The sequence below is a fragment of the Budorcas taxicolor genome, chromosome 5, assembly GCF_023091745.1.
Source record: "Budorcas taxicolor isolate Tak-1 chromosome 5, Takin1.1, whole genome shotgun sequence".
Lineage (NCBI taxonomy): Eukaryota > Metazoa > Chordata > Mammalia > Artiodactyla > Bovidae > Budorcas > Budorcas taxicolor.
The window spans coordinates 108074016-108140130 of NC_068914.1; the positions used below are offsets into that span (position 1 = coordinate 108074016).

The window sequence follows — 66115 nt, forward strand, 5'->3', positions numbered from 1 at the left end:
TTTTTTCCCCAGTTTCTTATGTGGTGTCAGGTACATAGTGGGTGCTCAATAAATATTAAATAGTTCACCAGATGAATTTTCATGTCTGTTTCTACCTTGGGTACACCATTGTTGCATCTGTTTGGCTAATGGATAGGCAACTCAAATTTGAACATTAACTCTGAAAATATCCTTTGTTTTGATACTCAACTATTTATAGTTTTCAAGTCACATCATATATAGTCTTCCTCCCCTTTGTGTCTTGGCACAGTCCTTTCTGGAAACTCCTTCACTTTTCTACTACTTGAAAAACACTTCTCTTCTTTTAAATTTTTTTACTGATTTACAAACACTTCATTTTTGAGCCCATCTTCATGTTCCCAAAGCATGTTACATTCATACTCTAGTTGACTGGTATAAGTCTTTGCAGGTCAGAGTTTGGTACTCAACTGAGTCCCTAAATAGCAGAAATGTTTCCATTTACATCTGTATTCCCAACGTATGACAAGTGCATGGCATGTAATACATAGCTTAGGCAGATTTAGAGGAAAGGATATGTAGGTTTTAAATAGGATTTTAATGTCTCTTCCACCTTCCCATCAAAATCAGTAGCAGATGTTCATAGATAACAACTTGGCGTGGCAATAAATGTTTTCATAATTCCAGCAGCAACATTTTCCAACTGCTTTCAGAAATGCAGTATTAAATAGAAAAAGGAAAGTGAATTTTTATTTCTGTTTACAGACAGTTCAAATCTTTAACAGAAGAAAGTAAGTTATATCTAAATAAATATAATTTAACTGAGAAAATAGGACACAAAACTAATGCTACCTTTGTCCAGTGGCATCAGAATTTTTTTTTGTTAAGGGTTTAGATAGTTACAGAGTTTCTAATTTCTAGATTATGTTTATTTTTATCAGAACCTTGGAGTTTTGCTTATTAATTGAAATAAGCTTGTTCTGTACACTCCTGTAATAACTATCTTGTTTCTTAATTATAGTTCTGTGACAGATAAGGCATAGGATTTTGCCATTAACCAAAGCACAAGCCCCTTCAGAATTTCTTACCAAACTTTATTTTGCTTTACTCTTAAGAGACTTTCAGGATTAATGTATTCTTGAACTGCATTTTCCCTTTTGGCATGCCTGCTTAGGTTTTGTATACCCAGAGAAATGCCCTATAATAAGACTGGGATGGCTGAGAAAACATTTTACTTTGGTCAAGTGGGAGAAAATTGTGAAAAAGAGTTGGTTAGGAAAATTTGCAAGACACACACTTGTTCTCAGGCAAATCAATTTTAGGAAAGAATACACATGGCTTCCCTGGTGGCTCACTGGTAGAGTATACCTGCCAGTGCAGGAGATGGGGTTTCAATCACTGAAATGAAAAGATCCCCTGGAGAAGGAAATGGCAACCCACTCCAGTATTCTTGTCTGGGAAATCCCATGGACAGAGAAGCCTGACGGGGTCCATGGAGTTGCAGAAGAGTGGAACAGGACTTAGCATCTAAACAACAACACACGGCATGAGTGATAGGCCTTTAGACCTCTTTCTGTGCGGTAGACCCTTAAACAATCTAGTGAAGCCTATAGACCTGTTCTCAGAGTAACATTTTCACAGCTTGTCAGTTTCTTTCTACAAAAGCCTCTGGGATTCTGATTGGATTGCATCGAGTCTATAGATTGATGGGGAAAATTGACAATATCTTGACAATATTGTACAAACAACAATATTGTCTGTACAACTTTTTCCATTTAAGTCATCTTCAGTTTTTCACAGAAAATTTTATTTTCATTATGCAAGTCTTTGTGTCTTTTTAAAGTCCTTGTATCTTGTTGAATTTATTCATAAGTATTTTGTGTCCTTGAAATGCTATTTTTTCCATTTGCTGTATTTATTTGCATCAGTGTTTGCCTTTAAAATTTTTTACTTTGCATGTCAACTTTTCTTTTAGTTCCTTATTTTTTTTAATTGAAGTATGTTTGATTTACAGTGTTTAGTTTCAAGCATATACCAAAGTGATTTAGTTATGCATACATAGATACATATATGTATTTTCTTTTCAAGGTCATTTCCCATTATAAGTTACTACAAGATACTTTCTCATAGGCCTAGGCTCCCATGAAATCACTGTTTTTACCCTTGGTTCTAGTGCTTGTGAGATTTTTGTGTGCATCCTTTAAGAGTGAAGTCTGTGGAACTCCCATGGCTAAGCCCAGCTGGCCTTCAAAGCCAAATGCTCTGGGGGTTCCTCCTCCCAGTGTGCTATATAGCTCTGGACTGGGGAGGCTGATATGGGGCTCAGAACTCATTCCTGTGAGAGAACCTCTGTAATAAAATTTTTCTCTAGTTTGTGGGGAAATATCTCGTATCCTGGGGGAGTATCCTGGAATGTGAAGTCAAGTGGGCCTTAGAAAGCATCACTACAAACAAAGCTAGTGGAGGTAATGGAATTCCAGTAGAACTATTTCAAATCCTGAAAGATGATGCTGTGAAAGTGCTGCACTCAATATGCCAGCAAATTTGGAAAACTCAGCAGTGGCCACAGGACTGGAAAAGGTCAGTTTTCATTCCAATCCCAAAGAAAGGCAATGCCAAAGAATGCTCAAACTACCGCACGATTGCACTCATCTCACACGCTAGTAAAGTAATGCTCAAAATTCTCCAAGCCAGGCTTCAGCAATACATGAACCGTGAACTTCCTGATGTTCAGGCTGGTTTTAGAAAAGGCAGAGGAACCAGAGATCAAATTGCCAACATCATGGACAAAGCAAGAGAGTTCCAGAAAAACATCTACTTCTGCTTTATTGACTATGCCAAAGCCTTTGACTGTGTGGATCACAATAAACTGTGGAAAATTCTGAAAGAGATGGGAATACCAGACCACCTAACCTGCCTCTTGAGAAATCTGTATGCAGGTCAGGAAGCAACAGTTAGAACTGGACATGGAACAACAGACTGGTTCCAAATAGGACAAGGAATATGTTGAGGCTGTATATTGTCACCCTACTTATTTAACTTATATGCAGAGTACATCATGAGAAACGCTGGGCTGGAGGAAGCACAAGCTGGAATCAAGATTGCTGGGAGAAATATCAATAATCTCAGATATGCAGAGGACACCACCCTTATGGCAGAAAGTGAAGAGGAACTCAAAAGCCTCTTGATGAAAGTAAAAGAGGAGAGTGAGAAAGTTGGCTTAAAGCTCAACATTCAGAAAACTAAGATCATAGCATCTGGTCCCATCACTTCATGGGAAATAGAGGGGGAAACAGTAGAAACAGTGTCAGACTTTATTTTTTTGGGCTCCAAAATCACTGCAGATGGTGACTGCAGCCATGAAATTAAAAGACGCTTACTCCTTGGAAGAAAAGTTATGACCAATCTAGATAGCATATTCAAAAGCAGAGACATTACTTTGCCAACTAAGGTCCGTCTAGTCAAGGCTATGGTTTTTCCAGTAGTCATGTATGGATGTGAGAGTTGGACTGTGAAGAAGGCTGAGCACCGAAGAATTGATGCTTTTGAAGTGTGGTGTTGGAGAAGACTCTCGAGAGTCCCTTGGACTGCAAGGAGATCCAACCAGTCCGTTCTGAAGGAGATCAGCCCTGGGATTTCTTTGGAAGGAATGATGCTAAAGCTGAAACTCCAGTACTTTGGCCACCTCATGCAAAGAGTTGACTCATTGGAAAAGACTCTGATGCTGGGAGGGGTTGGGGGCAGGAGAAGAAGGGGACGACTGAGGATGAGATGGCTGGATGGCATCCCTGACTCGATGGACATGAGTCTGAGTGAACTCCAGGAGTTGTTGATGGACAGGGAGGCCTGGCGTGATGCGATTCACAGGGTCGCAAAGAGTCGGATACGACTGAGTGACTGAACTGAACTGAACTGGGGGAGTATGAGATTTGATTATATCGTGAGTCCACTCCTCTTACCCGTCTTGTGGTTCTGTCTTTATGTCCTTAGTTGTAGAGGATCTTTTCTGGTAGATTTCAGTCCTTTTCAGTGGATTGTTTTGGTTTTGATGTGCTCAAGAGAGGAGATGAGCTTAGGTTCCTTCTATTCCACCATTGTGGCCATTCCTCCCTTCAAGATGGTAATTTTGAAATTTCCATGTTCAGTTGTCTGTTTCTAAAATATAAAAGTAGTCTTTTTAAAAAAGTGTTTTCATATTCTGCCTTCATGCTAACTTACATATTAATTCCAGTAGCTGTTTTTGTGGATTACGTCTGACTTTCTGTGTGTATGATCATGTCATTGAGAATGAAGAGTTTTACTTCTTCTCTTCCTTCCTGTAGACATTCAGAGATACCATTTATCAGGTTGAGGAAGCTCTTTTCTGGTCTTAGTTGCTGAGAGCTTTTATACTGAATGAGTATTGACTTTTGTCAAAAAAATTTTTCTGCCTTAACCTAGTTATTGTTGTTCAGTAGCTCAGTTGTGTCCGAATGTTTGCAGCCCTGTGGACTGCAGCTCGCCAGGCTTCTGTGCTTTCACTGTCTTACCGAGTTTGTTCAAACTCACGTCCATTGAGTTGATGATGCCGTCCAACTATCTCATCCTCTGTTGCCCCCTTCTCCTGCCCTTAGTCTTTCTCAGCATCAGGGTCTTTTCCAGAGAGTCTGCTCTTCGCAAATGGTGGCCAAAGTACTGGAGCTTCAGCTTTAGCTTCAGTCCTTTCAATGAATATTGAGGGTTGATTTCCTTTAGGATTGGCTTGTTTGATCTCCTTGCAGTCCAAGGGGCTCTTAAGAGTCTTCTCCAGCACCACAGTTGGAAAGCATCAATTTTTTAGTGCTCAGCCTTCTTTATGGTCCACCTCTCACATCCACAAATGACTACTGCCATAATTTTGACTATATGGAGCTTTGTTGACATAGTGATGTCTCTGCTTTTTAATATGCTGTCTAGGTTTGTCAGAACTTTCCTTCCAAGGATCAAATGTCTTTTAATTTCTTGGCTGCAGTCACCCCATACTCAGCAGTCAACCCATCTAAGCCTGGAGTTCTGTTTGTGGTAAGAGTTGTAGTTATGAAATGCATTTCTTTTACTGGGTTGGCCAGAAAGGTCATTCGGATTTTTTCTGTAACATCTTACAGGAAATATAGGGTTGTTCTGCCTTTCTCTTCAGTTATGGTAGTTGTACCTTCCAAAGAATTGTTTCACTTTATCCAAGTTCTTGAATTAGTTGGCTGGCATAAGATTATCCATAATATAATACCTGATTGATTCAGAATCTATAGAACTGTAAGGGATTAGCCTCTGCAGGATTTCCTCTATGTATAATACTGGTCATTTGTGTTTTTAAAAGTTTTCTTAATGTAATTAGAGATTTATCTTAAAAAAGTATGTGGCTTCATTGCTTTTCTTTTTCATTTCTCTTTTAAATTAAATTCAGTCTGTTCCATTTAAGTCTATCCTTTATTTTCTTCTTTCTACTTTTTAAATTTATTTTGAGTTTAATTCTCATCTTTTTTCTAACTTCCTAAGTTAGAAGCTTATACCATTGATTTTGGAATTTTTTCCCCTAATATAAACATTTAAAGCTGTGAATTTCCTACAAGGCATGCTTTGCCTACATACCACAGATTTCTCAATTTCGTTCATTTCCAGATATTTTAAAGTTTTTTGTGTGATTTCTTTTTTAACCCTTGCGTATTTAGAAGTGTTGTTTAATTTCCAGGTATTTGCATTTTTCTAGGTATTTATCTATCACTGACTTCTAGCTTAATTTCATTGTCCTTGTTGAATAATATAAAATTCCAGTAATTTCACTCATTTTGAGACTTGTTTTATGGTCCAGCATATAGTCTGTCTTAGTGAATATACCATGTACATATGAAAACAAAATGCATTCTGCTTTTGTTGAGTGGAGTGTTTCAGGTTAGGTTACTTGATTTGTTGTTGTTGTTAAGTCTCTAAGTCGTGCCCTGCTCTTTTGTGATCCCATGAACTATAGCCCACCAGGCTCCTCTGTCCACGGGATTCCCCAGGCAAGAATACTGTAATGGGTTGCCATTTTCTTTCTCCAAGGGATCTTCCTGACCCAGGGACTGAACCCACATCTCCAGTGTTCAGGACTTCTACGTCCTTACTGATTTTCTATCTTTTTGGTCTTTCTGTCCATCAGCCACTAAGAACAAATCTGTGAAGTCCCGATACACTTGAAGATTTGTCTGTTTCTTCCTTCAGTTCTATTAGTTTTCGCTGCATTTATTTTGAAGCTCTCTTAGTTCAATATTTACACATTTAGGATTGTTATATCTTCTTGAGAATTGACAACTTTGTCACTGTGAAGTGTCCTTCTTTGTCTTGAAGCCTGTTCTGTCTGTTATTAATATAGCCACTCCAGCTCCTATTTTCACATTTTTAAACTTAGTTGCAGCATGTGGAATCCAGCTCCCTGACCAGTGGAAGCCCAAAGTCTTAACCAGTGAACCACCAGGGAAGTCCCCATTTTTAAACTTTTAACTCATCCTGTAAAGTGGGTTTCTTGTAAACAGTGTATAATTGAGTCTTGCTTTTTTAATATAGTTTGATAGTCTCAGTCATTTAACAGGGCTTTAAATCATTTACATCTAATGTAGTTATTTATATGGTTGGACTTAACTCTGTCTTGTTACTTACTTTCTATTTCACATTTGTTCTTTGTTTTCTTCTTTTCCTATTTTTTAAAAAATTAACTCAGTTTCCTGAAGGGTTCCATTTAATTTCCACTATTGGCTGTTTAGGTTTGTCTCTTTATTATTTTAGGTATTGCTCTAGGGTCTGTAATATGTCTTTAATGTGCCACAGTCTAACTTCAAATGATATTATACTACCTCACATATAAGAATATTTCAAAAATATGCTTTCACTTCCCCTCTCTTATCCTTGGTTTGTCTTGTCATATTTTTACTTTTACATATAAGTGCAATACATTTTTGCTATTTTTGCTTTAAATGATTAGCTATCTTTTAGAGATAATGTAAGATAAGTTTTTTATATACCTGAATAATTTTTACTTTTAGAGTCCTCCATTCCTTTTGTAGATTCAGATTTCCAGCTGATATAGTTTAATATAACAGTAGAGCCTTTCAGGTTTTATATAGTTATTTTTACTGAGAAGAAAGATTCAGACCCTCTGTACCAATTCAAGTCTTAAAGGGTCTTACAGTATGCACCATTATTATATAGTTGAGCAGCGTTCACATTAGTGTCAAGTGTGACTGTGTCTTTTCTCTTATTAGTCTGTGACAGTTAAGGTTGAAGCACAGTTTGGCTCCTAGACTCAAGTATATTGGGTTCTCTGAAGGCAAAACTTTGTCTCTGTAGGATTGTTTTGCTTGTTGTTTGGGGTATATTACACTTTTAAACTAAGTAATGAGTAAGTGCTTAAAGAAGGAAGAACCAATGATCAGTGCTCTCCTATACTTCTATGTTTCTAGGTAACTGTAACTACCCAGAACTGCAGCCATGGAGTCCATGCTAAATAAGTTGAAGAGTACTGTTACAAAAGTAACAGCTGACGTCACTAGCGCTGTGATGGGAAATCCTGTCACTAGAGAATTTGATGTTGGTCGACACATTGCCAGTGGTGGCAGTGGGCTAGCTTGGAAGATTTTTAATGGCACAAAAAAGTCAACAAAGCAGGTAAGTTTTAATTTAGAGTTCAGCTGGAAAAGTAACACACATGCTAATGATGACCATACCGTGCATGTATGTACTTTTATTTTAAGAAATGCTGAAAGTAATCAGTTCTTTAGTCGTCATTTCATTCATCCAAGGAAGTCATAGAAAAACAAATGCTTTTAAACATGCCCTTGAATGTCCTAGTTACAAATACATTATTTGATGTATCAGCTCATCTTGTGATTTAATTTTGTTTACTTAATAACATAAACATATCAGTTGAGCAAATGAGTATATTAGATATTTAGCAAAATGTTTTAGAATAAAAATTCCCCTGTTCCTTTTATCTTTATCAAGAAGAAACTTTTCTACTGTTAAGTGCATTCTTTTTTTAAGCACTCTTACTTCCCTCTTTTCTTCTACAGCCTTCTAGGAAATGGACTTCTGTAATATTTTTTCATGTTTATTAACCTGGTGGTTTTTACCATCAAAGGGTGATACATTTGTGGGATATAATCAGTAGTATGTTTTGGGGCATATTGATTTAAAAGTTATTTGGAGACTGTTCTTTTAGTGAAGAGTAGTTCGAGTTGTATTTTTATTAAGTTAAGAAACCAACAGATAGTTCTGAGAAATGTGGAGGATTGTTAGAATTTACTAACCACTTTCTTTTGGAATTGTTGAAGAATTGGAAAATCTCCAGATTTAAAACCTGTGTGGAAATATATTCTTTAAAAAGAAAAAATTAGTTTCCAAAAGTACTTCACTTCCCTATATGTGAAACATACAGACTTTAAGACATGTGGGGTTTATTACACATATTTTCCAATAAGTATCAAAATTGTATAATTGTGGGTATGCATTATGACTTTTCCAAAATCAGATTATTCCCAAATAAGTATATTAAAGACTGAATTGGCTTTGGTTATCCTTTTATGAAGGAGTCGTCTTGGTCCTGTGTTAGATTGCTGGTATGTGTTTTGTACCTGACCTTAAATCTTGTTTTTATTGCCATTTGGTTGGAAGTCCTTAAGTCCAAAGTTGATCTATACCTTAGATATTGATTGATCATTTTTGAACATTGTTTTCACTTTTACCAGCAGCTCATCCAAAAAATAATGGTTCCTTGAGTATTGACTACTTAGAAAGCTATGAATGAGATCATGAAGTTATGTAAATGACCAACCTCCAATGCCAGTACAAATTGCTTTTGTAATCAGTTATATAAAGGAAAAGTGAAAGAGTACCACATTTACTAAATTTTGCATTATTAAGAATGCGATAACATAATGTGTCTTTGTCCTTAATCAAAAGTGTTCAGGGTGTTTGTGTTTATATCATTAGTTCATATGCTGAAACCCTCTGTTACTATTGGAGCTTCTGTTTTTGCCATAGAACGTGAGAACCAGGCACAAATAGTAGATGATTGCTTAGATATTGCACGTTAATATAGCATTTCTCAGTGGCTAACTTTCAGAACTGAGTTCTCTTATGAAACTATACTCCTTTTTTTTTTTTTTCTGACAAAATTATTGCTTTGAGGAAAAAGGTAGTTTTAGAATATATCATTGGTCTCTGTGGATATGATTTTGAATTTTCTTTCTTTGCCTCTTTCAAACCTCAGAGGTCAGAACTCTGAGTATCCTGTCTGGAATGCTGACTGGTTACTTAAGGAAGAGCTGAGTGTCTTAACTAGCTTGGCACTGAAGCCTCATTTGAATTTCTCCCTTAATTGAAAAATGTTAATTCTTTTTTCAGGAGCCTCATATTTATTAAAAGAGAATCAGAGAAAATAGATAATATAGAGCTGTACTTAATACAATATTGGTAGCCATACAATACGTATGGCTTTTTCAATTAATTAAGATTAAGATTAAATTTAGTTTTTCTGTTGTTGCACTGATCACATTTCAAATGCTGCATAGCCACCTGTGGCTAGTATTACCATATTGGACAATGCAGGTATAGAACTTTCTATCATCACAGAAAGTTCTGTTGAACAGTGCTGATTTTAGAGAAACTGGGAGAAAAATAATGGAAAAGGATACTCTTCTTTGTCCTTTTCTTGCCCCGTAAAGTGACATTGAGGCTGAAGGAATCTTGCCTACCGTCTCAGCTTTTTTTCACTTAGCATATAGTGTACTTGATTGTAGTATTTTATAGCAGAATGAAAGTGAAGTGAAAGTGTTAGTCACTCAGTCGTGTCCAACTCTTTGTGACTCCATGGACTGTAGTCCGCAAGGCTTTTCTGTCCATGGGATTCTCTAGGCAAGAATACTGGAGTGGATAGCCATTCCCTTCTCCAGGGGATCTTCCTGACCCAGGGATTGAACTTGGGTCTCCCACATTGCAGACAGATTCTTTACTGTCTGAGCCCCCAGGGCAGCCCTTATAGCACAATGCTGCTGCTACTGCTGCTAAGTTGCTTCAGTCGTGTCTGACTCTGTGCAACCCCATAGATGGCAGCCCATGAGGCTTCCCCGTCCCTGGGATTCTCCAGGCAAGAACACTGGAGTGGTTTGCCATTTCCTTCTCCAGTGCATGAAAGTGAAAAGTGAAAGTGAAGACGCTTAGTCGTATCCGACTCTTTGCAACCCCATGGACTACAAGCCTACCAGGCTTCTCCATCCATGGGATTTTCCAGGCAAGAGTACTGGAGTGGTTGCCATTGCCTTCTCCGTTATAGCACAAAGTATGATCTTAAATTTGACTTCGAGGTAAACATCAGGTAAGATACTTTGGGCTAGGAGATTCTTATACCTTTTTTTAATAGTTAAAAATAGGGAAGTGTTTTCTCTTGTTACATGGCAGTGAAATAAATACTATGATATTCAAACTATTGCATTTAAAGTTTACATCTTCATCTTTCCTCCATTTCCTCACGTTTTACTGTTTTTACATGATTTTCAAAAAGTATCATAATTTCACATTGTATTAAAAAAAAACCCACAAAAAACACAGCAGTATTTCCAAGTAAAAAGAGTCCTTATATTAGTATTTTCAGGGTTTGTATACATATCCCCTTGAGGGATATCTATGTATTTTTTCCTAGGATTGGTTATTTCAAGTTCACATTAGTAGATGATTAATTAAAATTTTCAGATTACATACAACTTAAAAATTTTTAACTTAAATGTTTGAAACCCTCTGAGAAGAGTTGTTAGAACAGCACTTAGAAACTGATGAAAAAAGAACATATTTATGAAACCTGGAATACAGCAAGATAAGAAGACTTGGTAAATACAAAGTTACTTGTGCCTGGTTACTTGTGCTTTCGTTGTACCTGATTGGACATCTGTATTATTATTCTGTCTTTATGCTTCCAAGAACCAATTTCTGCTGCTCTTTATTATTTTTGAAAGACATTCATTGAAGAAGTAGCTCATAGTGAATAATTTAGGAAAGTGAAATTAAGATTTCCTGAGAATCTTCATGGCATGTGTATATTTTATAGTAAAATAAAGTTCTTAGGCTAGTTTTGTATATAAAATGAGCCATTAAGATTTTAAAAAGTTATTATCTAGATAAACTTAACCAAATACAACATGTAAACATGTAGAAATGGATAGAGCTTCAATTATAGTTTATTAGCACTTGAAGCTACTATTTAGTCATAAGTATTATTTAGTTTCCTTTTTGAGTGTTTGTTTAAAGCAGCTCTTACTTCCTAACCGTTAGTCTTTCTACAATCTCTTTCTAGAGATGCTATAAAATAACTCTTGTAATGTCTAGTAGATAATTGCTGGGCTTAGAGTTTATTCTGCTATATTTCTCTTATAGCTTTGAAACTGACTTAGTCTTTTTACAGGGTAGCATATTTAGAATTAAAATGGTTATATAAACATAGATAGGATAGGAATTTTATACAGGTGATATGTGTTACCAGAGGGGGTAGTATAGTGAAGTAGTAGAAGCAAGACGCAAACTAGGGATTAGGTGATAATCTATTCTGTTGAAAAGTTTTGAGGTACAGTCTAAGTTTTCTTTTAGAAAATCAATATGAGGCCTAAAATTGAGTTAACTAGTCACTACTTTGTTGATATTGGCTAATTTTAATTAACTATTTGGACCAAAGAAAATATTTTAAGATAGTTGATAACCTATTCTGATCTGAAATCTTTCATCTTTGACCTAAGACAATGAATGGATGCCTCAGAGAGTGTGTTGTTTCTTTTCTTTATGAACTGTAGTGTTCTTCCTTCAGAGAGGTAAATCCGTAGGAGCCCAGAAATCACATCTTTTTTTAAAGAATTAAAACATCTTGAAAAAATTAACACATTTAAATTAGATGCATTTTAAAATGTGTTAGAACATTTACTAAAATAAGATTGTACGCATGAATAGTGAGATAGGAGCTTGAACTTTTAGGTCATTTGTTTTTAGTTCAAAATAATATTACATAAGGTTCTTAGCTCCTGTTTGTTCTGTGTCTCAAACTAATCAAAAGAGCTAATATTGTGTGTGTGTGTGTGTGTGTGTGTGTGTGTATGCCAGGCTAACTTATAAAGGCAGTATATATGTAAGTGCTATTTGAAGCTCTCACTCAAATAGTTTCCTGGAGGCATATATCACATTTTGTTGTTTTTTAGTCACTAAGTTGTGTCTGACCCTTTTGAGACCCCGTGGACTGTTGCCCACCAACCTCCTCTATCCATGGGACTTCCCAGGCAAGAATACTGGAGTGGGTTGTTATTTCCTTCTCCAGGGAATCTTCCCAACCCAGGTATTAAACCCATGTCTCTTGTGTCTCTTGCATTGGCAGGTGTACTCTTTACCACTGCACCAACTGGGAAGCCTGACTCTTACACCTTTAAAAATCTTTAAATTTAGTAATCATGAAGAAACCAACTTTTTGATATCAGAAAAGTATTACAATGGTGCTAAAATTTGCATAGCATTACGCGTTTGTAGATAATGCATAGCTCAAATTTTATTACTTTTATATATTCTTGATTAAAATTACACATTTCTTTTATTAGGAAGTGGCTGTTTTTGTCTTTGATAAAAAGCTAATTGACAAATATCAAAAATTTGAAAAGGATCAAATCATCGATTCTCTAAAACGAGGAGTCCAACAGTTAACTCGACTGCGACACCCTCGACTTCTTACTGTCCAGCATCCTTTAGAAGAATCCAGGTAAATTTTTATGAAAACTTATATTGGAGACTTCCTAAAAAAATAATTTTAATAAAACCCTTTATATTTGCATTCTATCTATGCAACATACTTTTAGTGAAAAATTTTTATAAACTTTGAGTGTTGAGTTCTTATGGATTAATTACTTATTTAAAATTTACTTGCATGTGCTATGTGTATATCTCTTTTTGAAGTATTACTAAGAGTTTTCCCTACATTTGCCATGAGTCTGTGTGTGTTTATTCTATGCTCAAGACTACATTACTCCAAATGGAAGCTACAAGAGAAGTCCCTGCCTGAAAGAAGTGGTTCTTGTTAATTTACTAGAATTCATTGTGCCCTTTTCATTGATTCAGTGTTCAGAGGTTGTTTTTATGTGTGTTCCAGGTAGTACTGTTCTGGGTGTTTAACTTTTTACTAGGTCTGTATGTCAGCCCGTAGCCCTCAGTTACTCCACTATCTCTGACCCTGCAGCTCCCCTTATACTGATTTAAATATTGCAGAACCTGGGCTTTATTGGCATTCATGAAGAGAGATAATTTAGAGGTTACTTTAAGGCATTTTCATGTCTAGGTGTAAAAATTACAGTAGCATTGATGGAAATAGGAACACGTAATGGAAGAAAAAAGTAACTTCAGTTTTTAATAACTTAATAATATGGAAATGGCACTGGAATCATCCAAAAGAAATGTGCTGTAGAACAGTAAGCCAGACAAAAGTTCAGAGCTGGTGATGTCTATGGAGGTGAATAACATGGTGGTGGCGAAAGTCGCTCAGTCGTGTCCGACTCTTTGCTACCCCATGGACTATGCAGTCCGTGGGATTCTCCAGTCCAGAATACTGGAGTGGGAAGCTGTTCCCTTCTCCAGGGGATCTTCCCAACCCAGGGATCAGACCCAGGTCTCCCGCATTGTTGATGGATTCTTTACCAGCTGAGCCACAAGGGAAGCCCTAGTAACATAGAGGCAGTAACTAAAACCATAAAAAAAATGAATTTCAGGAGTGTGAGTCAAAAGAGCAGAGTAGTGATGACAGAACTTGGAAAGGGGAAAGAAGGCCAGGGGAAGAAACTGGAGGAGAAATGCCATACGTGTTGTATGGCAGGAGAAAATTGGCAGTGTGTTATGGGAGCCAAATAAGGGAAGAAAGGACTCCCTAACACTGGAGAAAGTGAAAGTGAGAGTGACGTCGCTCAGTCGTGTCCGACTCTTTGCGACCCCATGGACTGTAGCCCACCAGGCTCCTCCATCCATGGGATTCTCCAGGCAAGAATACTGGAGTGGGTTGCCATTTCCTTCTCCAGGGGATCTTCCCAACCCAGGGATCGAACCCAGGTCTCCCACATTGCAGGCAGACACTTTAACCTCTGAGCCACCAGAGAAGCCCACCTAATAAAAAGGAAAGACAGGCTGAGAAGGACCATTGCATTTGGCTAGGGAGAAGTTATTAGTGATACTCAGTAATTTCAGTAGGATGGCAGTTTGGAAGCTAGAAAGGAACCCGGTAGAGAAGACATCATTATGTGAATCAAGTCCCATAGAAGGAACTAAAAGGAAATTTCAGGAGTATATTATGAATCACTAATATACTGAGGTAAAGTGTAGGGAAATGAGATCATTCATGTTAAATGAACTTTACTTTTTTTCAGGTAGAACGTGGATCATAGATAAGTAGTGGATAAAAGAATGAGGAGTTACTATAAGAGGGCTATGAAGGGATATTCTTGAATGTTGAAAAATAAAAAGAGCAAGATTAAGTATATTATGTCTTTAGACGTGAGTTTATGAAGTCTTGGATTTTGTATTGTTGCTTCAGCTTCTGACAGAAGCAAGAGAGTAAAAGAAACCTGTGATGGTAACTGCAGGGTTAGTAAGTGTTTGCTCAGTAAAGAGTAGTAAGGATGATTGTTGAGGCAGTAGGGAGAAAGAAAGGGGTAAAGTGTAGTCAAGACTGAATACTTCAGACTTGTTGAATAAAGTTACTGGGAAGCTAGATCAGGTGGTGGTAGTAGAAGGTAGGAAATGAATGGTTAGTAAATACCTGTGGGTGGGTAAGATGGTCCTTGAGATGGGCTATGGTGCTTCTGGTGTGTAACTGTTTGTAATGACGATGGAAATAAATATTCATGAAAGATAATAGGGGCTTCAAACCTGAAGAATAATCATGAATATTGATATGGCCAAGGATGATTCTGAGGACAAGACAACAAAGGAAAAAAATTAGAGTTGCTACAATAAATGAGTCCTGGGAATCACTGAATATTGTATTCAAACCCTATGAGTATTTGAGCAGTTTTCCTCCAGTACAGTTCAGTGAAAGCCTGGTGTCCGCTGTGTTAATAAGCTTAGTGAGGGAGTGAAGAGCAAGATCAGGATCATTATCTTTCATGATAACTGAGCTGGCAGGACAGTGTAAGCTCCTCCTTCAACCTAAGCAGCTCTGTCTTTATCTCTTATACATATTGAACTTCTGCATATGCTTTCATTTGAAAAATAGTTCAAGGTGAAAAAAAAAAAGTTACTCAGTACTACTGACAGATGGAATAGCAGAAGGCATGTTTGCCGTTTAGCAGTCACTGTCTAGGTGCAGAGGCTTGGGATAGCTTTGTTACTACGCTGCCTTACAGTTCTTCATTGGGGCTTCCCTGGTGGCTCAGAGGTTACAGTGTCTGCCTGGAATGCAGGAGACCCGGGTTCGATCCCTGGGTCGGGAAGATCCCCTGGAGAAGGCAATGGCAACCCACTCCAGTACTCTTGCCTGGAGAATCCCATGGAGGGAGGAGCCTGGTAGGCTACAATCCATGGGGTCGCTTACCATAGCCTAAAAGCCCTAAGGCATGAAATGTTAGCACTTGAAATCTCAGACACTTGGTAATTACAGTAGCAATTGTAAGCAATTATTGAGCTTATATTTTAGTCAGCATGTTATGTATTTCACATGCATTTGATCTTCACGGTAACCCTTCATGGTGGTCTTGCATCACCATTTTACAAATGGACAAAGTGAGACTCAAAGTGTCTAAGTGAGACCAACAAAGAATAAGGATGCTGGGACTTGAAGTTGAGTATTTGTCTTCAGAACTTGAGTACTTGATCATTAGTCTACAAGGCTTATTGAATGTTAGTATCTAACATTTTCTGAATTTCTCACATTCTTATAATCAAAAAACAATAGAGAAATCCCTGGCTGTCCAGTGGTTAGACTCTGAGCTTCTAATGCTGGTGGCCCAAGTTCAGTCCCTGGTCTGGGAACTAAGATGCCATAAGCCGTGCAGTATGCGCAAAGCAATACCAAAAAAAAAAAATTCAGAATGCTAATTTTAAAAATTGGAAACTTGGGACACCTTTACAAATGATAGATAAAAATGAAGCTGCTCTGAGATTGAGGTTGTCATGAGGCCAGTTACTCCGACCAGCATCTGGACGTAACTGCCTGGCCCTGAAATCTTCTACACGGACCTTCTAGTGAGCTCCCTCAGCTCCAGGTGTGTCCATGGGCCGTGCTCTGAACAGAACATCGTATCTCCTGGCCCCTCGGCAACCTGGGGGAGGCTTGTTGATCCTCTGCACGTGGGCTCCATAGTCACTTCCAGTCAGTTCAGCTCAGTTCAGTAGCTCAGTCATGTCCTACTCTTTGCGACCCAGTGGACTGCAGCACGCCAGGCTTCCCTGTCCGTCACCAACTCTCGGAGTCTACTCAGACTTGTGTCCATTGAGTTGTTGATGCCATCCAACCATCTCATGCTCATCGTCCCCTTCTCCTCCTGCCTTCAGTCTTTCCCAGCATCAGGGTCTATTCAATGAGTCAGTTCTTCCAATCAGGTGGCCGAAGTATGGAGTTTCAGCTTCAACATCAGTCTTTCCAATGAATATTCAGGACTGATTTCCTTTAGGATGGACTGTTTGGATCTTCTTGCAGTCTAAGGGACTCTCAAGAGCCTTCTCCAATACCACAAGTCAAAAGCATCAATTCTTCAGTGCTCAGCTTTCTTTATAGTACAACTCTCATGTCCATACATGACTGCTGGAAAAACCGTAGCTTTGACTAGACAGACCTTTGTTGGCAAAGTAATGTCTCTGCTTTTTAATATGCTGTCTAGGTCAGTCATAACTTTTCTTCCAAGGAGCAAGCCTCTTTTAATTTCATGGCTGCAGTCACCATCTGCAGTGATTATGGAGCCCCCAGAAATAAAGTCTGTCACTGTTTCCATTGTTTCCCCATCTATTTGCCATGAAGTGATGGGCCCAGGTGCCATGATCTTAGTTTTCTGAATGTTGACCTTTAAGCCAACTTTTTCATTCTCCTCTTTCACTTTCATTAAGAGGCCCTTGAGTTCTTCTTTGCTTTCTGTCATCTGCATATCTGAGGTTATTGATAGTTCTCCCTGCAATCTTGATTCCAGCTTGGGCTTCATCCAGCCCAGTGTTTCTCAGGATATACTTGGCATATAAGTTAAGTAAGCAGGGTTACAATATACAGCTTTGACGTACTCCTTTTCCTGTTTGGAACCAGTCTATTGTTCCGTGTCCAGTTCTAACTGTTGCTTCCTGAACTGCATATAGATTTCTCTGGGGGCAGGTCAGGTGGTCTGGTATTCCCATCTCTTTCAGAATTTTCCACAGTTTATTGTGATCCACACAGTCAAAGGTTTTGGCCTACTTGATAAAGCACAGGTAGATGTTTTTCTGGAACTCTCTTGCTTTTTTGATAATCCATCGGATGTTGGCAGTTTGATCTCTGGTTCCTCTGCCTTTTCTAAATCTAGCCTGAACATCTGGAAGTTCTCAGTTCACATACTGTTGAAGCCTGGCTTGGAGAATTTTGAGCGTTACTTTACTAGCATGTGAGATGAGTGCAATTGTGCGGTAGTTTGAGCATTCTTTGGCATTGTTTTTCTTCGGGATTGGAATGAACACTGACCTTTTTCAGTCCTGTGTCAACTGCTGAAGTTTCCAAATTTGCTGACATATTGAGTGCAGCACTTTCATAGCATCATCTTTTAGGATTTGAAATAGCTCCACTGGAATTCCATAACCTCCACTAGCTTTGTTCATAGTGATGGTTTCTAAGGCCCATATGACTTCCCATTCCAGGATGTCTGGCTCTAGGTGAGTGATCACACCATCGTGGTTATCTGAGTCATGAAGATCTTTTTTGTATAGTTCTTCTGTGTATTCTTGCCACCTCTTTTTAATATCTTCTGCTTCTGTTAGGTCCATTCCATTTCTGTCCTTTATTGAGCCCATCTTTGCATGAAATGTTCCCTTGGTATCTCTGATTTTCTTGAAGAGATCTCTAGTCTTTCCCATTCTATTGTTTTTCTGTATTTCTTTGCATTGATTACTGAGGAAGACTTTCCTATATCTCTCCTTGCTATTCTTTGGAACTCTGCATTCAAATGGGTATATTTTTCCTTTTCTCCTTTGCCTTTAACTTCTCTTCTTTTCACAGCTGTTTGTAAGGCCTCCTCAGACAACCATTTTGCCTTTTTGCATTTCTTTTTCTTGGGGATGGTCTTGATCCCTGCCTTCTGTACAGTGTCACAAACCTCTGTCCATAGTTCATCAGGCACTCTGTCTATCAGATCTAATCCCTTGACTCTCACTTCCACTGTATAAATGTAAGGGATTTGATTTAGGTCATATCCGAATGGTCTAGTGGTTTTCCCTACTTTCTTCAATTTAAGTCTCAGTTTGGCACTAAGGAGTTCATGATCTGAGCCACAGTCAGCTCCTGGTCTTGTTTTTGCTGACTGTATAGAGCTTCTCCATCTTTGGCTGCAAAGAATATAATCAATCTGATTTCAATATTGACCATCTGGTGATGTCCATGTGTAGAGTCTTCTCTGTGTTGTTGGAAGAAGGTGTTTGCTATGACCAGTGCATTCTCTTGGCAAAAGTCTATTAGCCTTTGCCCTGCTTCATTCTGTACTCCAAGGCCAAATTTGCTTGTTACCCCAGGTATTTTTTGACTTCGTACTTTTGCATTCCAGTCCCCTATTGAAAAGGAAATCTTTTTTGAGTGTTAGCTCTAGAAGGTCTTGTACGTCTTTGTAGAACCGTTCAACTTTTCAGCTTCTTCAGCATTACTGGTCGAGGCATAGACTTGGATTACTGTGATATTGAATTGTTTGCCTTGGAAGTGAACAGAGATCATTCTGTCATTTTGGGGATTGCATCCAAGTATTGCATTTCGGACTCTTTTGTTGACTATTATGGCTACTCCATTTTTTTCTAAGGAATTCTTGCCCACAGTATTAGATATAATGGTTATCTGAGTTAAATTCACCCATTCCAGTCCATTTTGGTTCGCTAATTCTTAAAATGTCGATGTTCACTCTTGCCATCTCCTGTTTGACCACTTCTAATTTGCCTTGATTCATGGACCTAACATTCCAGGTTCCTATGCATTATTGCTCTTTATAGCACTGGACTTTACTTCCATCACCAGTCACATCTACAACTGGGTGTTTTTGGTTTGGCTCCGTCTCTTCATTCTTTCTGGAGTTATTTCTCCACTGACCTCCAGTAGCATATTGGGCACCTACCGACCTGGGGAGTTTATCTTTCAGTGTCCTGTCTTTTTGCCTTTTCGTACTGTTCATGGGGTTCTCAAGGCAAGAATACTGAAGTGGTTTGCCATTCCCTTCTCCAGTGGACCATATTTTGTCAGAACTCTCCACCATGACCCGTCTGTCTTGGGTGGCCCTTCAAGGCATGGCTCATAGTTTCACTGAGTTAGACAAGGCTGTGTTCCATGTCATCAGATTGGTTAGTTTTCTGTGGTTGTGGTTTTCAGTTTGATGGAGAAGGATAAGAGGCTTATGGAAGCTTCCTGATGGGATAGACTGACTGAGGGGGAAAACTGGGCTTTGTTCTGATGGGTGGGGCCATTCTTAGTAAATCTTTAATTTTCTGTTTTGGGTGGGGCTGTGTTCCCTCTCTCTTATTTATCTGGGGCCAAACTATGGTGGAGTTAGAAGATAATAAAGATGAAGGTGACTTTCTTCAAAAGGTCCCATGCAGGCACTGCTCAGTGCTCCCAACCCTGCAGCAGGCCACTGCTGACCCACGCCTACGCCAGAGACTCCTGGACACTCCCACCCACTCACCACCCAGAAATAGGACACCCCCCAGCCCCTGGCCAGCACTCAGCATGCACACCTCTCCTAGCAGTGTGCTATGGAGGATAAGTACCAGAGCTTACAAAGTACCAGAGGAGGCCCCACGGGATACCATGTTTCCCAAGCAAGAACAAAAAGGTATTCACATTGTTTCTAGGTGCAAAAGACAGTACGAAAGATGCAAAAATAATGTGCCCTCCCAGGGCTCCAACAACTCACAAAGGTCTCAAGTGACATAATTCAGGGACCGCCCCCCCTTCCCCATCCAGATATTTGTTCTTAACAGTGAAAAAAAGAAATGTGGTCGGCTTGTGTGAGCTCAAGCTATGTCCTGACGACTCTTGCTCCAGAAGCATCTGGGAAGTCTATAGTTTCCTGTGAGCATATTCTGAAAGTTATAGCCTTAGAAATAAGGGTAATATAACAGTATTCTAAATTAATTTATTGGTTTTCCATAAAGAATATCAATTATTCAAAAAGCACAGTGGTAATTATCCAGTGTAATTCATATACAGAGCTTCCTGACTTTGCTCTGTTAGTCTAAGTGTGTTATGTGAAGTGAAGTGAAGCCACTCAGTCGTGTCCGACTCTTTGCGACCCCATAGACTGCAGCCTGCCAGGCTCCTCTGTCCATGGGATTTTCTAGGCAATAGTACTGGAGTGGATTGCCATTTCCTTCTCCAGGGGATCTTCCCAACCCAGGGTTCGAACCCGAGTCTCCCGCATTGTAGACAGAGGCTTTACCATCTGAGCCACCAGTTTGTTATAGTAATAGTGAAAATAAATCTAAACTTGTCTACCTTCTTGGTAGTTAAACAGGACCACTCATATTTTTCTTCTTTTAAAATAGGGACTGCTTGGCATTTTGCACGGAACCAGTTTTTGCCAGTTTAGCCAATGTTCTGGGTAACTGGGAAAATCTACCTTCCCCTGTGTCTCCAGACATTAAGGATTATAAACTTTATGATGTAGAAACCAAATATGGTTTGCTTCAGGTATGTATTTTTATTCTTCGTGTGGATGGAATATTTTCCTTCAAAAGTATTTTTATACCCATTTCAAATTTAGCCATATAAACTGCTTTATGTAAACCTTTGCATCTTTTTAGTAATTTAAAAATCATTTCTATGTTCTAGAATTTCTCTACGGTTTATTGTTAGGCTTAAATTGTATTTTTAACGTATGAAACATAACATTAGTAACCTTTGGAGAAGAGCACTTGTTGACTGGTGGGTGTGTGGTTCCTTTTTTATGTTTTTGAGTTTTAAACCTTCAGAATGCATCTCATAAGTCCATTCCACTTTTGCTGATTTCCTTCCCCTACTTATCAAAATATCTTCAGCTTTATAGAGTAAATTTATACAGTAGATTCTTTGTTTTGGAGGACAGAGATAATTTTGTTCTTTATTTTTAACAGCTTTATTAAGGTATAATTAATTAGCGTACAGTAAACTTCACATATTTAAAAATACACAGTTATTAAGTTCCTAGGTAGAACCATCACTGCAGTCAAAATAATGTACGTATCCATGACCCTCCAGAGTGTCCTCATACCTGTTGTAATCCTTACCTCTTGCTGCTTACTACCTCTGTCTCTCATCCCAGAAAACCACTGACCTGCTTTCTGTCACTATGAATCAGTTTATATTTTCTAGAATTTTCTAAATGAAATCATACAATATGTACTGTGTTTTTGGCTGGGCTTCTTTCAGTCAATCAAATTATTTTGATATTCATTCATATAGTTGTGCGTATCAGTACTTCTTTTTATTGCTGAGTAGTAGTCCATAGAATGGCTATACCATAGTTTGCTTGTCCATTCACTCATTGACGGTCATTTGGGTTGTTTACAGTTTTGGGCAATTGTGAATAAAGCTGCTATGAATATTCATGTACATGTTCTTGATGGACATTTAATTTCACTTCTCTTGGTTAATTACCAGGGAGTGGGGTGACTAAATCAAACAGTATGTATATAGTTCATCTTCTGAGAAAATGAAAGACTGTTTTAGAAATGGTAATACCATTTTGCATTCCCATTGCAGTATAAAAGTTACATATTTTTTCACCTTTCCAAAACTTGGTATGGTTGGTCCTTTCAAATCCAGTCTTCACTTTTTGTTAACAAATACCATGGTGATCTCAGGCACAATATAAAATTATGAAATATTAATTCAAAGTAAGAATGAGTGAACATCAGTTTGAAAACTGAACACAATACTAAGAAAAACTTAATTTCAATGTGGAGTGTAAGTATAAAAATTAAGAATTAGAATCAAATTTACAAAGGTATTTCTTGATATTTACTGTCTGTTAACTCAGAAACCAGATTCTCTCATTTTTCAAGCTCAGGAACTGAATAAATTTGGGACACAAAGTCTTTTCTTTTGCTTTTGTGTATGTAGAAAGGAACTTAAGTAAGTGGTTGCTCTCTGTTTTGGGAGTTTTTCTTACTAATGCTTAGAATGCTCTGGCAACTTTCTCTATACTTTTGCATTTAATAACCTGATATGTAAAAATTTTTATTGGGAGAAGCAGCAAATTTGATTATTATGAGACATTTATTAATGTACTTGAATGTAAAAATACCTTTTATTCCCATTTACAGGTTTCTGAAGGTTTGTCATTTTTGCACAGCAGTGTGAAAATGGTTCATGGAAATATTACACCTGAAAATATAATTTTGAATAAAAGTGGAGCCTGGAAAATAATGGGCTTTGATTTTTGTGTATCATCAACCAATCCTTCTGAACAAGAGGTAATAAAGGTTTTATTCTTCTAATTTTTTTAAAGCTCTGGAAATTTTTAAATTGCATCTGAAATAGATTAGAGAATTTATATGTCTGATGATGAGATGATTGGATGGCATCACCAACTCAGTGGACGTGAGTTTGAGAGTAGATAGATAGTAGAGGACAGAGAAGCCTGCACATAGTTGCCTAGTTGTGTCTAACTCTTTGTGACCCCATGGACTACAGTATGCCAGGCTCCTCCATCCATGGGATTTTTCAGAAAAGAATACTGGAGTGGGTTGCCATTTCTTCCTCCAGGAGATCTTCCCGACCCAGGGATCTAACCTGCGTCTCTTGTGTCTCCTACATTGGTAGGCAGATTCTTTACCACTGGCGTCACCTGGGAAGTCTGATACATGTGTATAAATAGGCTTTGTGGTACAATGGTATGTTTAAATTTATAGCTTTATAGAAAATTTCTAACGTTCATTGTACCTACAAATATTCAGTACACTAATTCCATGGTAATGTTACTTGAGAAGAAAGTGCTAAAGCACTTTTGGGTTAGGTAGGTTTTTTTCCCCCTCAGAATGTCAGGTACAGGAACAAACTGTGAATTTAGCAGTGTTTCCCCAACTTACTGAACCACAGAATCTTGTTTAGGGAGCATGATAGCAACAATAGCAGTGACAGTCATGGCTAATGTTTACTGAAGCTCTTTCTAAACACTACCTGTGTATTTACTTATTATCCTTGCAACAACTCAGTGAGGTATAGGAATAATACAGATGACCAAGTTAGACTCATAGAATGAACTAGCCTGCTTTAAGTTTAGGCAGGTGGTAAGCTGTAGTGCTAAGATTTGAACCCAGTTTTTCTGGCTAAAAAGCACCTGTTACTTAGTGATTATGAAACCTACCTATTTATACTTAGGAAAACACTGCAATATTTCAAATTTTTACTATGTAGTTGTTAAAGAAACCATGATTTGACCTAAGATATATTTGTAATATAAGTAAACATTGTTAGGGGAAGCAGAAAGAATTAGTATTGGTTGAGATATACTGTGGATCAGGCATTGTGCTGGGCCTGTTTTCCATACATTTGTTTAATTTTACAACAGCCTTTTGAACCTGTTAATTAAATCACATAGCTCATTAGTGAAAGAACAAGGTTTCAAACAACCATAATCTACTTGAGCTCGTAAGTTTGAAGCCTGTATCAGAAAACATAGGCCATACCTTCCCACATTCAAAATGCATCATATAGTATACTGATAATTTGTTTTCTGGAAGAGAGTGCCAATAATCTCAAAGATATAAGAGTTCTTATTCTATCTCTTAGCTTGTTTCATGCATGTTGTAGTTTTGGGATTTGGGAAAATTTAGAATTGAAAGTCTTGGTGACATTTTTACTTGCATGACTGAGTATGAATTTAAAACTCAATTGTTAGTACTTGACAGTGGTTTGCTTTGACATATTTAATCCATGTGATCATTTTTCTATCCTTTTATAGCCTAAGTTTCCATGTAAAGAATGGGACCCAAATTTGCCATCATTGTGTCTTCCAAATCCTGAATATTTGGCTCCTGAATATATACTTTCTGTGACCTGTGAAACAGCCAGTGATATGTACTCTTTAGGAACTGTCATGTATGCTGTATTTAATAAAGGGAAACCTGTATTTGAAGTTAACAAGCAAGATATTTACAAGAGTTTCAGCAGACAATTGGATCAGGTATTTGCCTTTAAATATTTGCTTGCATTAAAAAATGTATTAAGTGTTTCTTAGTATATTTTTCTAAAATATGTTCAGAAAATTCTCTAAACTGGGAGGAGTGTCTCATATTTTGTTTTCATAAAGTCAGCTTAACAAAAGTAATTCTTAGGATTAATATTTGTTACTACAACTTTAATCATGGCATTTATTTACTAGAGTGAAAATTGAAATATGGCCTAAAATAATGGGCATTTTGCTTTAGGAATAGAGACAATTTCAGGTATTAAAAGACATGTTTTAGTTATCTTGCAACAGTAGTTTGTTCAGTCTAAAAATACAGTTAGTAAATTTCAAAAAGATTTAAATGGACTGTTCACAATATAAATGTATATCTTTTGAATATTTTATATTCATATTTAACATTATTACTTTTGAACAGTTGAGTCGTTTAGCATCTAGTTCACTTACAAATATACCTGAGGAAGTCCGTGAACATGTGAAACTACTATTAAATGTAACTCCAACTGTAAGACCAGATGCAGATCAAATGACAAAGGTGAGTATGTATTAATTCCTGCCTTAGATGGAGGGACAAAAAATGAGTTAAAGTTGATTAAAAGCTTCTGAAGATTTAATATATAGTCCCCAGATAACATCTGTATTCGTGAGTGTATTAAATACTCAGTGTCCTTTAATCTTAAGGAATTAAACAATTTATGATATAAGTGCTCTGATATAAAGTTAAGATTTCAGATAAAGAGACATAATAGTTATAATTGGGCATGCAGAAGTTCTAGACATGCTAAGAGTTCATAACCCTCTTAATTCACTCATATAAGCATGGGTTTTCATAAATGGTACTGTTTATGGCCTCAAGATATTTTAGTTAATCTTTCACTATTTTACTAGTTACATAAAGTAAATGTTATTGTGTAGTCAGTTCAGATTCTGATTCTGAAAAATTGACTTCAAAAAGAGAAGTAATTTATTATTTTATTCTGATTTTTACAATTAGAATTTTATTAAGTTATCTTAAGCATTTTGCTAAATGTTTCTGAGTATTTTTTTTCACCATACTGTGTCAATTTCACATATGAGAAGTATTTCAATATTTATCAAAATAATTTTACTTTTCTGTTTTTAGATTCCCTTCTTTGATGATGTCGGTGCAGTAACACTGCAATATTTTGATACCTTATTCCAAAGAGATAACCTTCAGAAATCACAGTTTTTCAAAGGACTGCCAAAGGTTCTGCCAAAACTGCCTAAGGTTTGTTGTTTTTTTAAACAAATGGTCTTCCACTTGTTTGTAGAGAGGAGTTGTATGTATGTATTTTGGCTGTGCTAGGTCTTGGTTGCTACATGGGCTTTCCTCTACTTGTAGCAAGCAAAGGCTGCTCTCTAGTTGTGATGCGCAGGTTTCCCGTTCCGGTCGCTTCTCTTGTTGCAGAGCACAGGCTCAGTAGATGTGGTGCACGGCCTTAGTTGCTCTGTGGCAGGTGGGATCTTTCTGCATCAGGGAACGAGCTCATATCTCCTACCTTGGTAGGTGGGTTCTTTTCCACTGGGGCCACCAGGGAAGCCTAAGGTTTGTTGTTGATCAGTTTGTTATTGTAGTCAGGAGTTTAGCATTTAAAATTTACTTTGACTTCACTATAATAACACTTTCCCCAAAACGTAACTTTTGCCAAGGGTACATAAATGTCTAAAAGGCTATCGACTGAAGTCATAAAAGTGTAGTGGATCTTTTTTACATGGTGGAAAAATAATTAAATAGGATAAAACAATTAGAAGGATTCAGTTCAGTTGAGTCGCTCAGTGGTGTCTGACTCTTTGCGACTCCATGAACCACAGCATGCCAGGACTTCCTGTCCATCACCAACTCCCGGTGTCTACCCAAACTCATGTCCTTTGAGTTGATGATGCCATCTAACCATCTCATCCTCTGTTGTCCCCTTCTCCTCCTGCCTTCAGTCTTTCCCAACATCAAGGTCTTTTCAAATGAGTCAGCTCTTCACATCAGGTAGCCAAAATATTGGAGTTTCAGCTTCAACATCAGCCCTTCCAATGAATATTCAGGACTGATTTCCTTTAGGATGGACTGGTTGGATCTCCTTGCAGTACAAGGGACTCTCAAGAGTCTTCTCCAACACCACAGTTCAAAAGCATCAATTCTTCTGAGCTCAGCTTTGTTTATAGTCCAATTCTCACATCCATACATGACCGCTGGAAAAACCAGCCTTAACTAGACAGACCTTTGTTGACAAAGTAATGTCTCTGCTTTTTAATATGCTGTCTAAGTTGGTCATAACTTTCGCTTCAAGGAGTAAGCATCTTTTAATTTCATGGCTGCAAGCACCATCTAGAGTGATTTTGGAGCCCCCCAAAATAAAGTCAGCCACTGTTTCCACTGTTTCCCCATCTATTTGGCATGAAATGATGGGACCAGATGCCATGATCTTCGTTTTCTGAATGTTGAGCTTTAAGCCTCTTTCACCTTCATCAAGAGGATCTTTAGTTCTTCTTTACTTTCTGCCATAAGGATGGTGTCATCTGCATATCTGAGGTTATTGATATTTCTCCCAGCAATCTGGATTCCAGCTTATGCTTCATTCAGCCCAGTGTTTCTCATGATGTACTGTGCATAGAAGTTAAATAAGCAGGGTGACAATATACAGCCTTGACGTACTCCTTTTCCTATTTGGAACCAGTCTGTTGTTCCATGTCCAGTTCTAACTGTTGCTTCCTGACCTGCATATAGGTTTCTCAAGAGGCAGGTCAGGTGGTCTGGTATTCCCATCTCTTTCAGAATTTTCCACAGTTTATTGTGATCCACACAGTCAAAGGCTTTGGCATAGTCAATAAAGCAGAAATTGATGTTTGTCTGGAACTCTCTTGCTTTTTTGATGATCCGGTAAATGTTGGCAATATGATCTCTGGTTCCTCTGCCTTTTCTGAAACCAGCTTGAACATCTGGAAGTTCACGGTTCACGTATTGCTGAAGCCTGGCTTGGAGAATTTTGAGCATTACTTTACTAGCGTGTGAGATGAGTACAATTGTGTGGTAGTTTGAGCATTCTTTGGCATTGCCTTTCTTTGGGATTGGAATGAACACTGACCTTATCCAGTCCCATGGCACCTGCTGAGGTTTCCAAATTTGCTGGCATATTGAGTGCAACACTTTCATGGCATCATCTTTCAGGATTTGAAAGAGCTCAACTGGAATTCCATCACCTCCACTAGCTTTGTTCATAGTGATACTTACTAAGGCCCACTTGGCTTCACATTCCAGGATGTATGGCTCTAGGATCACACCATCGTGAGTATCTGGGTCATGAAGATCTTTTTTGTATAGTTCTTCTGTGTATTCTTGCCACCTCTTTTTAATATCTTCTGCTTCTGTTAGGTCCATTCCATTTCTGTCCTTTATTGTGCCCATCTTTGCATGACATGTTCCCTTGGTAACTCTAATTTTCTTACTAGTCTTTCCTGTTCTATTGTTTTCCTCTATTTCTTTGCATTGGTTGCTGAGGAAGGCTTTCTTATCTCTCCTTGCTGTTCTTTGGAACTCTACATTCAAATGGGTATATCTTTTCTTTCCTCCTTTGCTTTTGGCTTCTCTTCTTTTCACAACTATTTGTAAGGCCTCCTCAGACAGCCATTTTGCCTTTTTGCATTTCTTTTTCTTGGGGATAGTCTTGATCCCTGTCTCCTGTACAGTGTCACAAACCTCCGTCCATAGTTCATCAGGCACTCTGTCTATCAGATCTAATCCCTTAAATCTGTTTTTCACTTCCACTGTATAATTGTAAGGGATTTGATTTAGGTCATACCTGAATGGTCTAGTGGTTTTCCCCACTTTTGTCAATTTAAGTCTGAATTTGGTAATAAGGAGTTCATGATCTGAGCCACAGTCAGCTCCTGGTCTTGTTTTTGCTGACTGTATAGAGCTTCTCCATCTTTGGCTGCAAAGAATATAATCAGTCTGATTTCAGTATTGACCATCTGGTGATGTCCATGTGTAGAGTCTTCTCTTGTGTTGTTGGAAGAGGGTGTTTGCTATGACCAGTGCATTTTCTTGGCAAAACTCTATTAATTGCCCTGCTTCATTTTGTATTCCAAGGCCAAATTTGCTTGTTACTCCAGGTGTTTCTTGACTTCCTACTTTTGTATTCCAGTCCCCTATAATGAAAAGGACATCTCTTTTGGGTGTTAGCTCTAAAAGGTCTTGTAGGTCTTCATAGAACCGTCCAACTTCAGCTTCTTCAGTGTAACTGGTTGGGGCATAGACTTGGATTACCATGATATTGAATTGTTTGCCTTGGAAACGAACAGAGTTCATTCTGTCAATTTTGAGATTGCATCCAAATACTGCATTTTGGATTCTTTTGTTGACTATGATGGCTACTCCATTTCTTCTAAGGGATTTCTGCCCTCAGTAGTAGATATAATGGTCATCTGAGTTAAATTCACCCATTCCAGTCCATCTTAGTTCACTGATTCCTAGAATGTCGACATTCACTCTTGCCATCTCCTGTTTGACCACTTCCAATTTGCCTTGAATCATGGACCTGACAGTCCAGGTTCCAGTGCAATATTGCTGTTTACAGCATCAGACCTTGCTCCCATCACCAGTCACATCCACAGCTGGGTGTTGTTTTTGCTTTGGCTGCATCCCTTCATTGTTTCTGGAGTTATTTCTCCACTGATCTCCAGTAGCATAGTGGGCACCTACCGACCTGAGGAGTACCTCTTTCAGTGTCCTATCTTTTTGCCTTTTCATACTGTTCATGGGGTTCTCAAGGCAAGAATACTGAAGTGGTTTGCCATCCCCTTCTCTAGTGGACCACATTCTGTCAGCACTTCGACATTAAACATCAGAAAAGAAGTTGTAAACTGTTGTGGAAATCACTGTCTCACTAGCAGTTAAGGGGTTACTTCGGTATGATAATAGTCTCTCCAGTTCTACTCTCCCTTCCTGGCTTAGTAAATTGTGAGGATAACGTAGTCTAAAAATCTTAATGAATGCCGAAAAAGCCACTGTCTGGAAAACTAGCTAATTCCTTTGTAAAAATAATTCCATTGTTTAATCTATCAGATAGTCATTGGTTATATACTGTTTGTCTAGCCCTTAACCTAGACGCCCTGGAGAATAAATGGGAAACAAAATATTGTCCTTGTTTTCAAGGCCCTTTTAGTAAATGTAGATGGCATTAATGATAATTTACAATATGGGATATGAATCATAAGTAATGAAGAAATTAAGAGGAGAACTATATTAATGAAGACTAATTAGGAAAGTTTTCCTAAAGAGTGACCATATTTCCCCCTTTCTCTGTAATGTTCCCAGGTTATGTCTTTTTTCCTGGCATAATTAGCAATAGTAATATTTTATTCTCAAAAGTGTCCAAGTTTCAACTATCAATTATGTAGTCACTTTACCCCAAAGGATTGGAGGTGTTAGATGCTTAACTTCAATGTTAATACTAAAAACCTGATATAAAGATTAATTTTAAGAAAACATTTTTGCTTTTCAGCGTGTGATTGTGCAGAGAATTTTGCCTTGTTTGACTTCAGAGTTTGTAAACCCTGACATGGTACCTTTTGTTTTGCCCAATGTGCTACTCATTGCTGAAGAATGTACCAAAGAAGAATATGTTAAGTTAATTCTACCTGAACTTGGGCCTGTCTTTAAACAGCAGGAGCCAATCCAGGTATGTATGTAGATATTTTTTCCTGTTTATCTGTGGTTATTCAGTGTTCTTAATCAATGATAACTATCACTGAAAACAAAAGTAATGGATATCTGGCTTTTTAAAAATTGAGGGAAATGTGAGAGACTTGCTTTTCCATTAGTCAGAAGCTATTTTTCATATGCTTGAAGTAAACCATTCCTAAAGTTATAGTTGAACTTCGCAAGTAAATGTCTATAGCTCTCAACAAGTTACTGTCTCAAAAAAGAAATTGTAGTGAGGTTTTACATGTGTTATATTGTTCCCATTGACCTTACTGAATGTTACAGGTTTAGTAAAATGAATATTTATTTTTCTCCTGCACTTTTAAATATTTCTGTGTTTCTGCTTTGTTATTGAATCTTTAATTTGTAGATGGTTTTTGCCAGTTGTTCCCATTATTTCATTGCTAGTAAATAGTTTCACTAGAAGAGGGAAAATGCTTCCAGCACCGTGAAGGTAATATGTGTATTGTTAAGAGGAAATTTAATTAGAATCTGATATGGACTTTATTGAAATATTTATCCCTCTGATTCAAGGTGGCCTTGGATTTAAGGGAGCAGTAGGGTCCCATACTTCAGTTACAATCTGGCCACCTTCATCTCCTTGGACAAGTCATTACTCTCTTACAGCTTCTATTTTCATCATTTCTGAAGTGAAAAGAGTTGTTGAAATTAATTGAAATTTTCTTGCACATGGGAAATATTACCAAGTTTCTGATATTACATGGCAGTAGCTTATTGGTAAACTGTAGATTACCTAATTTAACAGTTCAATGACAGGCTGTTTGTGGTCCTTCCCTTGAAGGGAGGGAAACTAAAGGAAGTCTGTGGTAGTAAGGCAAGAGTTCCTCTGCCTAAGAAAGGGGAGGTGAGGGAACTATAGGGTTTGAAGCAGAGTTCTCCAAACATGGTCAAGGTGTCCAGAAGAAAAGCAGTGGAGTCGCATGTCCACCAAGCTGTGCATCATATAGGAGCCTAAGGAATCTACCATCTGAGCACTTATTTGCCTTCATTCTTTGCATTTTTTCCCCCTTACTAGTCTAGCTAAAAATCCCTTCTGAAAAATTTTGACTGAGCCTTGACAAAACTAGTCTGCATAAATAGAAGGGATGGTTTGTTCCTATCACTTAGCTGTGTGGTGGCAGACAGATGATCAGGGACAAGTGAAAATGTTTCTTTCTAGAATTTTTCCTGACAGTCCTTTTCATTTCTGTACCTTTTCTTGTTTTGAACTTCATAGAAGCCAAGTGATGTAATTTACTTCTTTGCGACGTCTGACTTTGCTGCCCCCAGACTTTTATTTTTTACCCAGTAGCTTTCTAGATAGTTGGTACTTGTGGGTGAGTGATGTATTACTGAAGATATGTGAAAGTTAGGAAATTAGCTTTTATTTAAATATTTAAACCAAGAACAGATGTTAAATATTGTGCTTCTAGAAACATAAGAGACTTGATTTATATGTTTTTGTCTTCCATGCCTTCAGGCTAGCAACATGGTAAGTGTCAAAACACATAACTTATTCTTTTGAAGCAGCTTTAAATTTTGGCATACGTAAAGTGGCATAAAAAGTCTAGACTTTGATACATTGTTCCCCTTGTATACACAGATTTTATTAATCTTCCTCCAAAAAATGGATCTGCTACTAACCAAAACTCCTCCTGACGAGATAAAGAACAGTGTCCTGCCAATGGTTTACAGAGCCCTAGAGGCTCCCTCCATTCAGATCCAGGTATAATATTCAGTTTTTTTCTTTTAATGATGATTTTGATTAGTAAAGCAAAAGAAAGAAGTAAAGTACATTTTAAGTTTGTCATAAAATTTTTATATAAAGCTCAATAATACATATTAATGAGTTAGTGAATTTCATTATGTACTTTTAAAGTATGCTACTGCTGCTGCTGCTAAGTCACTTCAGTCGTGTCCAACTGTGTGCGACCCCATAGACGGCAGCCCACCAGACTCCTCCGTCCCTGGGATTCTCCAGGCAAGAATACTGGAGTGGGTTGCCATTTCCTTCTCCAATGCATGAAAGTGAAAAGTGAAAGTGAAGTCACTCAGTCGTGTCCGACTCTTCGCGATCCCATGGACTACAGCCTACTAGGCTCCTCCGTCCATGGGATTTTCCAGGCAAGAGTACTGGAGTGGGGTGCCATTGCCTATATCCACTCCTAACTAATTTGAAGAATCAGTTGATGAATACTGGTATTAATAAAGTAAAATGATTATTGTTCTTTTTACTTATCAGAAATGTACTATTCTGGAAGGTTTGATTTAACTGTAGTTTGGATTGCTATATACCTTCTTCCTAAATGAGTAATTAACGTATGAATGAAAATGACAAACATGCATGTGCCTTTTTCTTAAGAAAGCATTAAGCAGGTACTCCCCATACTCATGTTTTTTTCATGCTTGGTAACTCAGTCTTCTATTCAGAAATGTTGTTGCTTTTGAATTGAAGTTAATTTGTATAGCAGGTAGGTAGAAAAGCAGATAATAATTTAGTGTGAGCATCCCTAATGCATGAAAAGTCATGGCATTCATGTCACAGAGTGCTTTAAAACATTGCATACTTTGCCAAACTTCTGGTTCTTCGCATACTTTGCCAAACTTTTAGTTCTTTGCTACTAAAATTTTGGTTCTATGGAATATCTGGAAAAAAAGTTTGGATTGCTATTAAAAGTATAATTTAGTTTGAGCTTTTTTCCCCCCTACTGTGGAAAGAACATCTGATTGCATAAAGGTTTCATATTTAAAAGTTTATACTCTCTTTGCCAGTGTAGAGATTCTAGTAAAGAAAAGCATAGAAGTTTAGTTTTTATAAGTTGATGACCAAGCTTTTTTTTTTTTCAAATGTGAACCTAATACCATAACATATATGGTCACTTTTTTGATTCACTTCAGTCTTTATCTGAGGTCTTTTATATTATTCAAAGTTGTGAAGTTGAATTTAAAATTTTTCCTTATAATATCATTTCTTACTTCCTTTGTCCAAATGACATGGAATGATTGGGAAAGGTATACTTACTGTTACTTTTTGGCACTTTCCAAAGGAATTGTGAATTACAGCTTGAAACATTCCCACAGGCCCTGTGTAGCCAACCTGATTATATATTCAGCGAGATTAGGGAGAAAAGGGAGGGTAAAGTGATGCGTAAGTCATTTTTCTTCATAAAATGAAGTGAAGTGAAGTTGCTCAGTTGTGTCCGACTCTTTGCGACCCTATGGGCTGTAGCCTACCAGGCTCCTCCGTCCATCGGATTTTCTAGGCAAGAATACTGGCATGGATTGCCATTTCCTTCTCCAGAGGATCTTCCCCAACCAGGGATCGAACCTGGCTTTCCTGCATTGTAGGCAGACGCTTTACTGTCTGAGCCACCAGGGAAGTCTTTTCTTCATAAGGGGGTTACTTCGGCAAATAAGTTATCATCCAGTATTTTACTAAAATAATTAATATATAATTCAAACGGACTTATGCAACTTTGCCAAGTTTTAGAAACCAGCATTTCTGATGTCATTTCACTAGAAGTGTTTAGTCACCAGTCCAAGCATTGCTTGGTAAGAGTCTGATAAAAGTTAAAACCTGTCTAAGCTTTGGGAGAGAGAGCAAGAGCATGAAACGAAAATCTTTTTTCCTCACGCCTCATGCAAGTAAGAAGGCTAGGAAGTAACTCGTGAATATCATTTTTGGAGTGGTATTTTTAAAGTGAAGTTTGATTGGGACTATGAACATTTAAGAAGCTAGAGAGAGTTTAGAAAAACATTTGGAAAATTAAAAGATGGTTTAGAAAAGTTAGGATCATTAGAGGCATTGATAAATGAGAACCAGTTTTAAAAATTATTTACCTTTAAAATTACATGGAGAGCTTGTGTTCATTCTCCTCTCCCCACCACTGATTGTAGAGAAAATAGAATGTAAAAGGCAGAAGTTGCTGCGAACATGCTAATTGGACTTGCTTTTGTTTTATTTTTTCAGTCCCCTGTTCTTAGGTCTCCTTCTATGGAGAGAGCTCTCCCCTCCTTTAGCTAAGTGATTTAGACTTTGCCTCCTTATAACCTGCTCCTAGATCGTGTGGCATAGTGCATATATGGCGTGTTCAGTCCAGTCTGTCTCAGATGAATTCAAGACTGATTTACTGTTCCCCTCTGGTAACAGGAGCACAGGGTCTCACTGACTGCTCAGCCTTGCTCATTCTCCTCTACCAACTGTGGAAAAATAGTCCCTTAAATGTAGCTTTTATTTCTTCAAATTATGTCACCTGCTTAATTATTATACTTCTGAATGGATATTAATATTAACTCTCTTCTTTCTGTCTGCCTTTTGGAAATCTAGGAATAAGCTTAAGTAGATAAAATATTTGCCAAAATTCTGATATCAGATTCTTAGTGATTAATTCATTTCTGTCTAACTACAAATAAGGGTATCTTTGTTTGCCAGATATCATCAATAACTCCTTCTCTGATACACATTTATACCTCCATTTTCTTCAGTAATCTCTTTTGTGCTTTTCTAAAAGAATCATTCTGCCTTATAAGGTATCTGAGATGTGGGTTCTTCAGCCAGCTTTTTCTCAAGCCATTTCCTGTTCTTTTTCTCATCTCATACAATCCTCCATCATCCTTCCTTTCCTCTGTTACACTCTCTGTTCCCAGTTCCAGTCATTTACACTGTGGCATAGCATTAGTTTGCAAGAATGTTTTAAACGACTTTTCCTGTTTCTATCCGTTATATTTGCTTTAGTTTCAGATTTTAGAAATACTTGAAAATATCAATATAAAGAAAATTTAAATCCTCTCTCAGAGGTGCCCACAGTTCAGTTAACATTTCCAGATATATCCTTCCAGTTCTTTTTTCTAAGTCTGTAGACAGATACATGTTTTAAAAATTGGAATGATATAATAGTATCTTATTACATTTATCCTCAATATTATTAAACAATCTTTGAACATATATTTTAAAATGTTTGTATTATATTCTATGATATGGATATTGTAACAGCTAAGAAATTCATTATTTAGGAGGAATAGTTCTACATGAATTGGTATAATATTTGATTTTTCTCTCATGAGAGAGAGCAAAATTTAGATGTTACTTTCTTTTTTAAAGATGTTCTTGTTTTTAAAATTAAATGAAGAATTGTGTTTTCAGAGAAAAATTAGGAATATTATCAGGAAATTTTGGTATATGTGCTAGTCGTGTGACCTAGCATGAATTTGAGTGAGGTCTTCTGAGCCTGTTTTCTCAGGCTATAAAGTAGAAAATCGATAATAAGTATTTTTCTTTCAAATAGCTTTTGAAAGGATCAAATGATAGATAAGAGTTTATTTCAAACTATGTGACAATATTAACCATGCAAATACAAAATGCTTTTTAAATATGTTTCTCTGAGATTGATCCAATTTATTTTATTAATAGGAACTCTGTCTAAACATCATTCCAACCTTTGCAAATCTTATAGACTACCCATCCATGAAAAATGCTCTGATACCAAGAATTAAGAGTGCATGTCTGCAAACATCTTCCCTTGCTGTAAGTAATTACATATTTTTATTTGTCTCTCACTTCTCATTGGCGTAGTAATTTTCTTATTGTTTAGTAATCTTTTTATAGTTTGTTCATATGTTTCATCTTGGCTCTAAGTAGCCTATAAATAGTACAGTGAAAGTGAGCAATAGCTGTAGTTTGCCCGGATATGTTATTTTATAGTATTCCATCCCTGACATTACTCCGTCTGCTAGTGCTTCAGTAGAAAATTCAAGTAATTTTTTTCTTAATCCTTTTTCGCTTTAAGCCACAATTTATTTTTTTTAACCACCTAAATTGTTTTCTGCTTTTCTTAGTTTACTTAAAAAAAATTGTATTAATATTATGATCCTGATTCAAAGTATTCTATCTTAAAAAGCTCTAGCAAAAAAAGTAGGGTGTGAATTGCTTATCAAAATAGTCAAGAGACTATAGATAAAATTTTGATAAAAGAGCTCCTAAATACCAGGTTTTAGTGACTATATTTAAAATATATTTAAAAATATAAAACTTCAGATATGGCAGATAGAATTTTCACATATTGTTAAAATATTTAAGAATGACTTGAACATGAATTAGAGAAATATACTAGAGGCCCAGTAAAATTAATTATTTGGTGGGAGAATATAGTCCTTTTATAGTTCAAATGACCTCAAGAAAATATTCTTAGCAAGCAAATATATAGTAAAGCTTCTCAAATCCTAATTACTTTATTTAAAATAACATGAAAGTAAAATCATTCTTTGCCTTTAGCTACTTAGTATCCTGGTAAAGCAATCATTAATTTTCTGAAACAAATCAGAGGAATTTATAAATATGTGAATTTTCTATATTAATAAAGGATGAGAGCTTTTAACTTTTCTTTCATTTTTGAGATTTTAACATGTACTTATATGAAGATTAGACTCATGCTTAAAATACTTTGGTCTAGATTGTGAAGACTTGAAATGACTAATTCAGTTTACCTCTTTTAATAGGTACGTGTAAATTCATTAGTGTGCTTAGGAAAGATTTTGGAATACTTGGATAAATGGTTTGTACTTGATGATATTCTACCCTTTTTACAACAAATTCCATCCAAGGAGCCTGCGGTCCTCATGGGAATTTTAGGTAGCTGAAAACTTAATGTCATTTGATGCTACTTTACTGTTTTATAATCATGCACGTGAACTTCTTAGTCTGTAAAACCGTTTTGCTCTCTTTTCATGTATATAGCATTCAGTAACTGAAGAATGATGGTGTAAATGTCATGATGTAACTTTTCTCTCTTATTAATTTTAGCAAAAGTGGTAGTACCTGACATTTACAAAGGGATAAAAACATTTGGGAATCCCAGCTTCACAAATAGCATGTAGTTTTCCCTCTAAAAAATGATACTAAATAAGAGAGGCAAACAAAGCTACTTGAAATGCTGATACCAATCATAATAGTAATACCTAATGTTTATTTGTTAACTGATTTATAAGAGGCACTCTGCTAAGTCTTTTCTGCATTATCTTATTTTGTCCTCTCTAAAATCTAATGAGATTTGGTACTTTTATTTCTGTTTTACAATAAGGCCATGAGGTTTAGCTAAATGAAGTAAGTTATTCAAGATTATATAGCTAAAAAGTGGTAGAGTTAGCTTTTAATTTAGATATGTTTAAATATGAACACAGGGCTTCCGTGGTGGCCCACTAGTAAAGAACCTAACCTATCAGTGCAGGAGACATGGGTTCAATCCCTGGGTTGAAAAGATTCCCTGGAGAAGGAAATGGCAACCCACTCCAGTATTCTTGCCTGGGAAATCCCATGGACAGAGGAATCTGGTGGGTTACAGCCCCATGGGGTCACAAAAGAGTTGGAGACAACTTACCAGCTAAGCAACAACAACAAAATATGAGCATATAATTTTCAATGCTAAGTGCTGATAAAGCATTATGAGACCTTACAGCACCTTCTAGTCATCAGCATGCTAATTATAAATCACTCTATTAAATAAAACTCTGAAATTGTTTATAAATAGTTGAAGTCCCAATCTGGAAATGCTGGGGTCTGCTATACTATTAGCTGTAGAATCACATAAACATTAACAAGTTACTAAACTTGAAGTTCTGTGTTAATTTTGAAGAAAATCTATGTTGTTCAGCCATGTATCTTAAATACCTATTATAGCACCTGATTTTATAGAATAGCCCTCAGTAAATATTTATAGGAATGGTCAGTAAGTAGTCTGTTGTGGACCTCTGTGGACATAGAATTTTTGTGATATGTTATGAAACTTTTGAGCTCAAGGAAATTAGTCTTCTTGACAAGGAGTCTGACACAATGAAAAGAGCCCTAACCCCAGTTCTGGCTGTGCCAGTTCCTGGATTGACTTTGAAAAGTTTCTTTATCTGTCACATAAGGGTAAAATAATATCATTAAAGGAGTTTTGTGAGAGTTCAGTGAGACCAACTGAAGGGAAAGTAATGAGCATAGTGCTCTGCAAACAAGTATTTAGTGGGCATACAGAGTTCTTTGAATATATAAGTGAAGTGTGCATTCATTGGAGAGTAATAGGAGGTAGTGTGTTCTCTAGCTTTAGCTTATATACAAAACTCTGATGCCATGAAAGCATTCAGAGATTGAGGAGCAAATGTGCTCAGTTTACCAAATGAAGGCTTTGTGAAATAGGTATAACAGCAGGGTCCTGAAAGTTGAGTAAATATGTAAGACAACAAGGAAGGATTGTGTGGAGTTAAATTATTAAAGTTCAGAAATGTTGAGTCTGATTGGTTGAAGTGAATAAAGGTATAGGACCTATGCTTAGATACTTTTAAGTTTAAGTGAGTAGTATGAAATATACATTTAGTTGTGTTCAGAATACAGAGATATTTCTGTAGCCTTACTGCTACACTGTAAGAACTATGCCTGATTCGAATAGGCTTTTCCTGGTACTATTATTGTTGTTGTTCAGTCTCGCTCAGTTGTGTCTGACTCTTTGCAGCCCATGGACTGCAGCACACTAGGCTTCCTATCTTCACCATCTCCCGGGCCTTGCTCAACCTCATGTCCATTGAGTTGATGATGACATCCAACCATTTCGTCCTCTGTCGTCCCCTTCTCCTCTTGCCTTCAATCTTTCCCAGCATCAGGGTCTTTTCTGATGAGGCAGCTCTTCGTGTTAGGTGGCCAAAGTATTGGAGCTTCAGCTTCAGCATCAGTCCTTCCAATGAATATTCAGGATTGATTTCCTTTAGGACTGACTAGTTTGATCTTCTTGCTCTCCAAGAGATTCTCAAGAGTCTTTTCCAACATCACAGTTCAAAAGTATCAGTTCTTCAGTGCTCAGCCTTCTTTATGTCCAACTCTCACATCCATACGTGACTACAGGAAAAACCATAGCTTACTAAATGGACCTTTGTTGACAAAGTAATGTCTCTGCTTTTTAATACGCCGTGTAGGTTTGTCACAGCTTTTCTTCCAAGGAGCAAGTGTCTTTTAATTTCATGGCTGCAGTCACCATCTGCAGTGATTTTGAAGCCCCCCCAAAATACAGTCTGTCACTGTTCCCATTGTTTCCCTGTCTATTTGCCATGAAATTATGGGACCAGATGCCGTGATCTTCATTTTTTGAATGTTGAGTTTTAAGCCAGCTTTTTCACTCTCCTCTTTCACCTTCATCAAGAGGCTCTTCAGTTCTTCTTCACTTTCTGCCACAGGGTGGTCTCATCTGCCTAGCAGAGGTTATTGATATTTCTCCTGGCAGTCTTGATCCCAGCTTGTACTTCATCCAGCCTGGCATTTCACATGATTGTACTCTGCATAGAAGTTAAATGAGCAGGGTAACAGTATACAGCCTTGACATACCCTTTTCCCAATCTTGAACTGGTCTGTTGTTCCATGTCCAGTTCTGACTGTTGCTTCTTGACCTGCATGCAGATTTCTCAGGAGGCAGGTAAGGTGGTCTGGTATTCTCTTGAAGAATTTTCCACAGTTTATTGTAATCCACACAATCAAAGGCTTTAGCATAGTTAGTGAAGCAGAAGTATTTTTTCTGGAATTCTCTTGGTTTTTCTGTGATCCAGTGGATGTTGGCAACTTGATCTCTGGTTCCTTTCCCTTTTCTAAATCCAGCTTGAACATCTGGAAATTCTCGATTCACGTACTTTTGAAGCCTAGCTTGGAGAATTTTGAGCGTTACTTTGCTAGCCTGTGAAATGAGTGCATTGGTGTGGTAGTTTGAACATTCTTTGGGATTGGAATGAAAACTGACCTTTTCCAGCCCTGTGGCCACCACTGAGTTTTCCAAATTTGCTGGCATATTGAGTGCAGCACTTTCACAGCATCGTCTTGTAGGATTTGAAATAGCTCAGCTGGAATTCCATCACCTCCACTAGCTTTGTTTGCAGTAATGCTTCCAAAGGCCCACTTGACTTCACACTCTAAGATGTCTGGCTCTAGGTGAGTGATCACACCATTGTGGTTACTGGGTCATTAAGGTCTTTTGTATACTTCTTCTATGTATTCTTTTCACCTCTTCTTAATATCTTCTGCTTCTGTTAGGTCCATATCATTTCTGTCCTTTATTGTGCCCGTCTTTGCATGAAATGTTCCCTTGGTATCTCTAATTTTCCTGAAGAGATCTCTAGTCTTTCCCATTCTATTGTTTTCCTCTATTTCTTTGCATTGTTCACTTATGAAGGCTTTCTTATCTCTCCTTGCTATGCTTTGGAATTCTGCATTCAGATGGGTATATCTACCAAAAAAAATACGGGCTTTTACAGTTACACTATTTTAAGCCAAAGAATATGGGATAAGTGTGTCATGGTATGTTAAATCTAAACCGACAGTAAAGCTGAAATCATTCTGATACATATGTAAGAACATTCTTCTTCAAAGCATTTATAAGGAAAAATGTGTAACTTAATGATTATCAAGAGCTTTTATATAGATACATTGTTTTTCTGATTTCTGTTAATTTTGTATTGAATTATAACATTTATTCTTTTTTTAAAATCAGGTATTTACAAATGTACATTTACCCATAAGAAGTTGGGAATCACCAAAGAGCAGCTGGCTGGAAAAGTATTGCCTCATCTGATTCCCCTGAGTATTGAAAACAACCTTAATCTCAATCAGGTAGGAATATTTTTGTGCTTTATTCAATTTATTCAGCTTACTCTTTTCTCGGCATTGAATGTATAAATATATTACATATAAACATTGATAAAACGAGGAAAAATATGTTGAAGAGGTATATGAAGAAAGTGCTTTTTATATTCAAAGTAAGGAGTATGTGAGTTAGAAAGAGGGGTTATTGAAAGCCTTGTTAAGTCAATCAGTTAAGTCGCTCAGTCGTGTCCAACTCTTTGCAACCTCATGAACTGCAGCACGCCAGGCCTCCCTGTCCATCACCAACTCTTGGAGTCCACCCAAACCCATGTCCATCAAGTTGGTGATGCCATCCAACCATCTCATCCTCTGTCATCCCCTTCTCCTCCTGCCCTCAATCTTTCCCAGCATCAGAGTCTTTTCCAGTGAGTCAGTTCTTCCCATCAGGTGGCCAAAGTATTGGAGTTTCAGCTTCAACATCAGCCCTTCCAATGAACATTCAGGACTGATTTCCTTTAGGATGGACTGGTTGGATCTCCTTGCAGTCCAAGGGACTCTCAAGAGTCTCCTCCAACACCACAGTTCAAAAACATCAGTTCTTTGACTCTCAGCTTTCTTTATTGTCCAACTCTCACATTTGTATATGACTACTGGATTTGCGGAGGGAAGAAAGTTTGTAGAGTCTTCCTGTAATATGTGGTATTACTGAAATAAATTGTTTCTGAAGTACCATAAGAATTATTTAACTAAATTTTAGCTAAAACTTAAACTATGTTTTGAGATTGAGTTGGATATTCTTATAAATTTTAATTATTTGAAAGTTAGATTATGTATATTTAATATTTCTACTAGCTTTTTAGAAAACAAGGTTTATTTTAGCCAAACAAGTCATTTTTATAATGATCTAATAAAGAGTGATTTTTTTATGCATCATTAAACAGATTGTGGGCTTCCCAGGTGGTGCTGATGGTAAAGAACCCGTTTGCCAAGCAGGAGATACAAGAGATGCGGGTTTAATCCCTAGGTTGGGAAGGTGCCCTGAAGGAGGGCATGGGAACCCACTGCAGTGTTTTTGCCTACGGAATTCCATGGACAGAGGAGCTGACGAGCTGCAGTCTGTGGGGTTGCAAAGAGTCGGACATGACTGAAGTGACTTAGCAGGCATGCACACATGCAAACAGATTGTGGTCAGATATGCACATATTAGGTGGTCAGTTTTGGATTAGTCTAAAAAAAATCAATGTGTAATAACTGGTGGAGTTGAATTTATATAAGACTGCTGAGTAATAGCTGTTAGACAGCTCAGAATATAAAACTTATTGAGACATGTTTTCTGGAACTTAAAATATCACCACTGTACAAAGATACTATAAAAGCTTGCTATGATATTCTGAGCTAAAATATGTGTAATCTATTCTTGTGTCATCAGACCTATGGGTCATATTCTAGTAAAAATAGAGAATATTATGAATAACTTGTGGAATTTTTTAATTCTATTACTTTGTTGCTAACTTGAAACATCCTATCAATTTCTTATTATACCAGTTCAATTCTTTCATTTCCGTCATAAAAGAGATGCTTAATAGATTGGAGTCAGAACATAAGACTAAACTGGAGCAACTTCATATAATGCAAGAACAGCAGAAGTAAGTAGGTTGAATATGAATCGCACATGGTCCAGAAGTGACATTAAAGTTATATCATGGTTGATTTCTTAGAATATGGATGAGAAAATTTGAAGGATTTCAATTTGACTATATGGAAAAGACCCTAATGCTGGGAGTGATTGGGGGCAGGAGGAGAAGGGGATGACAGAGGATGAGATGGCTGGATGGCATCACCGACTCCATGGACATGAGTTTGGGTGAACTCCGGGAGATGGTGATGGACAGGGAGGCCTGGCGTGCTGCAATTCACGGGGTCGCAGAGTCGGACACGACTGAGCGACTGAACTGAACTGAAAGCATGTAAAAATTTTCCAGCAGATTAAGTTAAACTGAGTTTAAATAGAATGTTGTTGAAAATCTGATGTTATTTCTAAATACAAAAGCATGACATGATATAATCTTAATGTTTTCTCTACATAAAGAAAATTCTGTTTCTGAGAAAAATCTCTTGTCATATTAACCACCAGCGTTGTAGAATCAGGGTGCTGATCACCAAGAGCACCACTTAAAAGTTTTTTTTCAAATCTTTGAAATCCTTGTGTTTTGATTTCTCCTTTTCTCTTTTATCTAACCTTTGAAACATTTACAGAGAATTCATTCCATATGTAGTACCAGAGCATCCACCTCTTTTTTGTGTGTGTCTTATAGAGAGGATTTTCTAAATTATCTGCAAAATATTAGTATACAAAGGATGAGGGGAAAGATGAAAATTATTCAACAGAAAATGCCAGTTTTTGTGATCAAATCTTCACTATATTCTTTGCTCCAAAGAAAAAGATGAGTTTAGAATGCCCATTAATGTTTAACCCTGAGCCAAAGACATCTGAAAATCAGTAAAATTGATACGAGTCACGAGCCAGATCCTCCAAAAGAAGCTTTTTTGGTCTTGTTCCAGTGTAAGATAAAGGCTTTATGGAAGTAAATACACAAGGTGTAAAATGACATGAAATAGCCATTTGTATATGCTAAATATCCTGTGAGATATATACGTCTATGCTGCTGCTAAGTCACTTCAGTCGTGTCCGACTCTGTGCGACCCCATAGACGGCAGCCCACCAGGCTCCGTTGTCCTTGGGATTCTCCAGGCAAGAACACTGGAGTGGGTTGCCATTTCCTTCTCCAATGCATGAAAGTGAAAAATGAAAGTGAAGTCACTCAGTCGTGTCCGACTCTTAGCGACCACATGGACTGCAGCCTACTAGGCTCCTCCGTCCATGGGATTTTCCAGGCAAGAGTACTGGAGTGGGGTGCCACTGCCTTCTGCATATATGTCTATACATACATGTATATATATGTATATATATACATGTATGCTATTAATGGTTTGACTGTGTTAGCATAGGAACCCTGAAAATCTTTAAAAATTACAACAGAGAAATTTTCTATCTAGTATTTATACTTGAGGTGTAAATGAACCTTTCTTTTTTTTCTTCCTATCTAAATAAATGTTACCTATTTTTCAAGGCATAGATCTTGCCCACATCTTTGATTCAGTGATTATAGAATTTATTGTTAGAATCATAGATTCTAAACTTAATCATGTTAAGTTCCCATATTGTATCTTGTCTCTCAGTGAGCTCTGAACTCTGGTATGGTAAGAACCGTCCTTGCATGATTTTATGACACCCTGAGTAAATTCTCCAGTAAATCTCAAATATTTAGTTTTTTTAAAAAAACTTGTATACAAATGTTACTTGTAGGGGCAAGCAGACACTAATAGTAGTAAATAATGAAAAAGATTATGACTCTCCTTAATGAAGTTGCAGTTTGTTTAGGTAGTAATAACTTCTATGTGGGTGAACTATTTTTAGAACAAGTATTTTAAAAACATTTCTTTTTATAGCTTTGTCATAACTCAGCTCTTTCTTACAGATCTTTGGATATAGGAAATCAAATGAATGCTTCTGAGGAGACCAAAGTTACAAATGTTGGGTCTCAGGTAAGAAGATATTTAGATCATTCTAATTCTGGGGGGAAAAAGTGCTTGGCAGTGCACTCCATTTCAGAAGCTTCTGATCTTTAAGTAGTAAAATTTTGCACATTGTTCAGCTGGTTGATTTTTTTTCTGTTTCAGCAGATTGACAAAGTCTTTAACAACATTGGAGCAGACCTTCTGACTGGTGGTGAATCAGAAAATAAAGAGGATGGGTTACAGAATAAACAAAAAAGAGTAAGTTTCTTTACTGTTCTTTTGACATTCGTATTTATATTATATGACTTTTATAAACCATAGTTTTTTTTTGTTGAGAAATACTATTTAGCTTAATAGGAACATTCTTTAGTTATCTTTATGAAATTTAAAAGTTGTCAGTGGGTCATGACCTAACCCATGTTGAGAATAAACATGCTTAATATTTTTAACTTCCTTTTTTATTCATTCTCCCACATTGGTAATGTTTCTAGGTTGCCTGACTTCTTGTCCTTTCTGTTGTACTTTGTCTGTCACATCCCTTGATAAATTTTACAGTGTCTCCTCTCTGCTCCTGATTTTGAATAATAAACTATAAAACTGTAGTTTCCAGCTGAAATATTGGTTAGCATCCAATATAAAAAATATATCAAATTTGAATTTCGCTAAGGGCAGTTTTCTTCTATTCATTCAACATGTATGAGTACCTGTCTGTGTAGAACCAAGACACTGTGGTTTACAAAATTGTACGAGGACATACTGTGGGCTTAAAGGTTGGCAAAGCAGATCTAAGAAAAAAGATGCTGAATTTGATGCAGACATTAGTCTCAAAAATATTGTTTATTCATTTTTTTTTAAGTTGTTTAATTCTTTCTTAGCTTTTGATGAATTCTTAAAATATTTTTTGGAGTAAGAAAAAAACAGTTGAATAAGAATCTCCCAATATTATAGCTAATTCATGTTGTACAGCAGAAATGAATACAACATTATAAAACAATTATCTTCAAGTTAAAAAAAAAATAAATAAATGAAAGGTATATATTAAAAAAGGAAAAAACCCAAATAGAAAACCCACAAAACTAAAGTATAACTGACTTTAGTTATACTGCTGTGGCAGTCACCAATACAGTAGTTCGTGAACTACTTGGTGCTGCCAAGTATTGTCAAATGGTATTGTCAAACAGACAAAAAAGCAATGTTCTGCTTTACAAATGAAATTATGAAAGTTGTCAGTTAACTTTTTTTTTTGCTGTTGTTTTGTTTTAAGGCATCACTTACACTTGAAGAAAAACAAAAATTAGCAAAGGAACAGGAGCAGGCCCAGAAGTTGAAAAGCCAGCAGCCTCTTAAACCTCAAGTTCACACACCTATTGCTCCAGTCAAGCAGGTCAGAGTTCATATTTTTTGTGTAATTATACTACTCTTAAGGAGTAAGGTAGTATAGAACCTAGTCTACCTAGTGTTTTATGAAAATGTATTTCAGAAAATACTTTAATATATAATTTCTAAGAAGTATGGGCATAAAGGATTTTCCAGCACCTCCTCAATAACCTGCCAAATGTACGCTGTTTTGTGATAGTACTTGTTACCAATATAGAAGAAGCTAGATTAATGGGACGGTTCTTTAAAAATACTAGGTCTGTGATACTAATTCAACTCTGCTCACTTTGAATTGATCAGGAATATTATGTTCATGCATTTATGTATTTTTGAGCAAGAAATAATTTTCATTTTTTGGCTTTTTTGTTATAGTCATGTTTGTAACTTGATTTAGGGATTCTTACCTATATGTCTTGACCAGTATTTATTTCCTTCTGTGTTCTAGGCACTGATTTAGGTGCTGGTTTTAGAACAGTGATTAAGTTCTCTGCTTGGAGAAACTTTATACTCTTACTGGTTTCAGAAATAACTTTATCTTAAAAGCTTTCTTCAAATTTTTGTTGTTGTTGTTGTCTCCTAATTATTAAACTTTTTCCTCTGGGAAGAATCTTTCTGGGCCAAGAGGCAAAATAAAGTATTTTGTATGTACTTATATAAGAATAAAGAAATTTAGAAAACTAAATTTCCACACAATTGTGATGAAAGTCAAAATACAAAAATAATGAAGTATCCTTTCTGTGGGACTTCCCTGGTTGCTCACTGATAAAGAATCCGCCTGCCCATGCAGGAGACCCAGGTTCTTCTATCCCTGTGTTGGGACGATCCCGTGGAGAAGGAAATGGCAACCCGCTCCAGTGTTTTGCCTGAGAAATCTCATAGAGCCTGGCAGGCTACAGGCCGTGGGGTCGCAAAAGAGGCACACAACTTAGCGACTAAACAGCAAGAACATCTTTTTCTATAGTACAGATCTAATGAGAAAAATGCAATTCTGCTTTTTGGTAGAGGCACAATGGGGGAGACAACATTTCATTTAATCGGAGTTCAAAGTTTTGTTCCCTGTCATCAAATTGTTGCAAATGTTCATCTTTAAAGAGCCTTAAATATGTGGCAAACTGGGTTTGGCCTATGAACTGTGTAGTTTGCTGTCTCAGTGTAGACAAGCTTAATTTTAACTTGTCCTTTATAATAACATTTATCAAGTGTTTTACTAATTTTAAAGTAATTTGGAATAAAGTAATTTCCTTGTATTTTTCAGACTAAGGACCTGACAGACACGTTGATGGATAACATGTCATCTTTGACCAGTCTTTCTGTTAGCGCTCCTAAAATTTCTGCTTCAAATTCCTTCACTTCTGTTCCTTCCACGGGCCTTGGCATGATGTTTTCTACACCAATTGACAATACAAAGAGAAATTTAACAAATGGCCTAAATGCTAACATGGGCTTTCAGACTTCAGGATTCAACATGCCAGTTAATACAAACCAGAACTTCTTCAGTAGTCCAAGCACACCTGGAGTGACCAAGATGGCCCTAGGAACGCCTTCCGCCTTGCCAAGCTTCAGCGCTGCCAGTGTTCCTCCTGCAGGCGGAAAGCAGGCTCAGCAAAGACCCACAGATATGTCTGCTCTTAATAATCTCTTTGGCCCTCAGAAACCCAAAGTTAGCATGAACCAGTTATCGCAACAGAAACCAAATCAGTGGCTTAATCAGTTTGTACCTCCTCAAGGGTCTCCAGGTATGGGCAGTTCAGTAATGGGAACACAGGTGAACGTGATGGGACAATCTGCCTTTGGAATGCAGGCTAATCCATTCTTTAACCCACAGAACTTTGCACAGCCACCAACCACTATGACCAGTAGCAGTTCAGCTAGCAATGATTTAAAAGATCTTTTTGGGTGAGGTGTCATGCTCCTATTTTTAAAGGATTACTTCAGTTTTAATCATGGGTAAGCTGATTTACATCTTTATATAGCTGGCTTGGAAGAAGTACTTCTATGGGAGAGTGGTCCTGTGATAGGGAAAAAAAAAACTGTTTTCATGCCAGCATAGTAGTTGTATGGACTCCTAAAAGTTGAGGTTTTTAAAGCATTGAGGATTTTTTTTCCTCTTACCAACTCCTCTTCAGATTTTTAGAAGACCCAACCCATATCAATCTCAATGAGAAAAAAAAGACACCTGAATATCTTGAATAGCAGAATTTTTAAGTCAAATGTTTATTTTGGCTTGTATATCTTGGTGTTATTTTAAAAGTTGAGTTGATGGTAATTGCAAGTTTCATCTGTTAAATACTACATGGTACACAGTCTGCCTTCACAAGTCATTAGTCTTCATTTTAAATATGTGAAAAATCTTGATGCTGTATTGATTTGTTTGCATTTAGCACAACTGAGAAAATGATACGCATAATGAAAAGGATCAGGTCATTTGCTTTTCCAATCTTATTCTCAGATGAACTAATGTTTAGTACAAAAGACTGAGAAACTACTGCAAAATTTAATTTAACCTTAATTTCATTGGTTCAAACTAAAGGCATTATTAACTGTCATAAAGGCAAACTGATCATTGTAAATTATTTTTTAGCATGGTCTGCCTCAAGTAGTAATGTATTTTTCTCCGTTTACTTGGATATGTTTAGAGTCACTTTTTTTCCTCCTGTGTCACAGACAGAAGAGGTATGTACTGATTTGTACAGGTATTTGACAAAGCCGTCTCTGTGCTTTTTCCTGATTGCTGCATTCATGCTTCATTTTGAATTGAAACTTCAGAGGTTGCAGCATATATGAATTGCATTTTCAAAAGGAGATTTGTAAGAATTAAACTATATTTAATGAGTAAACTTTTGAGATTTCTGCTGTATTGTTTCAAATGTAATAAACTTTACTTCTCTAAAAATGAGCATTTGCATCTTCTGGCTGCAATTTTCAGCTTGTTAAGTCTGACCTCATCACTTACTGCATCTGAAGTTTAGTTCTTTTCTCAGAATTTTAGGGTCTTTCATTCAAACATTCTATGTTCATAAATAGCCATTTTTAGGAAAAAAAGGATAAATTCTTCTAACAGGAAACATGCTTTCTTTTTCAAGGCCTTTCTCTGATGTTTTTCTTTGATTAGCTGATCAGTCAACTGTGGAGTCTTATGCCATAGATGTCATTTGTATTCTGTTAAGTTATATTCCATCATTATAACTTTAAACTGATCTTTCAGAGAACTATAATGTATTATATTGTAACTGCTGCCATAGAGTTGTGGATTTTAATTATCAGAAACCAGCAATCATTTAAAATAAATCCTATGAACTTTACTGTGCTGACACTACATTTATTCATTGAAAAAATATATATCCTCACATTGAACATATGCTACTTAATTATAAGATATAATTTGATAATATTGCTGGCAGCATTCAGTAAGGAGGTATTTAAAAAAATAAAAAGTCAGCTTTATGTCTGGTTTTTCTTCGAGTGGTACTTTTTACATGGTTTTAGGAAAAGACTCAGGAATGCTGAAGAAACTTACCAAGAAATGAAAAGCACTAGGGAGATCAAATGTTTTTGGCAAATGCATTCATACCAGATTGTGTCTTATTTGTAACATAATATCTATCTTGAGAAAAGTTTACATAAGGAATAAAATTGCATAATGTTGAAGAATTTTTCTTAGTAACAATTCAGTAGTCACTGTTCTTTAGGAAGTTGCTTTTTATTTTGTAAAATAACTTCATGTCGGTGTTGAACTCCTAATAAGAAAATTTACTATAACTATATAATTTGAAAGTAAATATAAAAACAGATTATTTGAGAAATATTTGTGATTGTTAGGTAATTTCCACATCTTGAAATTTGTTCATTCATTCAGGTAATGGTGCTATATTTTTAGAAAATTTTCTATACATTTTTCCTTCTTTCTTGAAGGTATTTTGTTTAAGTCATTTCTATCACCTGAACTGTTACCATTGCCTTTTTCTGTTGTGAAATTGCCTCTAAAAATAGTGCTGTTTTTAGGCTTGTATTTCTATGTGAACAAAATTTTCAAAGTATTGAATTACCTTAAAATTATTTCAGATATCAACCGCATTTAAGTCCCTTGTGCATAGAGTAGAAAATTGGTAGTTAAAAAGCACCTGTCTCCAAAAATTACAAGAAAGATTCCCTTTATTTGAATTGGTTCTTTATTCTCCTAATGCTAAAGTGTGTGGTGTATTTGGAGGATGCATAAAAGGAAATGGAAATAGACTATGTACTTGGTTGGGGTTTGTTTGTTTAATTTTATTTTTATTTGGGGACACATATAACCTTTCATGTGAATAAGTTAAGGACATAGGTTTTTGCTATTTTTTTCAACCTGTAAAATACCTCACATGGTTGCTTTTACATATTAAAGGAAAAGGTATATGTGAAAGTACCTGATAGCAAGCACAGAGTATGCACCAAATAAATTTCAGCTTTTATAAAACTTTCTATATTAAGTTGTAATTTCATGCTTTGTTATTCACTGGTCTTGAAATAATTTTAGAACAGAACAAATTATATGAATTCAAACAGTATAGGATTTTAAGAGATTATGTGACTGGCTCTCAAACTATTACTGTGACAATAATAAATATATCTTACATTACAAACCCAGTATATGAGATTTATATCTGAAACAAAAGTTTCATAAAACCTTTAACACATATAGTATATTATTATTATTCTATCCTATTAATTTAAAAAAATCTGGTTATGATCCCTAAAAGGATTTGATTATGTCCTTTGGGTAAAACTGAAATAATTAATTGCTCTCTTTCTCCAAGCAGGTATAGGAGCAGAGGATCAGAGATTTACATGGCCTAACTCAAGAAGGTTAGGGCCAGAAATAGAGGCTAGATTTTCTTTTTTTCGCTATTCTGCAGTCCAGTGCTTTTTATCATAGTGGCATCCTTTATATATCCTTTATTATATGAATTCTGGAGTTGCTTTTGTCAACATGGTTAAATATGGTGAGTGTTATGTGTTCAAGACTTCAGTTCAGTTCAGACTTGGTACCATAAATATGTTTATGTTGGAAAAATTGGTGTTGCAGTGGAAGGTGGAGGTGATAAAATAGAAATGCTCAAAATCAGCCTTTGGGCTTTTTCTCTGAATTGTGATGAGAATGGTTGGGGGAGCCAGGTCAGCAGTGCTTGCAGTACCCAGACATGTATTAATAATAGAATTAAAGCATACAGTTTTGGTTGAGGAGGAAGCAGTATGGTGGAAAAAGCCATTTTACCATACTGGAGCTTGTTAGATATTATTGATGGTGGAGGAAATGGCAACCCATTCCAGTATTCTTGCTAGGATACTCCCATGGACAGAGGAGCCTGGCAGGCTATAGTCCATGTGGTCACGAAGAGTTGGAAACAGCCGAGCACAGGACACACACAGGTATTATTGATAGAAAGCTTTATCCAAAGCAGCCAAGCTGCTCCAGCCTCACAGAGAGGATTTAACTATGTGGAATGCAGAACACATAAGTAATTTAAAATTTCCTAGTAACCATTAAAAAGTAAAAATAGATGAAGTTAATTGTAATATATTTTGTTTAACTTAATAGAGCCAAAATACCTTTTCAACATGAATTGATAGAAAATTTAATATTTTAATCGATAGAAAATTAAATGATCTATTCTTTTTTTGTACCTCGTCTTGAGAGGCAGTGTATATTTTACACTTAGGACATCTCAATTCAGGTTAGTCACATTTTGAGTACTTAGTAACCACGTGTGACTAGTAGCTCCTGTGTTAGTACATGGAAGGTAAGAAGACAAAAGAGTGAACTAGAGCCATTATCACCTTACTGTTAATATCAACTTCCAGCTCCAAATCCATCCTTCCTTACCCTGCTTTGTGATACTGGACCCTATAAACATGTCTCCCTTTGCCAGCTTGGCAGAATGTTAGGCTTCGTTGATGAGGCTCCTGTCCTAAAGCGGCGCTGCAAAGCAATAGCAGCATGAAGTCCCTCCTGGATTCCGGTTCTCCATTTGTAGTCACCACAGGAACCCAGCAGCCCCAGCAGAAGAGCCCCAGCTGTGCCTTAGTCACATGTCCCACTTGGGAGGAGCTCCAGTGGGCTGCTTTCAGCCCCTCCCTCAAGCAACTGTCTCCCACTCTGGCCCTCTGGCAACTTCTTCACTACGGGAGGTGGGGCCAGGGGTGGTTGCTGAATGTTCCTGTGGAAGCCATGCCTTCACTGAAGAAGTCCTAGGCTCAGCTTGAGTGCTCAGCTTGAATGGTTGGAGTGGGGAGGAAAGCCTTTCCTAGTCTTTAGTTCTTTAATTCTCTTTTTCCTTTTTCCCAGCCTAGAGGTAGTTCCTTTTTTTTGCCACTTCTACTTTTGAACTTCTTAAGAGTTCTTTTTTAAAAACTCTTAAAATAGCCACTTTCTACTAATTAACAATGATTTCATTAAAATTTCCCTGTTTAAATGTCTGCTTTTGTCTCCTATCCTCACCTTCACTGATAAGACCCCTCAATCTGTTAAGCCATTTGAAAATGGGGCCACAGGATATGTACTGGTGCTAACAAAAGCTGTAAGGAATTGTATATACATAGCCTATATTAAAACTTTCTGAACATGCTTTTGAAATGTGCCTTGAGTGGAAATATGATTTACCTACTCTATACCTATTTGATACAGTTCCACCTTTTTTTTCCCTCCTGTTTTTTAGACATACAGTCTTTGTGGTGGCCTCGGTTGTGACGAAAACCTGTGTTTGGCTTTCATATAAAAGTAAATGAGATTGAGGGTCTAATGTCCCAAGTTTGAATATAGGGATCAACATTCATACAGGCCCCTTCTGGGTTCCTGCCAGTCTTTCTAAATGCAGTGATCAAACCAAAGTCAAATGTGGGCCATGTCCATGGGCACATTAGGAGTACTTTGGAGCCAGATAAAGTTGGGACTCGGTGGGGGCATATATATTTTTTTAAATTCCAGGCTAAAATTATAGATTCATACTCTGTGCAGGCAGAATGTGGTTCTTTACATAGTTGTTCAGTTGGAACAGATCCAAAACAGTTTTTGAGAAAATCTTGTCTCTAACTGGGTGCTCTTAAGATTACTTTTGAGAAGAGATGGAAAGGCCTCTCACTGAAGTGGGATCCTCATTAAACTGCTCCAGTGTCAGAAGGAGTTGGTATTTCTACCTCTAGCTCTACTGATCATATGGTGTTTGTGTGTGTGCGCTCAGTCGCTAAGTTGTGTTCAACTGTGTGAACCCATGAACTGTAGCCTGCCAGGCTTCTCTGTCCAAGGGATTCCCCAGGCAAGCATACTGGAGTGGGTTGCCATTTCTTCCTCTAGGAGATACTCCCGACCCAGGGATCAAACCCGAATCTCTTGTGTCTGCTGCATTAGCAGGTGGATTCTTTGACCACTGAGCCACCTGGGAAGCCCTGTTCATACGGACCTGTGCTTAATCAGTAATGATCTCTCTACCCAGATACTTGTCAGATAACCTTTATTGCCCAACATTCACAATCTCATTCTTGAGAAAGCTTTATGGAGGAGGCTAAACGCTGAATAATTCATTCATTTCCTTAGAAATTCCAAATGAAATTAAACTCACTGTGGAGACCTTTGTCCCCAACTTCCCTTGTATTAGCCACACATCAATTTCCATTTAGACTGTATTGTGAAGCTTTGCCAAGGATGACACTGGATCACTCTGACATACAATAGCTTTGAGAATCCACAGGAGAAATTTGAGGTTTCAGTTAGGAGTAAATGTGCTTCTAAGCAACTATCTTTTAAAGTCTCTGGCTAACGGAACAAGTCACATATTAACAGATGTGAAGTTAAGCCAAATTTGCAGTCCACCTGTAGCAAGTCCGTAGGACATTAATGGTATGCATTGTTCAGTACTTACCTTCTGGCTTTATCTGATTTTTTAAATTCTTACTGCTCCTTTGCTCTGAATTCTATTTAAAAAAAGAAGTTTTGTATTATGTTCTTGGAAATTCTCATTTTGAAACAAGGTAGAGTGTAAATAAAGATGTGGAGTGAATGAATCTTGTCTCTTTCACTAACTGACCGGGAAAAGTTTTCTCAGCTATGAAATGAGGATCAAGTCTTATAGGCTTCTTAGGATTAAATGAAGTCAATGTGTATGAAGTGTCCGACAAGGCCCCTGACATACTGTAAGTGTTCAGTAGATACCCCCACGTTGTTTATGATGGACATTAGCCTCTAAAATAATGAACAACAGATACCTCACCAAGCAATATTTGAATATATTTATTCTTCAGAATATAAGCCAAAAATAGGTTATAGGCTGTGAGGTTCTTGGGACACAAGTAGTAATGAGATGTTGTTTGGTCGCTAAGTTGTCTCCGACTCTTGCATGAACTACAGCCCACATGAACAGTAGCCCACCAGGCCTCTCCATCCATGGGATTTCCCAGGCAGGAATCCTGGACTGCATTGCCATTTCCTCCTCCAGGGGTCTTCCCGACTGAAGGATCGAACCTCTGTCTCCTGCATTGGTGAGCAGATGGATTCTTTACCACTGAACCAACCAGGGAAACCCATAATGAGATATAGGCCTTGTCATTAAGAATTTTGCACTGTGGTTGTAAAGGTAGCTGAGTAAGTTGACAGTTTCAGGACAGTGTGATACACAGTAAGTCCCCTACCTACAAACAAGTTCCATTCCAAAAGCACATTTGTCAAGTCCAATTTGTTCATAGTCCAAGCCTAGGTATCCAGCTAACAATTAACTATGTAGTGCTGTTCTGTAATAGGTTTATAATACTTTTCACACAAATAATACATTAAAAATGTTTTTTCAATTAAAATTTATAGTACAGAAGTACCAGCTACGTCATCACTGCTTTTACACTTGCTTCCGGACATCCTGGTCTTGAAATAAAGGTCATACTACTGCACTCTATGTAGTACTATAAAGTACACAAAAGCACAACCACTTGTAGAGGAGGCATGCCTGTGACAATGTACACCAAACATGTGGACACCTGTTTTGCATCCTTGAAAGTTGACAACTTGAAGGTTGCTAGGGACATACTATATATTCTGTGATAACTCTTAATATAAGAGGGACAGCCAGCCTGGATTGGGGGAGTGAGGAAGGCTTCTTCAGAGGAGATGGGGCCTGAGCTCAACCTTGTGGGCAGTCTTTTAAAAACTGTTTTTGATGCTATCAAGTGATTGCTTATGAATTACATTTTCCCAAATTAAACTGGACATATGAGGGAGAGTATAGCAGGTAACTCCCAAGGCCCTTTTGAATTCTGAGTTATATGAGAATTGCTTGAATTAAGGCAATGGTCAAATGACTCGATTATGAGGAAAAGTGGAATTAAAGCTGGCTGAATAAGCCACGGATGACACCAACTCAAAGAGTAAAATAAGTGAGATATATTGTTATTTTCTAAATTAATATTTATGCTTCATTGAACATTTCAGAAATTTAAGAATCCACACTTGTGAGTTTAATAAAGATATACTGAACAGATAGGTGAAGGTGAAGTTGCTCAGTCGTGTCCGACTCTTTGTGACCCCATGGAGTGTAGCCTACCAGGCTCCTCGGTCCATGGGATTTTCCAGGCAAGAGTGGGTTGCCATTTCCTTCTCCAGGGGATCTTCTCAACCCAGGGATTGAACCCGGGTCTCCCACATTGTAGGCAGATGCTTTACTGTCTGAGCTACCAGGGAAGCCCTGAATAGATAAATCTACTTTAAAACAGCGACTGGGGAATTCCCTGGCAGTCCAGTGGTTAGAACTTGGTGCTTTCACCGTCAGGGGTCCGGGTTCAATCCCTGGTGAGGGAACAAAGATCCCATAAGGTGCACAGCCAAAAAATAAGCTGGATGGTTTCTGGGGTAAAAGACTGTCTGGCGTAATTGAATTTAGTCTATAAACCACCAGAAGATGTCACTGTCTTCCAAATAATGGTCCATGACATTGGCTATTTTCCAGGTACAGATTTGAACACTCACTGGGACAGATTGATGTCTAGCCTATATAACTGAATCTATGAGGAGGATAGGACCTCACAGGAAATACTTGTTGAAGGTGTTGTAGGCTTGTTCCATTGTGATTCTTAATGCCCTAGATAGATGAATCCTGTTCTTCACTTCGTGTTTTGAAGTTAACTGGACACTCTGGATTTCATTTGTGCTTTCAAGAAAACAAGGTGGTAAAAAATCCTCCAAAATATCCTCACTGATCTTGAATTCCTCTCACAGTTTCAGGTTTCATTTTTATTATTATGCAAATGTATTTATTATCAAATTTTCTATGTCTATCTTGGACACTGTCTAAGATATCCTTGAATCTTTTCTAAGTCAGTTTTCATGGTATGTAAAGCAAAACGAACATATTTCCCATACTGTAATAATACTGGATGAAATGAACCAGTATTTCCCGTTACTTGGATGCAGGGATTTCAGACTGTCTGAGCCAATATATACCAATATATAATAGGAAGTAACACATCAAAGAAAAATAAATGATCTTTATAGAAAGAAAGTGAAAGCTGCTCAGTCATGTCCAACTGTTTGTAACACCGTGGGCTACACAGTTCATGGAATTCTCCAGGCAAGAATACTGGAGTGGTTTGCCATTCCCTTCTCCAGGGGATCTTCCCAATCTAGGGATCAAACTTGGGTCTCCCGCCTTGCAGGGGGATTCTTTTACCAGATGAGCCATAAGGGAAGCCCAAAGACACAGCTTACATCCCTGGGTCAGGAAGATCCCCTGGAGGAGAGCAGGGCCTATAGCAAGAGAACAGACTCAAAAATTGCTGAGTGTCTTATGCCAGGGGATATGGGAATGGGATTCTCCAAGATAGAAGGGTTAATAATTTGTTAAAGGCAGCTAATGACAGCCAGCAGATAAGTAGATGGGTATGAGTTCATCTTCAATTCTGCCCCAAACTACAAAAGAACTGAATACATCACTTGCCTTCAACATGCCTGTTGGTTTCAACAGTAAAGTAGAATGGTCTGCCCAACCTATTTCTCTAGGTAGATGTAAACTCAAAGGAACAGTGAATAATGAAGTTAAAGTATTTCATAAATAAAAGAAATTTATATAAATTCTTTTATGAAAAATGCAAAATACTAAAATCATTTCATGCTGTGTAAAGACATCCTGTATTTCTGTATTTTGATTATTTGACTTTAAAGATTTCACTAATAGGAAAAATTTGGGAAATTCTTTCCATTAATTGGGAAAAATTTAAATTTTCATTAATTGGGGGAAAATATTTAAGCAGTTACATTGATGAACTGAAAATAGAACTTGATATGTTTCTATTCCATGTATGCAGGCTTATGTTTGCAAAGAATTTTAGAGACATTTATTTAATAATGGCATAAAAGTATGTTCATACTAGGAATATAGAGACAAATAAATTGAATTCCAGTACCCAGCTCACAGTGGACTGAAATGTAATGACACTAACAACGCTTTACTGTGGACTGGAAACAGTGCTGTATAATAAAATGAGTGCATTTGTAATCAACTGGTTTCAATCCTGGCTCCACCAAAAAACTTTGTAACCAAAAACTATGTGACTATGTAACTTCTTGAGTTTGTGCCTCAGTTTCCTGATAGGTTTCAGTTTCAGCTCAGTCATATCCCACTCTTTGCGACCCCATGAACCGCAGCACGCCAGGCCTCCCTGTCCATCACCAACTTTCGGAGTCCACCCAAACCCATGTCCATTGAGTTGTGATGCCATCCAACCATCTCATCCTCTGTCATCCCCTTCTCCTCCTGCCCTCAGTCTTTCCCAGTATCAGAGTCTTTTCCAATGAGTCAGTTCTTTGCATCAGGTGGCCAAAGTATTGGAGTTTCCGCTTCAACATCAGTCCTTCCAATGAACACCCAGGACTGATCTCCTTTAGGATGGACTGGTTGGATCTCCTTGCAGTCCAAGGGACTCTCAAGAGTCTTCTCCAATACCACAGTTCAAAAGCATCAATTCTTCGGTGCTCAGCCTTCTTCACAGTCCAACTCTCACATCCATACATGACCACTGGAAAAACCATAGCCTTGACTAGACGGACCTTTGTTGGCAAAGTAATGTCTCTGCTTTTTAATATGCTGTCTAAGTTGGTCATAACTTTCCTTCCAAGGAGTAAGCATCTTTTAATTTCCTGGCTGCAATCACCATCTGCAGTGATTTTGGAACCCAGAAAAATAAAGTCAGCCACTGTTTCCACTGTTTTCCCATCTGTTTCCCATGAAGTGATGGGACCAGATGCCATGATCTTCGTTTTCTGAATGTTGAGCTTTAAGCCAACTTTTTCACTCTCCTCTTTCACTTTCATCAAGAGGCTCTTTAGTTCTTTACTTTCTGCCATAAGGGTGGTGTCATCTGCATATCTGAAGTTATTGCTATTTCTCCCGGCAATCTTGATTCCAGCTTGTGCTTCTTCCAGCCCAGTGTTTCTCATGATGTACTCTGTATAGAAGTTAAATAAGCAGGGTGACAATATACAGCCTTGACGTACTCCTTTTCCTGTTTGGAACCAGTCTGGTGTTACCTGGAGATAATAACTATTTGGTCATTCTACTTTGTCGTTTCTAATTTTTCATTCTCCGTTGTGAGAATGAAATGAGATCAGGAAATTCAAGCCAGCAATGACTTGAAATGAGAAAGCATTGACTGCAGAATGAGATCATTGTTCCCAATGGACAGGAGTTTGAGCAAACTCCAGGAAATAGTGAAGGGCAGGGAAGCCTGGTGTGCTGCAGTCCATGACGTCGCTGAGTCGGACAGGACTGAGTGACTCAACAAAAGTCTCCCCCTTAGAAAGGGAGTCTTATCAGACTTGGGTGGTTGGTGGCAATCTTAATCCAGGGGCTGGTACATCAGTGTTTTATGTTAATTTCTCTTTATTTTACTGTTGGTTTGCCCTATTTTTTGATGGAACATTTTAGGGAAAGCAAACATTAATATGTAACCTCAAACTTTTTTCTAAAAATTTTTGCTCTTGCTATCACAAGCTTACATATACAGTCGCCCCTTTATATCCATGTGGGGGAGGGGTTCCAGCCCCCTACCCTTACCCACTGCAGGATGCCAGAATCTTGGACACTCAAGTCCCTTATCAGCCCTCTGTGTCCGCAGATGTAGAATCCGTAGATATGGAGGGCAGGCAGTAGTTCTGTGTGCAATGACTTTTTAAAGACACAAGGATTCCGCACACGTCTCTCCTGAGTTGTTATGTTACAGTCTTTAGTACCCACAGTGGATTTATAGGATCACAATGTACCGTGTATTGTACTGACACAAGCTCAGGAGATGGATTTAAGGACCTGCTCCCCAGTCTCCACATTCTACTTGCCAGGCTACCTTGGGCAAAATTGCATCGGTTTCTCTATCTGCTTATTATATAGGTGGTTGGGAGAATCAAATAAGATACTAGAAAGTGCTTTGTAAAACAGACTGTTAATAAAAGAATGTAAAAAATAGAGTGCAGTGAAAAAACTCAAGTTTTATATACATCCAGATTAGGATTAATGGTAGTTAGCAACAATATACAAACTTTTAAAGGATGGGAGAAGTGTTGTTTAACAGAAAGTTTTATGTGGGTATCAGTATGTTATAGGGAGCAGAGGAGAGCAGTGTGGAACTGGGGTGTAGAATGAGGCCTGAGAAAGCTGCCATAGAATTCAGGAGAGAAGGAACCTCAGGAAGATTCATTTTCTTCATTACCTCTGTTTCCTTATAAAATTTCTTATCCTAAAAGGTGAGTAATTTGGCCATTAGCTCTGAGCCGGGGTAAAATTTTCCACCTAAGACTTTGATCTGATTTGATGAAATTATTTTCTTGAATAAATATTATTTTCAAGTTGTTTGGGATTTGTTCACTTTTTAGGGGGAGGGAGGTCTCAGTAGATTGGAATGGAATGACTTCATTAACAACCAACTTATGAGACCCACTTTTTTCGCTGTTGGGAGATTAGAGTCCTACCTAAAATAAAACTGAACTGTCAAGCTTGCCCTCATGGTGTTAGATACAGGCAGTATTAGCATTTCAGAATTTGGGTTTTATTTATTTACTTCAATATAAATTTATCTATTTTAATTGGAGGCTAATTACTTTACAATATTGTTTTGGTTTTGCCATACATTGACATGAATCTGCCACAGGTGTACAAGTGTTCCCTATCCTGAACCCCCCTCCCACCTCCCTCCCCATCCTGTCCCTCTGGGTCATCCCAGTGTACCAGCCCTGAGCATCCTGTATCATGCATGGAACCTGGACTGGTGATTCGTTTCACATATGATAATATGCATGTTTCAATGCCATTCTCCCAAATCATCCCACCCTTGCCCTCTCCCACCAAGTCCAAAAGACTGTTCTATACATCTGTGTCTCTTTTGCTGTCTCGTATACAGGGTTATCATTACCATCTTTCTAAATTTGATTTGGGATTTGGGTTTTAAATAATTGATATAGACAGGATTCTTTTTCTTCCTTTTTTTAAAAAAAAAGTTTGGCCACACCCCATGGCATGTGGGACCGTAGCTCCCCAAACAGATATTGAACCCCCATCACATGCACTGGAAGGAGGTGCTTTAACCATTGGACCACCAGGGAAGCCCTAATACAGTCAAGATTATCCATGAAGAGCAGAAACTGTCTTACCTAAAGTAAACTAAAAAGAGGACAATTTGTTACAAGGATGCGGATATTTCAGAAACCAAAGAGTAGAAGGGACAGCTGGGTCTAGACAGACAGGAACTGGAAGGCCATTAGAAACAGATACCCTTGCCCTGCTAAAGGCTCATTGTGTTTCATTCTTCTCACTGAGCCAGACCTGTGTTCTCTGCAGCTCCAGTCCATGATGTGAATATACTCGCCCTCCCACCCACCCAACCCCATTCCCACCCACCCAACCCCCCTTCCCCCTCCTCTGCCCAGGGTTCTGCAAGATAACTAGCAGTCTTACAATTCTAAAGTTAAACTACAGGAGAATTTGGCATCTGATTGGCTCAGCACGGTGCAGGTGCCCATCCTTGGTTCATCCATCAGTGGTCAGAGGAGACAGGAAACATCATAGCATATAAAGGACTTTTGGGGGCCTGTTGCCATAAAAGAGGAGCGAGATGGTAGCGGGAGGGAAGTTCCCTGAGAATGAGGAATTGCTATGATCTTGGCAAGAACCTCTAAAGATGTCCTAGTCAATCTTATTTTCTCAAAGGGAAGAGGCTGTTTCTGTATAGAATGACAGGAAGTCATCAAGTGCTTGTCAACAGCTGGATTTTTTCCTAATGCATATTCAGTCTACATATTCCCAGCATAGACCAAAGCTCTAATTTCATGGCCCTTGGGTTTCTGCTCTACACATCATTTCCTCTTTGTTTTATTTGATATTTTGAGATGGGGAGCACATGTTTTAATGTTCTTCTGTAAATTATATAAAGCTCACGATCACTGTTCCAACCTTGTTTTCAACCACATGGTACACTCACCTGACTGAAACTATGCAACTTTCCCCCAGGCACCATGCTCTTTCATGCAGGTCTTCTTGCCCACTTTGTTTTCTTTCATTTGCCTCACTCTTTCATCCCTGAAAACGTATACTATCATCCCCTCTTCTAGGAAACCTTCTTCCATTCCTTAGCAAGCTAATTTAGGTGTCCTTACCTCTGCTTTCATTGCCAGATGCATCACTCATTATACCATATGGACTTCTTCACGTTCTGGATTGTTTCTTCAAGGGAAATATCACAGTTCAACCTACACACCAGTGTCTCAAAAGGCCTATCACTTACTAGGCCCTCAAGGGAGGGAACAAATGAATCCAATGAGCCTCAGTCCTGCAAAGTCTGGCTTTATATTTTCTTGTCTCTATTATCAACAGATCTAATGTGGAAGTTATTATCAACACTAGTGCACTAGCATAGAGTACTAGTGTAGTACTAGGGTAGAGTACAGGCTCTAATGCTGTCACAGGTGTGTCCACAGCTGATCTCTGCCTAGTTTCCTAATTGTGTGACCTTCAGTTCAGTTCAGTCGCTCAGTCATGTCCGACTCTTTGTGACCCCATGAAATGCAGCACACCAGGACACCCTGTCCATCACCAACTCCCGGAGTTTACCCAAACTCCTGTCCATCGAGTTGGTGATGCCATCCAGCCATCTCATCCTCTGTCGTCCCTTTCTCCTCCTGCCCCCAATCCCTCCCAGCATCAGGGTCTTTTCCAATGAGTGAACTCTTTGCGTGAGGTGGCCAGAGTATTGGAGTTTCAGCTTCAGCATCAGTCCTTCCAATGAACACCCAGGACTGATCTCCTTTAGGATGGACTGGTTGGATCTCCTTGCAGTACAAGGGACTCTCAAGAGTCTTCTCCAACACCACAGTTCAAAAGCATCAATTCTTCAGCGCTCGGCTTTTTCCACAGTCCAACTCACATCCATACATTCCCACTGGAAAAACCATAGCCTTGACAAGATGGACCTTTATTGGCAGAGTAACATCTCTGCTTTTGAATATGTTGTCTAGGTTGGCCATAACTTTCCTTCCAAGGAGTAAGCGTCTTTTAATTTCATGGCTGCAGTCACCATCTGCAGTGACTTTCGAGCCCCCCAAAATAAAGTCAGCCACTGTTTCCATTGTTTCCCCATCTATTTCCCATGAAGTGATGGGACCAGATGCCATGATCTTCATTTTCTGAATGTTGAGCTTTAAGCCAACTTTTCCACTCTCCTCTTTCACTTTCATCAAGAGGCTTTTTAGTTCCTCCTCACTTTCTGCCATAAGGGTGGTGTCATCTGCATATCTGAGGTTATTGCTATTTCTCCCAGCAATCTGGATTCCAGCTTGTGCTTCTTCCAGCCCAGCATTTTTCATGATGTACTCTGCATATAAGTTAAATAAGCAGGGTGACAATGTACAACCTTGACATACTCCTTTTCCTATTTGGAACCAGTTTGTTGTTCCATGTCCAGTTCTAACTGTTGCTTCCTGACCTGCATACAGGTTTCTCAAGAGGCAGGTCAGGTAGTCTGGTATTTCCATCTCTTTCAGAATTTTCCACAGTTTATTGTGATCCACACAGTCAAAGGCTTTGACATAGTCAATAAAGCAGAAATAGATGTTTTTCTGGAACTCTCTTGCTTTTTCGATGATCCAGCAGATGTTGGCAATTTGATCTCTGGTTCCTCTGCCTTTTCTAAAACCAGCTTGAACATCTGAAAGTTCACAGTTCACGTATTGCTGAAGCCTGGCTTGAAGAATTATGAGCATAACTTTACTAGCGTGTGATATGAGTGCAATTGTGCAGCAGTTTGAGCATTCTTTGGCATTGCCTCTCTTTGGGATTGGAATGAAAACTGACCTTTTCCAGTCCTGTGGCCACTACTGAGTTTGTGTGAACTTAAGTTGACTTAAAATCTCTGTGCCCCAGTTTCCTCAGCTGTAGGTGGTATAATGGAAGTACTCACCTTAGAGAGTCATTCTGGGGATTGAGTGAGTGAAGTCGCTCAGTCATGTCTGACTCTTTGCAACCCTGTGGACTGTAGCCCACCAGGCTCCTGCGTCCATGGGATTCTCCAGGCAAGAGTACTGGAGTGGGTTGCCATTTCCTTCTCCAGGGGATCTTTCTGACCCAGGGATCAAACCGAGGGTCTCCTGCATTGCAGGGAGATGCTTTAATCTCTGAGCCATCAGGCAATCAAACCTGGGGATTCTGGGGATTAAATGAGTTAAATGTGTAGAGTCTGGCCCCTAGAGGGTGCTCCATAAGTGTTAGTTACTATTATCACCAACCATCTAAATCACGACCAAAAATCCTTTGCAGGTTCAGATGCATTTCATGAGCAATACATTCTGCAGGAATGGTTAGTGCTCTTAATAGTCATTGACCCTTAAGAGAGATTCATGTGGTCTTTGCCTATTGGTGCTTCCATTATGTGCTCTAAGAGATCAGTAACTGAGGGTATCTGGGTATCTGGGGATTGACAAAAGGGTTAAAAACTTCAGCAGGGAATGACTTCTGTAGCAAGAGTGTTTATCATATTTTAGTTAGACTGTATTTGCTTTCGATGAATAAGTGAGCTTCCTGGAGACAGGGTGAAGATATATTGGTGGAGTAATTAGATATGTGATTTCCTGGAGTCTTAGCATTCTCAGCCTTGACGGGTGTGGATGGCAAATGTGGCCTGAAAATATCTATCCTTTTAAGAGCACAAGGCTCAGGATTTTTTACACAAACTGATAAGCTGGTTCTAAAATTTGTATGGAATTATGAAAGACTTAGAATAGCCAAAACAATTTTAATTAAAGAACAAAGTTGGAAGGCTTTCATTTCCCGATTTCAAAACTTACTCTATAAAACTACAGTCGACAGAGTATAAATTGTTAGAAGGATAGACACAGAGATCAAAAGAAGAGAACTGAGTCCAGAAATAATTTTTTTTTAATGTTTATGTTTCACTGATTTTTGACAGGGGTGCTAAGGCAATTCATTAGACAAAGAATAGCCTACTAACAACTGGGGATCCACATGGGAAGAGTTGAACATAGATGTTTACCTTATACCATATGTAAAAATGAACGGATGAATGAATGAATGGATGGATCGTAGACTTAAATGTAAGAGCTAAACAAGCAAACTTTTAGGAAAAAAAAATAGAAAATCTTTAAGACCTCAAGTTAGGCAAAGATTTCTTTCTTAGGTGTATGAAAAAGGCACAGTGTATGAATGAATGAACAAAGAAAGTTTGCACTTTTAAGTACAGCATGAAGAAAATGAAAAGACAAGCACTAGACTGGGAGAAAACATTTGCAAATCATATTATCTGATGAAGAATTTCTATTGAGAATATATACTCATACACCTCACTAATAAGGAAAAAATTCATTTTAAAAATGGACAAAATATTTAAATAGAAAATTTACCCAAAATGTATACACAGGACTAATGAGCACATGGCAAGACAATCAATGTCATTAGTCATCAGGAAAATGCAAATTAAAACCACAATGATATGCTACTTCATACCCACTTGAAAGTCTAAAAAAGATAATCAATATTGGTGACAATGTCAGAAATGGGACCCCTCATACATGCTACCGGGAATGTAAAATAGTGCTGTCACTTTGAAAAGTAATTTGGCAGTTTCTTACAAACATGCTTACCGTGCAATCCACCAATTCCAATCCTAGGTATTTCCCAAGAGAAATGAAAAGATTTGTCCAAAGAAAGATTTGCACATAGATGTCCTTAACAATTTTATTCATAATAGCCAGAGATTAGAAGCAACTAAACATCCATCAACTGGTCAATGGATAGATACAATGTGATATGTCCATGCAATTAACTGTTTCACTGAAAGCAGTGAAGGAAGAACAGACTACTGATACAAGTTGTAACACGGACAAATCTGAAAATCATCATATTAAATGGAAGATGTCAGACACAAGAGACAATATACTGTGTGGTATATAGTGTGTTGATTCCATTTATAGAAGATGTCTGTTAAAGGAAAATTTATAGAGACAGAAAGATTGATGGTTGCCTGGTGCAGTGTGAGGGGTGGGAGACAAGGATTAATAGTGGATATGAGGGTTCTCATTGGGATGATAGGAATGTTCTATCTGCTTTGTGCTTTATGGTGATGCTTGCACAACGTGATAAATTTACTAGAAATCATTGATTGTCCACTTGAAATCAGTAAGGTATATGATGTGCAAAATATATCTCAGTAAATTCGGAGGAGGTAGTATGGGTTGGGGGGATGGAAGGATGGAGGAGGAGAAAGAAAGAGGGAGGAGAGAGTGAGCATGAGAACAGGACTGCATGAAGTCAGGATGTTCGGATCTGAAACCTAGCAACTTCTCTTTGCCTCAGTTTCCTGTCAGTGAGGTTGGGGAAAAAAATAACTAGCTTATCCACAAAGTAGTGTTGGAAAGATTGTGATAATATGTAAACCATGCTTAACACAAAGTTTGGACCATAAAGACAGCAATAAATATTAGCCATTATAATAATTATTATTATTGTTGGTAGTATTTAACCTGCCAAGGATCCAGCTCATTTAGATCAACTTAATTCAAATCCTGGAGAAGGATTTGTACTGAGGCTGAAGAAGGCAGGGACTGATGTTGTGGAAATGACTCCGGGGGAGTCTGAGAGTCTAAAGCACAGGGTCGGTCAGTCCGCTGCAAGCTGGGAGGCTGGACCTCTGGAGCCTCACAGATGCATGCTGTTTCTCATGGCAGCAGCATTCGTGGAGGGTCATCCTGCCGCCATCAGTGTGGGAGCAATATGTGCTGTTTCTACTCCAGTCCAACAAGGATTTTTCACTGCTTCATGCCAATTCTGTTGGCTTGGAGGACAGTGGATTTGGGCGCACAGAGGAGGGACACCTAACCTTGTGTATGAGGGCTTCTAGAGGAAGTGATGTCTCTGTGAGACAAGAATACATTGGCATTTCCCAGATGAAGGGTGAGGAGAGTTACCGAGGTGAGCAGAGTTACCCAGGCACAGCTTGAGTAAACCCCAGAAGTGACAG

General features: G+C 37.8%; 1 protein-coding gene across 1 annotated transcript; it reads left to right on the forward strand.

Moving 5' to 3' along the window:
- Positions 1–7437: 7437 nt before the first annotated feature.
- On the forward strand, positions 7438–48527 carry SCYL2 (SCY1 like pseudokinase 2). Its single transcript, XM_052640136.1, has 17 exons — positions 7438–7614; positions 12573–12730; positions 20704–20848; positions 22462–22611; positions 24102–24323; positions 24745–24861; positions 25450–25575; positions 29843–30019; positions 31646–31768; positions 35453–35566; positions 36538–36670; positions 40545–40663; positions 42182–42282; positions 44176–44242; positions 44378–44473; positions 45480–45599; positions 46848–48527. Exons 1-17 carry the CDS (start codon positions 7438–7440, stop codon positions 47490–47492), a joined length of 2790 nt encoding a protein of 929 aa, XP_052496096.1. The 3' UTR covers positions 47493–48527.
- The last annotated feature ends 17588 nt before the right edge of the window (positions 48528–66115 follow it).

Coding starts and splice junctions, on each gene's coding strand:
- SCYL2 (XM_052640136.1), top strand. CDS start 7,438: ATGGAGTCCATGCTAAATAAGTTGAAGAGTACTGTTACAAAAGTAACA. Junction 31,769..35,452: donor CTCCCTCCATTCAGATCCAG/GTATAATATTCA, acceptor TTTTATTAATAG/GAACTCTGTCTAAACATCAT. Junction 44,474..45,479: donor TACAGAATAAACAAAAAAGA/GTAAGTTTCTTT, acceptor TTTTGTTTTAAG/GCATCACTTACACTTGAAGA.